Genomic DNA, 71,694 nt, shown 5'->3' with positions numbered 1-71,694 from the left:
AATTGGCTACATTGTGATACCTTGAAACGCAACGTTAGGCGTGATGGAAGAAACATTCCGACTGAAAGCATAGGAAAAAAAATTACACCATCTTCCCGTAGGGGAACCCCGAGTAGTATGCGAAGCAGCCATAGGGTCGACTGAAGTCCCCATTAGTTTTCAGTTCGTCGTTTACGTTGACGTTAAGCTTCGCGTGCCTTCGTTGTATCAGTAGCTGCTTGACGTAGTTTTAAAGAGTGAATGACACGAGACGCGTTCGTAGCACATGCCCCCGTCTCGGTTTGCAGCGCAGTGGGAAGAGCTCCACGTACCTCCCGTTGCGGCCAGAAAGTCGTGGAATCGAAACAGGGCGCCGCCTAACTACTTCTTTTTATAGTGGACTGCGCTGACGTCAGCCCAAATGCTGACCGGGATGAGTTCACTCTTTAAATCTTCCAGCGCCCTCTATGAGGAGGCCAAACACGCCAGTAGGGCGTAATGCTTCACGATGGGTCGGTCGGTGGCGCCGGTGCGTCAGAGTGCCGAACGTTTGCCGTGCCCGTGAGTCTGCCGGCCCTACAGCTCCACCATCTCCCAGGGAGTGTATCGCTCCGCTGGTGATCTCCACTCAGGGGCAGGAATGGCCTTAAAGGTTCCCTGAAGGCAAAACACTACATTTTGTTCAATTCGAGAGAACTTGCCCTTGGTAACCACTTAGCTCCATTCAAGCTACGAGATAAGTTTTTTTTAACTGAAAAGAAACCTCGCAAGAAATACAGAAAACTTTGAAATTAAGCGCTGCAGTGACGTTATATGAGCAGCAGTGACGTAATATGGGGCACCGCTGCAAGCATAGCAATCAGTGTTCGAACTGCTCGTTAGAATCCTGGTGATAAGATCGATGCGCAAACGATGCAAAACGATACGATGCAATCGCCAAGTCATGTTTCTCGGCGGTGACTTAGATTGGGGGCCGCCAATCGCACAAACAAGACTATGTGACGTCATAGAGGAATCTCCGGAAAGTGGGTGGGGAGTTGCTACTGCTTTATATATCGTATCTATGATTTGTTTGATATTTGTGACAAAACTCGTATAATTGTTATGAGTACACACCAGTCTTTGTAAGGAACACAACTTGTATTTTGTCTTCATGGCCTCTCAATTTTTTAGCTTATACCTCTATTTAATGGGACATTGTAACTTTACCCCACACATTTAGACCGAAAATTGTCGATTATTTCCCTTGATATTATTACAAATGAGTTTCTGTTTTTAAATCTTAAAGTGAGCTGTGAGTCCGCTGACAATGCATAAGAATGTAATACAGTGCCATGGGGAAAATTGGATGTCTCTGTACGCAGACAGTTTTAAAAACTGACATTTAAGAAAAAAACAACTCAGATGAGCGGCCGCTGTAGGCCGCATAAAATGAAATCCCACGCGGGTAATAGTTTAGGCGTTTCTTGAAGGATTACAAACATACCTTTGAAACCACAGCTAGTTCTGCCTGGCTACAATTAATTGTACACATAAATGTGGGTCAGATTAAGCCCTTGTAAGCCTGTCATGAGCAAAAGATCTGTTTCATGGAGTTTTGAAAAGATTATGCACAAAGTATTATTAGAGATAGGCTACTAGATAATGGCATTCATCCTGTCACTTGCCTTGAAGCGCACGCCAGGGCGCCATTTCTGGCGAGACTGAGCGACTAAAAGCTAGAGAAGCAGCCATTGAACTCTCGCTTAGCCACGCGGTGCTGCAGCTGCGATGCCTCTTCGGAGCGGATCACGTGGCGTGACGTCACACGGGGCGTCACACCGGTGGCTCAAGGTCACAGCGACGCGATGAATGCCATTGCCAGACATTATGCAGGGGAGCTCTCGCCCTAAAAATATTCCAATTAAATCAGTAATAGTTGTAGATGAAAAAGAGGAGACGAAGAAGGAAGAATGCTAAAACAGTGGCGTGCTCGAACAGTCTGCTGCTCTTAGCTGATGACCGCAACTAAGGGCCTGGCAGTAAGTACTCGTCAGGATTTAAATGCCCAAAACAACGAATTTTTTGGGAAACCACACAACGATAAACACTGACGTGGGAAATTCCCTTTGAACATACCAGAGAAACACGCCCAGCTTTAGTGCAACTTCATCCACCTTTTTTTTTTTTTTTGCCAAGCCTGGCACTCGTTTTCTAAGCGAACGTTTAGAGACAATATATCTGCTTTGAGCATCTCTCAACGTGCTTCATTAAAAACGCTGAGCATCCAGGCACACCATCGCTATACGCTTCACACTGAAATGTCCACCCAAGATTTCGCTATCGCAAACAATGAATCATCTTCATTGCTTCCCACACACATGCCAGTTTATATAAAAAAAAACCTATACTTACTTCTGGGTCGAAACGTTGGCCAGTCGGTATACATTAATAATGATAGAACAACGCGAACTTGACGGGAGTAATGAAAGACAACAACACAGGGGCTTGTGACCCGGCTAGTATGGGAAATCACCAATGCGGAATGAAAGCTTGCAAAATGAACCTATTTTTAGAAGCGCTTCTGCTGTTGCCTCCTATTCATTTGGTCACGTTTTCGTTGTTCTATCATTATGAATCTATATCTACTTTATTTTATTACTCAGTCACAGTCAGTGAGCCAAGTGTTTGCTAACTATTCAATTCTCCTTGAGCTCTTCTTTGACCAAGGAACCAAGGAATGCTTGGTTCATCGCGGGATGTCTTTTCCCGGCGGCTACAGGTGCACCCCGCTACGGTACAAAGCAAGAGCTAGAAAAGGCAATTTGACCCGTGTTTTTAGCAGTGGGGGCAGGGAAGGGGTTGTGGAGGGCCACAAGTTCCTGGAACATCTCGACTTATGCCCTGAAAAATGTTCATTGGTGCTGTCCGTGTTCATGCGTCGTGAGTGCTTCCTCTTCCGTTGATTACGCATGGTGAATCTATCGGCAGGGTCTTACACGTGCTACCCTTGTTCCACGCTTGAGTCCTCACGGAATAGGTATGTCTGTCAGAGGCAGGTCGTCAAGGGGAACCTCTGGTGGTGGCTGCTGCGCCCGTGGGTGAGGTGGAGGTGGTGCCTGCGCGTCCTCTTGACCCGGGACAGCACTTTGAAGGCTTGAGTACACAACGTCCTGGTGTGGTTCCTGCGATTTCTTGAAGAGACATAATTTTTCCGTACTTGAAAGAAAAGAAGCATGTTCTGAAATGACATAATAGGTGTTGACTAGAGATATCACGCAAATGTAAGTTATTCGACTTTTCGTTTTCAGGTAAAGAACAAACGGCCCAGTAAGGCAAGAAAAAACAGTGGTAAGTGTTAACAATACGAGTTATTTTCTCCTTTTTTGCGTGTGCTCATTCTTTCAGTACAGCTTTTGTCAGCTGAGAATCCTTACTATTGTATCTGTTTTAAAATACTCAATTTCAGTTTAACCTGTCAAATCTTCCAACGAGCCAGGAAATTGATTGCAGGGAATAGAAAAGACATTTAGCGAACGTTGTACGGGCGGCCGGATTGCAGATTGCTGACTGTGTACGAATATTTTTTAAACTGCTGAGCTGTTGTATACGAGGCGTAAGTTCACCGCTGCAGCAAAAAATACCAAGAAAATGCGGAGCACTCGTGAACGCGTCAACGTGGCGACCGCCGAGCGTCCGCGGCACGCGCAGTGGCTTTAGCAAAAAAAAGAGGCAAAAACCACAAAGAACTGGAAAATGACGAGCGCTCGTGAGCGCGGGCCTCGTGGCGACCCCTGAGTCCCCGGCTCTTGCAGCAGCTCTAGCAAAAAAGAAGAAAAACTCCAGCGCTGTTGTATCGCGCTACCGCGCATTTAATGCTTGGCATAAGGAACACGATACTGATGCATATGACGATGACTACTACCACAGTGCAAAGCGACGACGGAACATGTAAATATACAATTCCAAACTTCAAGAAATCGGGCAGCTTCGCTATCGTTCAAGCCTCGGGCGACGTAGTGCGAGCCTCGCCAGTTGAGCTGGTGGAAGCCTACAATGCTGATGATGACTTTAGAGCCACCATTCACCGCGAAAGTGACGACGACCTCTTCAATGCATGTGACGATGGTTACTAGCACCGCAACTATGCAAATACACAACGGTACTGAAACTTAACTGTGTGTCTGGCAATGCTCGCCTTCAACAGCTTCGTTATTCAAGACAGGACGCCGGATACCCAAAAAGCTTGCTGAAACCTGTCTGCGAAACGCTCCTGCAAAGGATAAAGGGTAAAGAGAAGAGACGGCCACCTCAACCCACTGAAGAGGACAGAAGACGGTTGGCAGTGCTGCCATACGTACAGGGGTTTTCTCATGCCATGAAAAACGTGGGAAAGAAACATGGCATCAAGGTCGTATTCTCCGCCCCCAACAAGGCCTACGGCATGTGCCGTCAGGTTAACAGGTGCGCACCGTTGCCACTTTGTGACAAAAAAACACCAGACAAGGTACGCAGATTGCAGCAAAAATGTGGTCTACAAAATTCCCCTGAAGTGCCGGTCCGTCTACATCGGACAAACCGGCCGATGCCTGAACGACAGGGCCCGAGAGCATGCTGCTTCGCTCCAAGCAACTCCTTCCGGCCACCTTGCCACCCACGTTCGAGACTGCCCCTGCGAAGCCTACGTGAACAAAATCGCAGTTATCGGACGGAAGAGAAGTAGAATCGGACGAGAGATAGTTGAAGCATTGGCGATAGACGAAGCTGGAGATGGCTGCGTCAGTGTGCCGTCTGCGGCACTGTCACGTAGCGAAAAAGAGTTTCTGCGCAGTGATCTTCGCTAATCATTTAACTGACTGACGTGAACAAGCTTTTTATATTTTTCGTGTTTTTTCGTATGTATATATCTGTGTTTTCTTCAGTAAAATTTCAGTTGACAGTCAGCAGTGTGTCGTGTTATTCCCTCTTCCTTTTGTGTTCGTTTTATTCAAGCTGATTCCCACCGAAGATGTACCAACTAGCACAGACCAGAGCCATTGTGCGCGAGTGCACGCTTTCCCTGAATTTTGTCAGATGCCACCCTGAGCATTTCACGACAAATCTGCCGGAAACAAGTTCTTAGTTGCCCGGCTTTCTAAAGAGAAGCCTTACAACTATGAGAAGTGAAGGAGCTACTCCAGTAGGACAAGTCTAAATAGATAACACCCATTTCAAATACAGTGGTGATGAGATGTCTTACATAGCAGCGTCGACTATTTTGTCTCCTTTTTTTTCGGCCTTTGCAAAGACATGTACAGAAGGCGTTTGTGACGTCACTTATGATGACGTTCAAACGTTTGGAGCTTCAGCCAACGACAAATCGTGCCAGGATCGAGGGCTTATTTTCTGGCTGGGAAGCCTTCCCGGCAATGCAAAGGCTCAGTGGCGATACGGCGTCGTGGTGCCTAGGACAAGGGTAGCGTGTACCGTTCGCGGCACGGAGTTTGTTTCCCTGGCGGATGCGAAGAACAAAAATGACTTCGGAAGTCGAGTGTGCTTACGTCCGTTGGAGGCGAAAGCCTAGCGATTATCAAAAGTTGCTTTTGATACAACCGGCCATAACACGGTTTTGTAAAGGTGAACGCTTTTTTTAAGTGTTTACAAAATTCATTGGGGTATAAATAGTCTTAGAGAGGAGAAAAAGCTGCAGCAAAGTGCACACAAGACACTTATTACACGAAGTTGTCCCTAGAAGCAAGTGAGTGGATATAAGTTTGAACGGTAAGAGGAAGGTACTAGTCAGAGTGAGTTCGTATAAAACAACATATCACAAATTGATTCAAAGTACAAAGAACACACTAGATATGATACGAATACATTACAGATTGAGGACGAAAAGGGAATGCACAACAAACACAATAAAAAGCAATGGTAACTAGTAGTGGTTGTAGACTCTAAGGAGGGCATTAAGGCAGAAGACAGAGTTCCATTTCAAAACTAGTAAGATCCTACAACGGGACAAGACTCTAGAAACAGTTTAAGGGCAAGAAACAAACACTGTTGCTGACTCGGTGGTGACCATAGTCCGAGGACTTTGGCAAGGTCGAACGGCCTATTGTCTAAAGACATGAGGACACTTAAGGACATGAGGATATACATATAAGGCTGCAACGTCAATAAAGAACGTGTCTGAGTGGTGCCGCGGTGATCGATGAGTACCCCAAGTGTTCTCAATTGATTCGCAGTCTTCGACTGTAGTGTACCTGATATGTCCTAAGGAACCGTATATAGGAGTTTATGATGAGCGATATAAAAGATTATTTATTTCAAATTAAGTCGAAAATAAAAAGAAAGCTTACACTAACGCGTAAGACTTGAAGGTAGGGAAGCTGTACGCAACCTGCACGACCATCACGACGGTTCAAGACCACGATTTCCACCGATTTCCTTCTTCTTCGCTGTCGCAACGACCTTTACTGCATCATTGTTGCTATAAGCGGGAGCTTCCTTCATTTTTTTTAAAGTGCGAATGCACTTCTTAAGCGACCCTGAATCACGCGTCCACCGCCGTCCGTCCATCCGCACCACATACCCACTTAGGGCGATTGGCCAAGAAGAGTTTTTAAGTGCGAAAGCGACCCCACCACATACCCACTTAGGGCGATTGGCCAAGAAGAGTTCCTTCGCATCACCCGTGCATTCGCACTTCCCCATGCTCCCCTTCGGGGAAATGCGGGTGAATTTTTGGAGTGATAATCATTGGACATCACCTTGTAGAGGTGTACGCTATGACGAATCTTTCCCGTTCCGAGTCAGTATTGTCACGATTACGGTGAACACTGGAGTCTTTCTTGTTCCGAGCAAGTGTTGCCACGATTATAGCGCACGCTAAAGTTTTCGTTTTTTGCCACTTTTGGCCAATATCTCTAACTGGGTATGCTTGGCTTGACAAACGTGCTCTGGGGACGCTGGGTGGTCGTCGCGAGGCACGCACACTTGAGCGCTCGGCATTTTCTTGATTTTTTTAACTGCGGACAGGAAAAACTACGCTTTGCTAGGCAACTTCGCTTCAAAAATAAATGCAGTAAGCGTACTTGGCATACCTACCTTTTTGCGCGTGCATGTATCACGCTTGCACAGCCGGCAGCAACCGATGGCCACAGCTATCGCTACGACCGCAAGGATGGCCGCGATGTCGATGAGCACGTGACTGATGATGCGGCGGGCATCGTAATACGTCGCTTTGCTGCCTGAACAGAGCCAACGGAAACGCACGGTGGTCATATGACACGTTTCAGTAGTATACGTATACGAGAAGAAATAACCAGCGGCACAAAAGAATGGTAAGAAGCTGAGAAATTAGTGATGCCCTCATAGAGAGAGACTGGTTTTATGATTATCAGATGCACATACGCATATACACACACGACAAGGCACGCGGCCCCACAGACACAGTTGTACACCCACACACACACTGGAAAAGACGTTTCTTCACCCTTTGCGGTCCGTTGTCGTAGTAAAATGTAGTAAAATGTGGCCTTTTTATTTCTCGTCACAAAACAGCGCATCGGGTTCCCGGTAAGTGCTTTGTGTTGAAAACTGAACCTCGCTTTAATCTTGGCGTTTAATTCTTGACGATTGACTAAAAAAAGGCACGGGTAAAAGGTTTCGTTTGTGCATTTCGTTATTTCTTTTCTCTCTTTTTTTTTGGGGGGGGGGGGGGGGGGGGAGGGGGGGCTTTTTGCCAACGGTGCAGCTAGAAGAGAACGCATGTACCGCGCAAATCCGAACGTTGGTTAGCAGTATTACTTGCAATTGAAAGTGCGCTAGGCGTCGTGTTCCGTAGAGGTGAAAAAGCAGTACTTCAACGAGTAGACGCCAATATTTACAAAACTGAATAACCCCCCTTTTGACCCGAGGTTGTCCAGGAATTGTGGCTCGCCTTTTTCATAACTATATGTAAAGCAAGCATTGTGGGAAAAAAAAACGGAATTCACGGAACACACTCTCCACACATGTGGGCAACAACGTGCTATATATTGCGTGATTTTTTCTCCTTTAAATTTAGGTCCACCTCAAGAGGTTAAGACGTGACCATATTAGGCACTTGGTTATGCTGAGTGAGACACATTTCTTGACAAGGTGATTCCTGACAGGATTTTAAAAGGGGATATATGAAAATGACACACGAAATGCCGCAAAACACGCGCAAACTCACGACTGCCTAATTTACCGAGAAATCCCCCCGAAATACTCTTGCGCATCCACAGATGCGTATTTTAAATAATACGTAAAGTTAGCAACACAGTATAAGCAACGACTGTCTAAAAAGTGTATTTATTTTCTAAAAGGTACCGGAAGAATTCAGTCACACAGGCGCTTGCGGGTGTAAAATACGTCCCCGGTAATGTATGGGCGAACGTGCAGGGGTCGTTTGCAGTGTAAAACAGTAATTCTTTTTGTTTGTTTCTTATTGCTCAGCAGGCGACCAAGGAACCCTTACGCTTTCTTACGCTTTCTAGACTATAGACTGAAAGCCTCCAGTGCCAATCAGTGTCAGTGCTTCAGCGCTGGGCATACGTGTCTGCTCCAACTTTTCGTCACTCTTTCCTTTCTCTTTTTTGCCTATGTTGCCTTTCCCACGTGCAGGATAACAAACTAGGCTCAGGTTAACGTTCCTGCCTTTCTTCTACATCCTTCCTTCCTTCCTTCTTTCGATAAGGACACAGTGCAATTTCACACGGATGTGGCAAATGCACGGGTATGCACAGGTATTGTCGCTTCTTACCTGTTTCGCGTATTAAACTTTTATCATTTAAATGACCAAAACGCCATCTTCAAAAAGCACCCTTTGACGTTCCCGAAACGCCAGACGACTGCACTCATCAATAAGAAAAGTGCAACGTGTCGAAGCAATGTTTGTTTGTGACACGTTCCACACGTATAACACGTTTCACCACGACGAAGATGTTTGGTGGAATCAAACCAGCGCATTAACCCGCAACGGCCGCTGATTATTGCGTCTTTAGAAGAAATGCGCAAGCAAGTGTAACTATGTGATTGCTTACCGCCAAACAAGTACACATATCGGTTGTTTTATCGTGTGCACCACGAGTCTTGCGCCGGGCGCAACGTGAACGTGCGGACGACGCGAGCGTGCCATCCACACTAGGAGCGGTTCGTCCCGCCGCCGCCAGGGGCCGACTGTGTTCGATCTCGGGGCGAATCGGCGGGCGTAAGCCCCGCAAATGGCGCGCGTAGCGCCCGAGCACTCGCGAGTGGTGATCAGGGCTCACTGCGCGTGGGGGGGCTTGCACTTTTTCGGACTCACACCCACCAGTCTAAAATGATGGCGAGACTCACTCACCACTCACTCATGAGTGCTGAGGGGGAAGGAGGAGGAGCAATCAACGTGTCTCTAAAGCAGTAAGCCGTGGGGAAGAGTCCTCATTCCAGGACGCCTTGAGTCCGTCCGGCTTCTTGGGCTCACTACACCAGTCAGAACTGGTCGTCAGGGTCTAGCTGGATAGTGCTTTCTTCCAGTGCTCAGGGGAGGGGAAGGGCACGGGGGGTAGGTGGGGGTTCTTATCACAGCCTGCTGAGGAGGTACATGTGAGTGTACTCACGGGTGAGCCTGCTGCCTATGCTTCAATGTTCAAGGTTAAATTTCGGGGTTTGTTTCCCACGTGCGTAAAAGGTCCGGCGGTTCCGGTCCAAATATTTTACCAACTCTAAAAACCGCAACGGCCGGAAAGTTTTCGAATTGTTTAACGGGCTCGTACCCCCCTTCCCCCTTTATGGCGCGCCTTTGTATTTGCAAGAGGGGCCCACACATAACCTGATTGGTTGATTGTAGGGTTTAACACGCCGACGCAACGCAGGCGATGAGGCGCGCCGTTGTGGATGGCTCCGGATTAATTTTAACAACCTGGGGATCTTTAACGTGCGCCAAAATCTTGTACACAAAGCGGTTTTTCGCCTTTCGCACCGCACATGACTGTTGCGCGCTAAACTGAATACTGTCGCAGTAAAGAAGTTGCAGGTGAACTAACCGTGAAATTCATGCGTCTCCGTTTCCGCGACGTCGTGGTCCTCCAGTGGCTCCGCCCGCTCCGTGCTTGTAACAGCCGACGCCGCAGCCTTCACGAGCAGAGCAAGCGTGAGGCCGGCTGTGGACCATTTCAACGCCATTTCCTTGATGCACAGACAATGCCCTCACATGTGGCACAAAGGCTTCGGGTTGGAGGCAAGACCACCTGGGTGGGAAGGGAGTCGTAGCACTGGATCGGTCGCTGCGCTGAACTGAACCGCTCTCATTCGGTCCACCCCCAAACCAACAAACATGTCAGTTTGATTACAAAGACTCCGCCTCCCTAAGAGACGTCCCGTCAGAGAGTAAGGAGGGCCTACCAATTAACGTACCCTATGCCACTGATTGCCCACAAGAACCAATCCTAGAATTAAGCATAAAAAATGGCAGCATCTCCACTCCGTGGATGATGGCGAGGGGGCTAAATACGGGGACCTCAAATGACATCCAAGTTGCGCCCTGACCTTCATTCGATTTGAGCCGGGAGTTACACCTTGCTAATCCTTTAAATGAAACTGCAACTCACGGCTCAAATCGAATTTCGCTTGGTTTTCGCTTGATGGTGGTGTGCGCACGGATGGACGCGGATGGACATTGGGAGGTCCTAAGGTACTCCGTCCCGTTACAGGCGAAAGAGTAAGCTGTTTGACTCTCGGGTACTAACTCACGGTCGTAGCCCAATGGGTAAAACGACTGACACTAACTCTGTCTGGTATACCAGACACAGGCCCGAATCCTGCAGGGGCCTGTGTGACTTTTTGCGGTTGTAAATGCTATGCGTACGGACGCGGACGGACATTGTGCGGTCGTAAGGTACTCCGCACCTAAAATGACAAGGCACACTTATGCTGTAGTCAGGTAACTGTGGGTATGCGACGGCCAGAGCATTGCGGGTCGGATTATGCTTGACGAGGGGGGCATCGGTGGCGTTCCATGGGGGTATGAACCAAAGATGTTTTGAAACAAGTACATAGGCGTATTTTGCGTGCCACCTCTACAGAGCTTCTGGAGAAAGTATACAGCACCTAGCCAGGCCAACACTTGTCACACTACATACGCAGCTTTCTTACCGATCGTCAAATACAGATTCGTCTGGGTGCTCCCACAACTACCCCTGCAACTCACCCGCTCACGCGAGGCACGCCACAAGAGGCTATACTCCCGCCCACTCTTTTTAATGTCGCACTCGAGGATCTCTCACCGCAACTAGACGAAATCCCCGGGCTCAAGCATGTTATCTGCGCGGATGACGTGACGCTGTGGAGCACACAAGGAAACCCAGGCGAACAGCAAGAACTCATTCAACAAGGTATCAACGTTGGTCACAGCATACCTTGACTCTCTTGGTCTGAAATCATAAGAGAATATATAGTAATTTTGGACGACCAAACAAAAATAGGATAAGAAACACGACGCCTCATCCAACACATGATCAATGGTCAACCAATACTGCGAAAGCCGCACTTACGCATTCTGGGATTCTACTGGCAACAGAACGGTAGAGCAGACGTATGGGTGCAGCGGACACTACAGCAGATAAATCATATCGCAAACATGTTGAAAAAAATTTCTCACAAGATCGATGGCGTGAAGGAAGCAGAACTCAGGCGCATCACAGAAGCCCTTTTATATACCAGGATCATGTACGGGCTTCCATACATGCGTGTCACGGAACATCAATTTCGCCAAATCAATGATATCTTGAGACGCATAACCCGCATCACACTCGGAGTCCCCAGCTATGCTGCAAGTACTTTTCTTAAAGGCACCGCCATATTCAACACATTAACTGACCGACTCATCGTGCACCAAGAAGCACAGTCTCATCGTCTTATATCTAAACAAGGTCGTGCCTTGCTGGAGCTAATGGGATACAACACTGCCAACCTACCCGTCATACCACTCACCGCACCACCATGGGAAGCCATCCCATTCATCAAGGTAAAATCCATACCTAAGCATATGAACCCCGAAGAGGAGGCCGCACGACGAGCCGCACGCACCCGCATACAACAACCCACCGATTCACCTTCTTACCATGCCGACACCAGCTTTACCGCTGGCAAAGTAGTCACTGCAAGCATAGATTCTTCTGGCAAAGCAGTCGTTAATCATCACCACGACGTCCCTTCTGTGGCGACAGCGGAAATGCTGGCCATAACGCAAGCCATTACTCAACATGGCCACCAAAAAGAGAGCATTGTCATTCGCTCTGACTCACAAGCAGCCCTGCGGGCTTTCCTTCGCAACAAACTGCCTCCAAGTATACGAGCTGCGCTAGCTGAGTATGGACTGCCCCATCCTAATATCTCAATCACTTTAGAATGGACCCCAGAACATTCTTCTTCCTTAGGCAATGCTCGCGTCCACGATAAAACCTCAATGGCCTGGTGTTCCGACACTTCCCAGGCCTGGCCCGAGACCTACTTCCCGGCAGAGGACAGGAAAGAGCGCCATCAGGAACGAAGAGCATATATGAAGACACTCCGAATAGGCCGCAAAGAACTCCCCAGACCACCTGATTCTCTTCCGAGGAAGTACACGACACTCCTAAGGCAAGCGCAAACACTCCCTACCGAACGATTCCACTCTGCATCAAATACAGAACAATCCAAGCAGACCGCATTGCAAGTGTGCGGCTCCATACCCACACTCACCCACACTTACTGGACCTGGAAACACCTTTAAAAGGCCAACTTACGGTGTTTGATGGCAACGTATGATTGTCATAGGGCCTATTAAATACCAACCGAATACCCCATGTACCCCTTGAAATGTTGTACCCACAGCTCTGTTAAATTCCACTCCACCGCTATACAAATATGCATTTCGGAAAAAGAAAGCATTTCGACAGCGGAGCATCTGGGTTTGGCAATGGGTCCTGGACTCCTTGTATAGTGTCGCGCTACCTGTTTAGGAGGTTTCTCTGCCGCGAAAAAAACCCAGTTCCCGGTGAAGAAAGAATTCACAGAAAATGAAGAAGGTCGTAGAGTCTCCTTCTTTTAATACAAGATGGCTTTTGTTGTATCTGGATAAACTTCTACTTCGCAATGCATTTCTGTTTAGAGGTGAAGCCAATGTAAAGCAAATCATTGTAGTTTTCGTTTTTGTAAGCTAGTTTTTCTACATTGCCTCTTGCGCAGCGGAGCATCGCCCTTTGTGGTGGGAGTGACTAGAGAAAACGAATCTAACTCTTGCTTTACCGAAAGTATCCGGTAACAAATTATACCGGAATTAGGCGCTAAGACGATTCCAACATTACGCACAAGAAAGAAGCTGAAGCTAAACAGAATCCTCCTAAACACAACCCACAGATGCGTTGTTTCAGCTTCACATTACGTAGAACTGGGTGGACGTTTTTTTGTGGAAGCAATACTAAGGCAGATATAAAAATATGAAGGCGGTAGCACCTTTCATAAATAATAATTTAGGTGAGAAGCACCTTAGGACCTCACGATGCCGTCCGTTGGCGTCCGTGCGCTCATCAGCATAAACCAAATATGTGTATGTCAAACCGCCTAAAAGGTTGCAAAACGCGGCAGAAAAAGCAAAAACCATAACTATCAAAGCTAATTCGCGGAAAAAAAGTTAGAGAGAGAGGGGGGGAGAGGGACAGATTGAGAAGTTTCGCATGGCTACTGGAGAGCCGTGCTGCGCATGCACCAGGAGCATTGGATTGGATTCGGTTGGATTGGATTAAATTGTATTTGGATTAGATTGGATTCAAATGAATTTGATTGAATTTGGATTGGATTGAAATGGATTGGATTGTAATAAATTGAATTTAATTGGATTGGATTGGATTGCAATTGTATATACGGTACACACGCGTTGTCACTCATTTACATGCGCGAGTGGGCAATGTCACGGGTGATTTACGGTAAGAACCATCCCCAGTGCTTCGCCCACTCTTCATGATTCACTTCGTAGAGATGCGTGAATTTTTTTTTTTTTCATGCGGCGAAAGTTTGGCAGATCAATCGTTAGAGACGGACGCACGGGTTTCCTCAAGTCCATATTTAGAAATGCTTGGTCATTTAAAAGTAGTCACTTTCTGTTTAATGCGCACGCTGAACACAGCGTGATCCGCGGACGCGTAACATGTTTTGTAGGCTTGGTGTTCGCAGCCTTAGCCTACGATCTGCCGTTTAGCTCGCAACGCAGCAGGCGCATCAGTTTTCGCCTTCGCGTTCTCGGATACAGCGATTCGACGCAAACCTGTCTTGGCTTGTGATGGCTATTTTTGTTCATTACGATGTCGAAATACTTCTTTCACCCAAAATGGTCAAGTCCTCTGCTCAATGTTTTTTAACAGTTTAGAATTCATACGTGTCTAGTTCAGCATATTGCAATTCCGCGAGTTATCTGACATTTTGTTCAGCTTGTAGACCAACACGGTGAAATCTAATTTGAATAATGGCAAATATTATTTATTATAAGCGCCATTAGATATCGTGGTAGTCATGCGTGTACGCCGTATTACTCGTACGGTTATTCCTTAGTTGCGCTCAGTGGCTAAGGGGTTGTGCTGCTGAGCACGAGGTCGCGGGTTCGATTCCCGGCCGCTGCGGCCGCTTTTCTGATGAAGGCGAAAAGCAAACGCGCCTGTGCGTACGAGACGTCGGAGCACGATAAAGATCCCCAGGTGGTCAAAATTAATCCGGAGTCCTCCACTACGGCGCGCCCCATCGCCCGGGTTGCGTCGGCGCCTTAAACCCTACAACAATCAAATATTCCTTAGTTGCTACTTCTTTACTGGCACTAACACGATTGGTTCGGTCGCCCTCAACGAACAATTTCTACGTCACGGAACTTATTCTGCCTACAGGTACTAATCTAATCCGCCGCGATGGGTCAGTAGCTAAGGCGCTGTGCTGATGAGCCAAAAAAGACGAGGTAGATTCAGGACGTAGGCGGCCTCTTTCCTGATGAAGGCGAAAATGGGAAACGCCACTGGGCCGAGATTTCGGCATACATTGAAGATCTCCAGGTGATCAAAATTATTCCGTTTCAATCTACTCCGGTGCGCCTCACAACCCAGGTATAGTTTTTGCGTGTAACCCCCTCCCCCCCCCCTTCCCCCCCAAAAAAAGTGACAGGCATTATAGCCATCAGCTTCCGTATTTACTTCTCCTGGCTTCTACACATCGCTTAGTCACAGAACGGGGCCTATACCCGCGTAAACAAGTCAATTCGCACAAAGATTTCGGCAACTGAGACTCACGTTTTTCTGGTCGCTTTCCTTTCAGCTCGCATGTGATCCGCGATCTGCTCGCCACAAGAATGCTATCGCCGACCAGGCTACGTAGGCAGTGCGGAGAATGCCTTGCTATCAGCAGGAACCGCTTCCCCGAGGTCGCTGCATAGCTCCAATTGTATTGGAGTGTGCCAACGCACTTTCGGTGGCATTGTATGGGTCAGCAGACCCGCATTTTCTCTTAGCGCTGGGCATACACGAGGTATTTCAACGGGGCATGAAAACGCACAGTTAAAATTCAGCAGAGTGCGCTGACCTCTACATGTAAAAACAGAAATATTACGAGACACCTCCTCACCCCCCTCCCCCCCCTTTCCGGGTATCCATGAAACCTTTACAGCGGGGCTGGTTTCCGTAGATTTTACATGTGCGCAGAGAAATTCCCAAGGCCCCATGGGTCTCTGCGTGGCAACGCGTTCCAGCGAACAATGAGCTCGTGAGTGTGAGTTCTTTTGTTTGTTTGCTTGTTTGTGTGCTTGCTTTCCTACTTTCCCTTGCCTCGGCACTTGCTTCCAACGCGGAAGGTTTTGCAAAGATTTTCCGCTGAAGAGACTGGCATCGGGCATGTGTACACGCTCGCACCACGCTCTATACCTCATTCAGAGAATTTGCGTGCCTAGTTTTCTTTCCCTCCGCTCTCACGTGGTGGCGCTGATGTCACTGGGTGGCGGGCACATCGAAACTTCACGCCTAGTTTTCTTTCCTTCCGCTATCCCGTGGTGGCGCTGATGTCACTGGGTGGCGGGCACGTCGAAACCTCACGCCTAGTTTTCTTTCCTTCCGCTCTCCCGTGGTGGCGCTGATGTCACTGGGTGGCGGGCACGTCGAAACTTCACGCCTAGTTTTCTTTCCTTCTGCCCTTCCATGGTGGCCCTAGCCCTAGTGTCACTGGGTGGCGGGCACGTCGAAATGTCACGCGTGGCTAGTTCGTTCCGGTTACTCATGGCGGCGTCGTCCACGCAAATGCATACAAAACCAGCGTGACAACACAGAAAATTAAAGCCCCTTCTTTTCAAGTGTTCAGAACGTCAGGTGTTCAAAACGTCAAGTGGTCTCCCGTGTGACCTGAGTCAAATTCAAAGTACAAAATCCAAACTGCCCGACCGTGTAGGAATGACGCAATCGGATAGATCATTTGCTTCATAACGCGAGTGACTCAGGTTAGACTCATACCACGGGGACCGTTTTTTTTTTTCTTTGAGAAACCCGTTGCGTAAACTGGCTTCTCTGCAGTGCGTTTTGAGCGACGAACGGCGCCATCAGTGAAGAATAGGAAGCTTTGCTTTAATACATGTGTGCTTTCGTGTCGAAGTATTCACGTACGGCTAGCATAGTGCGGCTTCACATTACGTTTGCTCAAAGCACCATTTGCGTTTGCTACACGGCAACAAGCGACCCACACACAGAGCTGTACTGCATGCAGTCCATGCGCAGTTGAGCGTGTACAATGGCTCCACGCACACGGCCGCTAAAAGTGGACGTGCGATTGCTATCAAAGACGATAGTCTTTCTTGGGCTAGTTAAACGCAGGAATTTTGGTCTGTCTGTATGTCTGTTTGTCTGTCTGTCTGGGACTCGATTCAGCCACCCGGTCAAAGTGAAATTGAACCTGCGCAATAGTCTTATATACCCACAGCCAAATATAAACGTCTAAGTCCGGTGTCAATGTTCATACTTGTCAACATTGTTGAACAAGATGAAGCCATTACGCAAATGTAAGGCAGAAAATCAATACGTAAGTGATACTTGCATCGTTCCTTTATTCAAAATTCATGGATGCTTGGTTTTTGCGCTATCAAATGAAATACTGCATCAACTGCAGATAACCGTCGCCTGCTGTTGCCCGCGCCAGTATATCTCCTGGTGGAATTTTAAGAAATCGAACGCCCACAGCAACTAAAGGTTCCACTAGATAGGTTTCACGCTCTGCTTGGAATGCATGTGGAGCAGGGCAGCGTGCTTCTACAAACATTGTAGTAGGGTGCCTCGATTCACGCGCGTCTCTGCCGTACGGCAGCGCAGGCATCGAGGCACCCGGCCTGGCGCAGTAGAACGCGGTAAAATTTAAATTGACTTGAGCCAACGTCTACCCTGTTATCTTGGGAGGAACGGGACGGGTGAGGAACAGCATGAGAGGTGAGCGGGAAACAGAAGGGAGGCGTTTACATTGCACGGGCTCCAGTCGACTATCGTCTTTCGGCGACATTTGCAACGAAAGGAGCAGATACGCGGCCATTTTTTGCACCCTTTTGGCATCCTGTACGTTGCGGGAGCCCGTTGGAACTGAGAGAAGAGACGACAAAACGGCGTTCATACGCTTCGCATACATTTTCTTATCTTTCACACACGCACGTCGTTTTGCTGACGAGCGCGTTTTCATCTTTCTGAGCAGAGGTGCTGACGCGAAAACAAAAGCGTGGGGCGTGCACGACGGTCAGCACTGATGCGACGGCGTCGTGGTCAACCGCCCCTTTTGTTCAGAAGGCCTCTGCACTTTTTACCCTCACTTTTTGATACCTATAGCGGTCATCATTGAAAATCAGCGCGGAAAAAAAACAGCACAAAAAAGGACCGAGAAGTAGACAGGACAGCGCTTACTCACAACTGTGGTTTATTTTGAAGAAAACATTAGTAATATACATAGATCAGTCTCCCACGTGGTGGTAAATTATTACAAGGAATAAACAGAAACAGGAAACGCAATCACTCATTGGTCTGCACATGTGTAAACTTTTTGGTTTACTTGGTCATGCAAGGGTGTCACTCAGATAAGCGTATTTCCGGTCATGCAGCACTACTCAGGGCATACTTATACATCGGTCGGCGGATCGCCTGATTTTAAAGGCCTCGATAATTTCTCTTGTTGTTTTATCTCTGTGTCTCGACAACACAGTGGTTTCTTTAAAGAGCGGCACACATCCGTGTGAGCTGCAGTGTTTTGCCAGGTGACTGTGGGGATTCCCGTTTAATGAGCGCTGGTGCTCCGACAACCTGGTGTTCAGCCACCTCCCGGTTTGTCCCACGCATATATGTCCACACCGAAGTGGCAACATATACACGACACCCGTTGCACATTTCACAAATGGCTCTGAATGATTTAGCGCTGTCCTGTCTACTCCTCTTTCCTTTTTTGTGCTGTGTTTTTTCCGCGCTGATTTTCAATAATGAACGTTCACCAACTCGCCCAGATCACAGTCCTCTTGACCTATAGCGGTGCATAAATAGTCGCCGAGAGACGCGATACGGCGGCAGTAGTATAAAGTTTGCGAGATTGAATTTTATTCGAAAGCATTCGATTATTATGTTGGTCTAAAGCCAGGCGTTCACGGCACACAAAATAGCCGACCAATTGCTACAGGAAATAACCGACAGACACTACGCAAATAGCCGACTTTTTCCAGAATAACGATCAGTTTGACGATCGCTCAGAATCACGGCACACTTCTCGGCTGAGATTTATAAACAGTATAACGAATGGAGTGCTAAAGTAAATAAGCTAAATTTAGCGAAGAGCGGGATTCTAAACCGGGTCCTCCAGAATTCAAGACGAGGGTGGAACACCGGGACAACGACATCTAGATGATTGCAGGCAACTAAAGGTGGGCGTATTGAATATTCTGTGGCCTTCGAAATATAAAAGTGCGCTAGAGTCATGTACTGAGTTGTATATTACGAAGAAATTGTGGGCATGATAATTACACAAGTAGCAATTAAGTGAGTCCCAAAGAACGTTAGAGCTAACAAGTGTGGTTGGCCAATACTTTCAGTCATAGTTATAGTAAGAGAAAGAAGCAGAACATTTTGCAAAAAAACAAAATATGATGTTGATGATGATGGAGGCAGGATACTTGCTTACCAGTGAACACGAACAACTGTAGCAGCACGCCATCCCCGTGTGTAGAATGAGTGCGCTGTCATTCACGTGACACTCGTTCTGCAAGTATAATCGGTGAGGTGCATCTGGCGATGGGCTCTGGACAGTCTACAAAAGCGGCTGCCACACATGGGGGCGCACACTAGATTAGGGCCGAATTGTAGAGCGGGTAACACCGGCGTACCCGCTCCACAATTCGATCCTAATACTTCGGCATTCACTGCTTCACAAAAAGTGCTTAGGAGTCCTACAATTCTTACTCCCGAGTCACCGCGCATTGCTTTGGTTTCAGGCTATGCGCGAAGCTTCACACACACGTCGAACGTTTGTCCATGCCGTTCATAGATGGCGCCCCACGCGACACCATAACGGCTGCGTCCATGAACGGCCGTATTCGCTATTCGGCGGAATAAAGTAATACTTCAATTCACTTTACATTAACGGACGTTGGAGATAAACCAACTGCAATGAAATACTCCACCCGCGCGGCGTGAAGTTCAATAGAAATATGTTTCTGTTAGCCAACATTTTTGAGCTGAAACACTAGTCAGTCCTGTATCGAATATCCCGCATCGTCGTGGCCAAGCGCTGGCACGCAAAATGGCCGACGGCTCGAAGAATATAAAACGGGTCAAAGAATGATCGGACTGACGGCAAAGGTCTTAAGGAAGCTTCTGTAAAAAATTGATGCAACTGAGTTTAAAACACAACTCAGAAATATTTGGGTCTGGATCTAAATTGAACCCACAAATTACGGAACGATCACGTATACCGAACGAAGTGACGGCTCCGTGTCTCTATCTGACTAAAGAGGGGCCTAGTGAATGCGGGGAGTTCTTCGAGATTGAAACATTTGTTTGAGATATCAACTCAGGCATAGTTGAGTAATTTGAACATTCTAATTGTAGGCGTAGTGATTAAGTAGGTACCAATGCATGTTTGCTTTCATTGTCACATTTACTTTGCGTGCAAGTACAGCGTCTTTAAGCATCACCATTTGAAACCTGCAATCGTGCAGCGCTGCCCAAACAGATGGAACTCGAACAGTGCAAGCGCCGGTATGTGCCGGACTCGTGTTAGGATTAACTTTACGCTTTGCGCTCCACCACTGCATGCGCGTAGTTTGACGTTTCTCCCCTTAAAGGGACACTGCAGTAATTTGCAAACATTATGGGATTACTAGCGCAAATTGTAGTGGGGATTCTCGAGGCGATGTTTCGACTACTCTCGCTGCGTTCACACGGATTTATTCAGTAGAAAAATCAATTCGAAAATGCTGTCCTTCTCTCTGTATCCTTCTTTCCGATTTCTTATAACGTTGAGTATGACGTCAAAACAAAATGGCTTGCTTGACTGCGCTACTGCACGACTCGCGGTCATCCCGAGAGAATCAGTCGGCCTAGGATGCCGCTCGCGCCCAAGGTCTGCAGGCCGCTATCTGAGGTGGAGGAACACCGGAAGGCTCCCACTACCCCTTCATCCTTTAACCAGCTTTGGGCAAAATGGAGTTATTATCATAATCATCGGCCCTGCGTTTAGTCGGCCGGCGGGTAGTCGCAATTCGTTAGCTCAGTTGAAACTAAGCCACGGCACGTTTCTGCCAGGAAAAATTTGCCTTTAGTTTGTAAGTTTGTAGATTGTCAAGCTTTAAGTCCGAATATGTCTACACAAGCGCACATGCAACGCTTCACTGACTGATACGCTAGTAGAAAAATCTAAGGCCAATTGAAGGCGGGACAAGAGTCAGCGAAGTCAATATAAGTACTAAGGAAATAAAAAATTTACACCATCTTCCCGCGAGGGGAACCATGGGGTAGATGCAACGCATCGGGGGTTGCCGTTGCGTTTCCGTTATGTTAGCGATGTCAGCGTGTGGATTGCTGTTGTTGTGTATCCTATTTACGCAGCATGTTCACCCCCGATGCGTCGCATCTACCCCATGGCTCCCCTGGCGGGAAGATGGTGTAAATTTTTAACCGAGCGCAAGCTGCGCGCTAACGCACAGCTGGCACGGCGACGGGAGCGAGCGCAGCCGAGCGCAAGCTGCGCGCTGACCGCGCTGACGCACAGATGGCGCTGCGGTGAGAGCGGCGGAGCGCGCAGCTGCCGCGGCGAGGAGAATGAGGGAGGGATGCGGACTACGCCGCGACAACGACGAGGGACAAGGCGAGTTAAAGAGATGCGTTGCATCTAAAATCAACTGAAACATTTACCGTACAGCGTAAAACTAGGGTGCACGAAGCACTTTCTTGCGCTGGGTGAACAACACAGCGGTCAGCAGCACGACCACACATCTGCGAACGCTTTTGCGTCTAAGGAATGCAGTCGCCAGACGACACATTGTGGGAATTTGGGGGCGCTTACTGCACGAGCGCGGTACAAGAAATAGTCATCTAAGCTGGTCGAAATGCTAAAACAAAATATAAATGTAAACCGGCTATACCTTATATAGTTTATATTTGCGCCACTGACAGCGCTGGCTTATTGGCCGAGCTAGGTCACTGCCTAATTTTATTGTTATGACAGCGTGTTTTTCTTTTGGCGCACCCAGAGGATACTTCCGTGAAGTGTTTCTGGCAGTCCAGTTTTTACTAGCCCGGTTTTTACACTCTTAAATGCGTGTCCAGTGTGACGCGGAAAAAAACTGTACCAAGACCTTGCAGATATTGTACTACGTGTGCCATCGTATAGATCAATGCACTTCGCAGGGCCAGGCCAGGATATCCTTAGGCGTGTGAAAAGAAGACATTTTTCTTTAAACATCACGCTCGCGTGCTACCAGTAAAGACGTGGCAAAAAGAGAAGGGTTTGTACCTTCCAGGGGGCGTTCAGTGTTATCCGTGCAAGAAACCCGAGTCGATCTAACATGTGCTTTTAGGGTGCAGGGATGGGGTCTTTTTCTGGGACGTGTTTCACGGCACATTACAGAAATATTTCCCTCTAGACGCACACGTAATCTGGTTCTTGCCCATTGAAAGTGATAACGGTGTACCGTACGACCTCGTCATGGTTCTGGCCCTGCATGGCATTTGGAAGTCGCGTATGGCCATACGTCATCGTGATGTTGATACCAAACGCCCTAAGAAGTATTTTTCTGGTTTCATTAGGTTGATTATTGAAGTATTGGAGGGCTCAGCCTGAGCTTCCAGAATGGTGGCCGGTGATTGAAATATCAACAAGCAGGCAACAATTTTAGCCGGCTTTCTGCCACCCAAGCGTGGGCTAGCAGTTTTATCAATGTAGTGTTTTGTTGTCGGTGATTGTATTGTCAAAGTAAGGCAATAAAGAAAACAAAAACAAAAGGCTTATTGGTCACGTGGTTTGGACCACCAGACATGTTTGTTTTGCAATTCGCAAGTTCGATTTCGCGATAGCGCATGTTTCTCTCTTTTTTCTAGGTTGATTTATTTGTTTTTGGGCAATGTTTTCTATAGTGCATTCACCATTTTTACGCTGTAACGTTCATATCTCCACTAGTGAGTTCGCAGAACGCGTGCTGACTGACACTGATGCGCTGGCGAGTTCTCGTTGGCATGGCGTTGCCATAAGCACCGACTGCTTGAGGGGCACAGTCCCGAATTAGCCGGCCCTTGGCCTGGTGCGAACGCGCCTCCTACGACACAGGCACGAGCTAGACAAGCTCCAAAGATTGGGGAAAAGCGCATCACATTTGAGCGCCTGCGGTGACGCGGAGGGCGTTGATCCACTCCGTACGCCTCGACTAGTGATTGTTACGATCCCAAGCCGTGCTGGTAGGCTTATCTTACGCATTTTACAGCCGACAATATGGCAGAAGCGCGGTATGCTGATTTCTGAGGTATCGAGAATGGCCATCCCACAATGACGTGCGATGCCAAGCATGTTGTTGTTTCACAGAACCGAAAACGAAGCTGGTTTGGATTTTTATTTGGACATCGTCCAATCACGTAGCACCTTGTATTGACGCCACTGCTGTTAGTTGGTGCAGCCACCGCAAACCGCGCATGGTATGTTTTCTTATTTCAGGCTTTATAAAATAAATACCGCCTTATTTCCTTCTGTATACAAAAATTTTGTAATCTAACCATTGCCTAATAAAATCCTTTTCTGATTCTGATTCTGATTCATAAACGATGAAATATGTGTTTATTTCAGCCAATCTATGCAGTGCAACCAAAAACAGGAACTTCAGAAATTCTCTTGACGGGCCATGGAGACAAAATTTTTTTATTCCAAGTATTTGTTGTTTTAGAATGCCACCAGCGCTTTTCCGGCAGGAAACGCTGCTTTATTTGCTTTATTCAGTAAGAAATTAATGAATTTAAATTAAAACTTTTGATTCTTCCGCCAGGTGGTGTGTTTTGTGACGTCTGCGATGACATAACAAGGACAGGTCTTCAAACAAACGGTAGTGCTCAGTTCAATATGCAGCGTACTGCGGATCCTTGTGTGCTGTCAGCTCTCCTAGATGGCGCCAGACTGCTGTCCACATTTGCTTTGTTTTTGACCGTATTTGCACCTTGCTTGGTTTTGTTACGGTAGGGGTAACAAAACATGGGGAAAGCTTGACACACAGGGTGACGTAAGACAATGTTTCTTACGCCACTCGGCATGAGTCGTTCGAGACAATTACAAAGCGCGGGACTGCTATGCAGCTATAACAAGCATAGTGCGCGCATCCCCAAAAGCAGTACGCTCTGGAACTTCTATGTTGAAGTCTACTTTCGTAACTTTCGTTGTTTACCCAACCATTCTTAGCGCTATAAAATAATATGCATTACATTTACCGAAAATAGCTCGTTCTGCTGGCTTATAAGACCTGCCTAACTGGCGTCTGCTTTTGCCGGCCTCAGCCAATCACACGGCTGTGAATATGACGTCATAGGTTCTAGTGCCGGAAATGAGCTAGGAAGTGGCATGGCCATTCCATTTTTTCATAATCATATAGCTTATTTGAGCGAGGTTTACGCTAAAAGTGGAGTCAGTATGATTCTAACGAGGCAATGTTTCGAATGAACCAAGCTCTCATTTTGTCTGCATGGTCCCTTGAAGACCCAGCACGACGGATTCGCAACGTTAGGCCTAGATAGGTGCCTAGCAAGGACGGCTTATCAAGGCTTGCAGTCATGGTAACGGAGGAAAGAAAAATAACCAAGGAGGAAAAGATGGCGATTATGATGAGAAGGCACGTTTGGCGATTGGGCACTCATGCTTTCGTATTCCCCACCTGACAAGGAGTGTTTTGTTGTATGCATATTTCTTTTTTAGATGCGAAGCATCTCATGCTCGGGGCTGTGTCCCTCCCTCCTTCGTTGTCGTTGTCAACCGTCCGCACTCTACTGCGCATGCCCGTCTCTTCAGCCCCGTCATCGTTTGGGCTGACGTCAGCGCAGTCCACTATAAAAAGAAATAGGCAGCGCCCGGTTTCGATCCCACGACTCTCTGGCCGCAATGCGAGTTATGTGGCGCTCTTCCCACTGCGCTACAAAGCAAGACTTTTTTTTTTTCTTTAAAGGGGACCTGAAATACCTTCCGCCGATGCATGGATGTACATTCACCCAAATAAAGCAATGTATTTGCAATCTCCTCCCGCAAGAATTTTGTTAAAGCGATGAGTATTAGCTGAGAAATCGTAAATCAAAAACCGCGCATTATCGTCGCTCCGAGTTTCCTCCTCCTCTCGACTTACTCTCCGCTGTTGACGGCGCGTGAGCCTTGCCTCCCATGATGCTGCGCTCCGCAGCGGTGACGTACTTCCGCTATTGCGCTGCTCAGACTGTCGTCTGCTACGGGCAAGCTTTGTTGACACCATGAATCCCGCACGCACTCCGCTCAAGGCTGGAAAAGCGAATGAAAAATCTGGCCGCATGTATGCGGCGGCCTGGCCTTGCCCTTTCGCGGTGTACGTTGCTGGCGGCACATGACTTTTTATCGGCGGCGAACTCGCAGCCGCACGGGGAGGGTCGTGCGCTCGTTCCCTTGATGCACCGCGCACTGTTTATCCAAAAAGCGCCGTATCAGATGTGGCCCCGCTGGTGCCGGGTCTTATTTTGCGGCGGTGGTAACTCCTGCCGGCGGCATTTGAAAACGACATTTTAAACCGATACAGAACCCGTGAACAAAACGCTTCAATCATGTGACCAGTTGAGCTTGGGGCGACGCGTGGTGGAGAGCGGCAACGTTGGCAAAACATGCTTCGGCGCCGCTCTGAGCTTTCTAGCGCTGGAGTGACCGCCATTTCTTTGACAATCTCCATGGAGGAAAGAAAAGTTTAGGAGGGAGCGTCATGTGACAATCGTGAAGCCTAGTCATAAAAAATAAAAAGGAAAGACTGATGGGAGGTGTTCTATTCACGTGACAGGCAAGTGGTAGTTCTTTGCGCCTCATGTGGCCCTTCGCCGACGCTGCGTGCGTGCGTCTATCCGTTTGGTTGCCGGGCCGTCCGCGTATTCGAGTTTCGGCGACGAGTCGTTGCGCGCAGCTCTGCCTGCAACCCGAAACGTGCAGCGGCCTGATCGTGCGGGCAAAGTGGTCGGACGGGAGAGGCAGAAAACATCTTTGTTTACTGAGCTTTCGGACCCGTCGAAGTTCACGCCGCAGTCGGAGAGTTGTGTGCCGCCGCCGCGTGCAGAAGTGGAAATGATCTTTTCAACTCAGGCAAAGTTGAAAAGATCAACCATTTCAACCGTTTCTTTAACCATTTATTGGCAAGGCGCAGTCAGTCCACAATTCAGCAAGGTCCCTCCCAGGCGTAATCTAGCATTCGTTCTTTTTTTTTTTTCATATACGTATCGCACCGATCGAGCGGTCCTCAGCGGACAAACAGCCGGAGTACTGCTTGCGACGCGAGGTGGTCACACCCAACATAACGGTTCTGAACCCTTTGTTTTCCAGTGCACTGAAGTAGATAAAAACGTACCATCACGCCGGAGCACCGGAAAGGCGAACGTATGCAAAAGCGCGCGCGAAACCAAAGCTAGTCTCACCACCTCCCCGCCAACACGACACTCGTACTCAGCAGAATGCCAAACGTAATCATCACAGCACACCTGGCAAACACCGCGCAGCTGTAGGCCGCTCCATGCTTGTGAATGTTTACGGCGGCGCGTTCGAGCGATCCAACGTCAGAAGTGAAATTCGGCTTGCAGCTCGTGAGGGTGCTTCGTAAGAAGGCGATCGAAGTCTCGCCTTGCTTTGAACAGCGACAGCGGCAGTACTTCCACGATACGAAGCTTGGAGCGCAACGCTGGCGAACAATCTTGTACGGCGCCTTCGGCGACGGCGCTCGCCTCCATCGCCACCGGCAGCCAGCCGGAGCCACTAAATGCTTCCGCGGGCCTGAGAGTGGCGCTTTTTCCATAATGCATTGCGCGGGAGGAGCCCGAGGAGAGGAGAATGCGGCGTCAGAGGAGGTTGGCTTGCCAAAGCTGTGCCGCCTGACGTCATGCTCCCTCCTAAAATTTTCTTCCTCCATGACAATCTCAAACATCGGTTGCCTTGGCAACAAGGCACAAACCGCTCCAGAAGTCAGTTACGGTTCCGTGATCCCGGTTCAGCTTGGGGCCCCACCTCGAGACATGTGGGCACTGCAGGCGTACCACCCACTCCTATTGGGAAGTGCGAGATGCTTTTGGCATTACAGGAGGCGATGGTGTGTGTGTTGTGGACGCCTTTGTTTCGCGATGAAATGCGACGTTGTGCTTCTGCGGGTGGATAGTGCTTCCCATGGTCTGGATTATCTTTCTCGAGCGACGTACGACTCAACCTCGCATGGGGTATGTGCAGTGTGCGTGGCTAAAAGCCATCGGCTTGTGCGCCAGAGTTAAGTGACTTGCTGTTCGTCCCCGCAAACCGCGCGCGAGGTGAGTACCGAATATACGACGGGCAGGAGGCAACCCATCCCCTGTCAATCGTGGTTCAGACTTTCAACGCATGTTGTGACGTTGTGTTCGTTAGAAACGCATCTCTGGATTGTTTTGAAGTTGAATAAAATGTATGCGTCAAACCCGGGCATTCGGCTCCGGGCGTTCTCTGCGATTGCACGAAAGAAGTGCCACGGGGCTTGAACGCTTTCTTTATGGAACGTACTCAGGTAAGAGAATATCCATGTCGTGTTATGGCCGTGTTGCATTCAATACAAACCGTTAAGCGTTTGTTTTACACTTGTTTCGTTTGTCGTAAAATGCCCAAGCACTCCGGCACTCCGCTGGCAGATCAGCCGGCGAGCCGACGCTGAGCAGACGACTCATCTCTTTGCCGGAAGTGCGTGAAAAAGCCGCCCAATAGCAGGATGTCTAGCTCATGACGAACATCTGGGAATCGATGATGTAGACATGTGAAGATGGCGGCGTCCAAAAACACGAAGGAAAGGGTGAGAAAAAAACGACAAGCTTTGCAACAAAAGTGTGAGCTTTCCGCTGCGCGTAAAAGAGTAATACAGTCGAACACGGATATATCGAACACGGCTATATCGAATTATTGCCTATATCGAACTCATAAATTATCCCCTTGAAAATTCTGTGTAAAAGTATAGGAATTCGTACGTTTATATCGAACCGTATTTTTCCCGACATCGCGTATATCGAACGCTGCGCGAGCTGGAAGGTGCTCTTCGGCGGTCGCTGCACCCCCGATTGAGATTGAGGAGGATGTAGAGGAATGCGCGGGCATTGCGAAGACTGGCTCGCGGAACTAATCCCCCCTACCGGAACGAATTTGCCCTTGCCCAGTCGGGCCCCGCTACCGGCCGCCGTAGCGTTAGCGGACGGAGCCCGGTATGCTAAATCTCTCTAGGCACACAAGCCCGAACGCTCGGAAAATGTGACAATGCGAGGTAGGGATGCCCCGACTGCGCACGTTCTTTTTTTTTTTTTTTTTTTTTTTTTTTTTTTTTTTTTTTTTTGCGGCTGCCTACGTTTCCCGGCTTGCCGAAAAAGGTTTTTTTTTCTCTCTCTCTGGGTCTCTCTTCCCCCGATATCGTCTCGGGAAAGGGAAGAGGGAACGAAGGCGCTGGCGGCCTCCTTTTTTTGCATTTTGCAGCTATTGCTGCTGTTTGGCGAGTTGTCCCGCACCTTTTGGAGATCACTGTTTCTCTCGGAGATGACCATCGCGAGCGCTTTGTTGGAGTCCGTTCAGAGAGCCTTGGAATTGTTAACTTCAAAGTGCTTGTGGTACGTGCGCGCTGTTCTTCTTTTGCGTGCGTGTTGTGGACGGTGTGCGAAGGCACAGCGTACTGCTGGAATTTTCTAGTGGTGCAGCCTCGAGAAGATCGAGACCAGCGTGTTTAATTTCATTTCCAGGACGAACAAGCAGGCCAAGATAAGCGATTTTTTTTCACGGAAATAAAGCGTCCTGTTGCGTCGTGAGTGCGGAATTAGTTGTCATTCTTGAATGCGACGATCGGTAAGTGATCGTCCGCCATAGGTGAGGTCTCAGAGCCCATATTTTTTATATCGAATTTTTCATATATCGAACTATTTCGCGATCCCCTTGGAGTTCGATATATCCGTGTTCGACTGTACTTGGCACAGAGGACGTTGACGACCCAATCTAACGGTTGCGCTAGTTCATTTAGTGTGCTCAAAATGCCTTTCAGGGCCCCTTTAATGCCGGTCTTCGACACAACACAGAAACATAAAACAAACTTATTCACATGAGCAACTCGAGCGGCAAGCCACCAACCTATATGAAGGCTGATGTCTCTCTAAAATTCCCTAAGCATAGTCAAGGGTTCTATCCTTGACAGCCACTCAGGAGTGCATGCCTTGCGCTTCTGGACTTCTACGTACTGGGATATAGACTCACGAAAACATTGCCGCGTAGGGCGGGCGTCCACATCACCGTGGAGCCAGGCCATGCGCGAGCGCCATATGCTATGCAAGGCCACCAACATAACGAGGTCCAAGAGCGCCCCCTCCCCGTTTTCCACCGCTAGAAAGCGTATGCCATGGGGGCTCAGCGGGAAATCTTTATGAAGGGTCCTCTGGAGGACATCCCACAAAAATACCGCAGCCCAACAATGCAGAAAAACGTGCTCTATCGTTTCTGGTTGTTTACAAATTGAACACTGAGTTTCCAATGGCACAGATAGCCCTCTATCCTGCATCCAGGTTCCAACAGACAAGGTGCCTGTGTGTAATTTGAAGAGGTTTTCACACCAGGGTGAACCTCCATTCTTTTGACGCGCTTTAGCACATTTTGGCCTGGCCCAGCACGGTAATTATATCTATACATAGGGACGGGGAAAACAACATCGCAAATGTCCTTATAGAGTTTTTTGCGTGTAACAGAGGACAGGTATTCGCCAGAAAAACGTGCGAATAGAAAACGGGCCGTCATAACTATTTCCTTAAAATACCCATACACGCCACCTGGCATGCACCATGTTGATACTACATATTCCGGCATAGCACGCGCCAGCTGTACTTGCATGACACTCTGCAAGAACGGGTCACGAACATCTCGCCAAAACAAAAACCCGTTTACCAGCTGTCGCACATAAAGGTGCGCCAGCCCCAAGCCACCATCTCGGACTCTCCGAAACAGGTTTTTTCTGCTGCACCTCTCCCATGTTGAGCCCCAAACGAACACCGCAAATACCCGGTGAAGCCTTTGGACGTTGATTCGCGAACAATGCAGCACCTCCATGATATAACAAATCTTCGTTACAAAGAATAAGTTACATGCCGTGGCCCTTGCAAAAATTGACAACCTTGCCCCCTTCCATTTCTCGGCCGTCTCCCCCACCGCCTGTGTCTGGATACGCCACTATGGTTCACTATCCCTGTAATATTCCAGTTCAACGCCAAAGTACTTCACTGGAGTGGTGACCCAACCAATATTAGCGAAGGTTGGCGGTGTTGATGACCATTCCCCATGCCAAAATCCTAGGCACTTTGCCCAGTTCACAAAACTACCCGTCACCATGCCAAACTTTTTGACAGTGTCAACTACCAACTGAACGCTTTCTTCGTTCATACAAAAAACGGCCACGTCGTCTGCGTAAGCCAAAAGTTTAATTTCGGACTCATGTAGTCGGAAACCTTCGATGACACTATTTCTGATTATACTCATACACAGGGCTTCGATGTATATGCAAAACAATAAGGGGCTGAGGGGGCAGCCCTGGCGCACCGAACACTGCACTTCAATTGGAGCTCCCAACTTTTTGTTCACGATCAGCCGCGTAGTGCAATTGCGGTACGCCAGGGCGACTCCCTCTTTAATTACAAACCCAACGTCCACATGGTCCAAAATACAAAACAATATCTCATGTGACACACAATCAAACACTTTTTCCAAGTCAATCTGCAGGACTGCCACTCCCGTGTGCAGGGCGTCGCAGCATTCGAGGACACACCTTGCTTTATGGATATTTGTAAAAATATTGCGACCCTTAATTCCGCACGCCTGATGTGGCCCTACTATTTGTTGGACAACACTTTGAAGCCTTTGTGCCAGAACTTTCATAAAGATTTTGTAGTCGACGTTTGTTAATGATATTGGTCGGCACGACTTGACAAATTTAAGTTTCTCCGCTTCATCTGTCTTAGGAATGAGGACTGTGTGGGACGTGGAATATGATGGGGGCAGTGTTTTAATATCATACGCTGCATTAAACATCTTCGTTAGCACAGGTACCATTTGGTATTTAAACATCTTATAAAAAGCAGCGCCTAACCCATCCGGCCCCGCGACTTTCCCGGGCTTTCAATAGCACATTTCACTTCGTCTTCCGAAATAGGTCGTTCAAGCCAGTCCTTCATTTCGTCTTCCAAACGAGGCAGCCCGTCTATGAAATCCCGCTTGCAGCTTTCTGCGTCCACCGCCTTAAGAGCGAACAGTGCTTGGTAATACTCATAAAAAGCGTTATCGATTTCGCTTTTTAAATGCAGAGCATTTCAGTAACTCACGATGTCACCCGCGTTGACGTCCGTAGTCCGCACCGCACCCCTCCCTACTATATAAAAAAAAATACTATCCGGCGCCCGGTTTCAATCCCTCGACCCTGCGGGCGGAACGCAATGTACATGGTGCTCTACCCACTGCGCCACAAAGCCGACACAGGTTGGGACGCTATGAACGCGCCTTATATCGTTGACTCATTCAAATTACTGCTGACGAGCGCTGTCTCGTGAGCAGTTGCCACAAGTGCAACAACATTAACGTAACGCAAACTACTTAACGTCGTACGCCCCCGGAAATGCTCTGCATTTGATCGTGCCCCTCGCGAGGGGGATGTTTCACGGCGTCTTCTCTCGGTCGCGGTACCCGTGGCCCCATCTGGTGGAGGCGCGGCACAACTCGTAGCACTTTCATTGAAAAAGCGCCTCGAAAGCGCGGCAAATATGAAATAGGGATGACGCGCTTTTGTTTTACATTCCAGGAACGCAGTGCACCGTCCTTTACACCAGTGAAGGCTCCCAAACAGACGGCGAATTTTTCACTCGTTACTTTAACCATGTAAGTTATCTCCTTGATCTGATTGCGTCGTGCATGTGCTTTTTCTATTCCGAGCGCACGCTTTGTGGGCGCCTCACCTACTGCCCATTGCTCTGCTCTCGCGCGGACAAGGGCACCGCGATAGCGTTCTTCGTCAATAAGTTCAAGCTTATGCTTTATCTGTGCAATGTCGTCCTTAAAAACCCCGGGCATTCTGCCCTCCTCTAACGTTAATTTTTGTAGGTTGTTTCTAAGCATTCTTTCCTTGTTGGTTTCTTCATATTTAGTACAGCTACACCGTTGTATGGCTTTTATTTTTATCTCTTGCTTGCTTAACTCCCACAGCGCCCCGATGTCACTATGTGTTCTTTCTAGTTCGGCAGTTTTCTTTCTAACAAACGTCGTAAATATTTCGTCCTCCAAAAGTTTAGAGTTTAATTTCCATAGGTCCCATGTAAAGGGGGACTCTTCTTTCTTGCCCCCAATCCTGCACTTTACCAAACAATGATCGGAAAAGGAAACCGCGTGCACATCATAGCTTTGGCATTTCTGTATTAAATCCAGCGTAACGCAAATCCTATCCAGCCTCGCGTGGCTGAAACCTTGAAAGTGGGTGAATCGGGCGTCTTTTTCCCCGTCTAGACATTGTACGACATCAACGAGTCCATAATCCGCAACAATTTCGTATAACAAATTAGTACTAGCATTTATATACGCGTTGTTACTTGTTTTATCCCGGCCAGAAAGTACGCAGTTGAAATCACCTGTTATAATGAGCATTCTGTCTGTATCGACGTGTTGCCTGAGAGTCCCAAAAAATTCGAAAGTTCACATTATCAAGGCTGCAATCACACACAACAAGCCTGCCCGAACGACCCGACGTCACACCCTCCACAACCAGACCCGGCAGTTTCTTCAGCAACAATACACATCCCGCGGAAATCCCCACAGCATGACTTACGCAAGCATAGTACCTCGATGTGAAACGACGCACCATGGCCTCGGTCTCCTCATCCGCCTCGACTTTCGTCTCCTGAACGGCTACAACGTCAACGTCCTGCTCGGTTAACAGACGGTAAACCTCACTTTGCTTTCGACGTGTCGACAGCCCCGGGACATTTAAAGTTGCTACGCTCAGGGACCCACTCATTACCGTTCACTTATGAAGGCTACAGACCGGGCGCATGGTGCTTACCTGACACGTGAGGACTACGCTACGTGTTCTTAAACGGTGCCAAAGCATCTGGCGGAAGTTGCTGCACCGGGTGCGTCTATGGAGGCCCCCGACCGCGATGGACGTTCGTTCGAGGCTTGGATAACAGCCGTCGCCCCCTGGTTCGTTTTCAGTGGCGGCTCCTCGCTGCTGGTTGTGGTTTCGTGGCCGCTCCCTTCACCCAACTTGTCAAGGCTGCGCTTGACTGTGCCTCCTGTACCACCTAGTGTATCCGCGGGCTGGTGCTCGGCGTCCCCCGTTGGCGGCTGAGACGCCGCTGCGGCCGGTCGCTCGGCGTCCCCCGTTGGTGGCTGAGACGCCGGTGCGGCTTGGTGCTCCTGCGTCCTAGGCTCCGAGTTCTGAGAGAAATCCGTTGTGCTTGTAGTCTCCTCCGCAGTCGACTGGTGTCCCGTGCCTTCCGCGGCCGCTTCCGCCTCGACCACGTCCATGAGGTGCTCGTCAAGTTCCTCGCGTTGCACAGGCCCCGTGACCGCCGCGTAAGTGCGAACGCACTGAGCTTCCGAGTGGCCGAAACGCCGGCACCGGGAGCAGCGTGGCACTTTGCAGTCTCTGCGGACGTGACCCGTTCCCTGGCAGCGAAGGCATTGCATCGGCCGGCCCGGTGCGACGAGGAGGACCAGCTCCCCAGCCACTCGAATTTGATGGGGCAAATCTTCCAAAGTCACGCCAGATTTTAGCTTCAGCGTCACCACCCTCGTCGTAGACCCTTTGTCAAGGACACCTTGTACTCGCCATCTTTCTTTGGTGATCTCGATGACCTTGGCGAAGGTAGCGAGTGCTACCCGGACGTCCTCGTCATCAACGCCGTGCAGCAGCCAGTGTAGCTTAACCCTCACTTGGTGGTCTTGCGGGTTGATGGCGAGACACCGGCGTCCCTTCACCTCCTGCTCGCCGGCTGCTAGCATTTTCTTTATGGCCTCGGCACTCTTGAAGGTCACCGCCCACACGTGGTTGATTTGGTACGCCCCCAGCGCAATCACGTCGGGGAGCATACCAACACGGGCGAGCATGTCTCGGAAGTCCTCTACACGAAACGGTCGGGCTTTCACGTCGCCGTGAAGAAACCACGTATCGGAAACAATACGTCCTGTAGACAACTGAGGCAAAATAACTTGATACTTACTATCTCCCTTAGCATCTACCCTGTTTCCGCGGCCGGCCTGGGCCGCTGTCGCCGCTTCGACGGAGCTCATGATTCCGCGTCCGCACGCTACGGTGGCAAGAGGTGGAATGCTACAAAGCAAGACATGCTACCGGCTACAAATCAAGACGGTTGCATGTGCTACGAACGCGCCTGATATCCTTCACTCATTCAAACTACGTCAACAAGCTACTGATACAACGAAAGCACGCGAAGCTGAACGTCAACGGGAACGACGAACTGGAAACTAATGGAAACTTGAGTTGACCCCATGGCTGCTTCGCATACTACTCAGGGTTCCCCTGCGGGAAGATGGCGTACTTTTTTTTTCGAGAAGATTCAATTCAATAAACTCCTTTTGCCGAAATGACCACACAGTTTCCTGATTTCTGGCGCTGATTGATCAGAGTTTTTCAGTACATAGCAGTTGCAAAACTTCGATTCAGAATCCGGGCGCCGCTAGCCCCCCTTCTCCGTTGAAGCTGAGGTGCAAGCGTACTGGCGCGCCCCTAGGGGACAAAAACTGAACTTCGCCAAAATATTATTATTCAAATTTTATTGTAAAATACAGCTTGCTTTTCAAATTAGATAAGTATTAATTAGTTGAAATTCACATGCGTTCTTGCAGCTTTTCGTTTTATGATCCCTACGCCAGCAGCCGCAAGCACTTCTACTTCAACTTACTGCCGACAGACGACAGGCTGGTCAACTTGCCCTGTGCTTGCCTCGGCGCAGGGGGGCAACCGAAGACCGGCTTTTGATACATGGGGCCTATGACGAGTTTCGCAACTGGTATATACCCAGTAGCTCTGCTGCTTGATCTAATACCCTTAAAATTGCGTCCTTTCTCCCTTTCGGTCAAGCTTGTAGACAGCCACTTTTTAAGTGGCTACAAACCGGGTTTGTTTCGTATCTTCAGTGTGAGCAATCCCGAACAGCGTACAGTACTGCGGTGAATTTGACAGAAAGATTCTGGGGATCACAATGCCCGGAAAGTGTGTTCAGGAAAAAAATGTTTTGGCAGCTTGCAGTAACCTGTTATCCCTGGTAAGGTTGAACAGCTCCTGTAGTGACGTTGTCCAGGTATAAAACCGTTGTTTTTGGGCATATACAATCTACCCAAGACAAAAGTTCGAAAAAGTATTCAACCTTCCAACCCGCCGTGGTGGCTCAGTGGCTAAGGCGTTGCGCTGCTGAGTACGAGGTCGCGGGCTCGATTCCCGGCCGCGGCGGCCACTTTTCTGATGGAGGCGAAAAGCAAAAACGCCCGTGTGTACGAGGTTTCGGCGCACGTTAAAGATCCCCAGGTGGTCAAAATTAATCCGGAGCCCTCCACTACGGCGCGCCTCATCGCCTGCGTTGCGTCGGCGCGTTAAACCCTACAATCAATCAATCAATCAATCAATCAATCAATCAATCAATCAATCAATCAATCAATCAATCAATCAATCAATCAATCAATCAATCAATCAATCAATCAATCAATCAATCAATCAATCAATCAATCAATCAATCACAATCAATCAATCAAAAAGTATTCAACCAGTATATCCGCTGTAATGGAACGCAGTTACTTCATTGGCCTACTTGGTACAGCCTTTAACTGTGCGCACGACAGCATTGAATAACATGGTTTCTAACAGATGATTTACATATATGATAAACGCAGCAAATTCGGTTATTCAACGGTTCAGAAAAAGTAGATTTGCTCTGAATATAGTGGTCACAAAAATTTCTATGAGAAGAGTTTTAGACAAGTTTCCAAGTGGCCGTCAGGTTTGTGCGGTCTTGCGTAGAAACAAGGGCCAAAGGAACCTTGAAGCATTCCTAACAGGATGAACAAAGTTACCATCTTTATGTTTAACAGCGGGAAGTTTCTTGTAGGATGTGTCTCGTAGTACGACTACAACTTTAGCTCAGCAACTCGTATTGCGTATCTGTCGGTACGAAGCCGATTTTCACGCAGTGAAAGTTTTTGTTTATTTATTTATTTATTTATTTATTTATTTATTTATTTATTTATTTCATAAACGTAAACAGAAAAACCAATAATGTCAGATCGTGGCAACACCTGCTGTGTGGGAGTTTTCGTATAGTTGGGTGGTGGTAACGGTGCAAAATTCATTTATTTGGGGTCTGACATTATGCCGTGCGTTGGCACATTTTGGTGTCGGAGGGTATGGGGAAAGATGGGCTGGGAAGGAAAAGGGAAAGGGGACAGGAAGGAAAGGAAGTTTAAGAGAACGTGCTGTTGGTCTAGTTGGTACATACTGAATGCGAGGCTTAGCGCAAAAAAGAAGATGACGGTGGCAAACGTCACGTTTGCCACCGTTCTCGTCTTTTTTGCGCTAAGCCTCCCATTCAAGGAAAGGAACTCGTGCGAATCATAAGAAGTCACAAATGCCAGATAATTTCACGAACATTTTCTCGGCGGATAGCTATTATGGGTGCTTGCCTTTCGCAGTACCTAGTCCGCGAAACTGGACGGAGGAGAAATGCTGGTCTCGTCGAAAGCCTTTTTTTTTTTTCGCTACTCAGCAAGCCTAGGGAAGTCCTATTCTTTTAAAGTTGATGTGTATTGTGCCATTATGAATACCGCAACGTGCACAATCCCGGTCGTCGAGCGCACCGAGTCATGTCGTTTGGAAATGTGGCGTTCTTTCGGCTCATTTCCTGCCCGGTGCACTACTGTGCGACTTCAGAGACCACTGGTGAGGAATCTAGTGCCTCAATTGCAGTGCGGGCCCTTGTCACCAGGTTTAGCCGGTGAGAGGGTTCTAGCTAGTCGGCCGGGCTGTCCACTACTCGTAACTGGGGTAGAAATAAAGGTTGCCGTGCGAGGTTTGGCGGCATTGCCTTACCATGTGGAGCACGGTATGGGAGCAGAATGTACAGGTTTCCGTGTATTAGATAGGGTACATGGCGTGTTTATAAAGGGCCGTTGGGGGTAAGAATTTGTCTGTAGCTTGTGGGGAATGGTTGCTTCAGCTCTTGTAAGAGAGGTATGTTGTAAGGAAAAAAACAGGCAGCCATGTATAATATGTTATTATTTATTTCTTCGCGCAGGGGATGTGGTAAGAAAAGAGACAGAGATAAAACGTTTATTGAGAACATTTGCGGTGTGTGGGAGAACAAGCACGCGGCCACGTATAGTATGGAATTATTTATTCCTTGGTGCAGGTCTGACGTCGTCCATGTTGTGTGTGCAAACCGATGCGAAGAAAGAGAAGTATGGTACAACTTAGTGGATGTGCCATGGGTAGAAAATTGTCCAAGCATTATAACATGATTGCCTCCGTCCTCGTGCGTTCTCGCAGCATCACTGTAAAGCTTGCTGCGCTGCTAGTACCTTTGGTTCACAGGCGGCCCCTGGTTGGTCGGGTAGGGTGGTGGGTAGGGCTGAGCGTAGGGCGGAGCGTAGGGTGGCGCGTAGGGTGGTGAGTAGGGTGGCGCGGAGGCCTGGGGCGGATGCGTAGAGTGCCCCGCCGGTGGCCACTGCTGCAGTCCTACCGGGTACTGCTGCTGCTCGGGTGCGCCCGTGTAGACCACCGTCTGCGTCTCCTGCGTTTCCTTTGGGGACGTGCAGCCGTGAGAAAAATTTTACGGACCATGAAAAGGGCAGGTTCAGATTATTTCTCCTCCGGTAGTAGCCCCACTGTAAACGCAAACTAGCCGGAAATGGAGTTTTAATCAAGTAATGTGCCCTGAAAAGTACCTATAGCAAAAAATGTACTCCCTAGGCATGATCTAAAGAAGTGGACGAACCTCCATGGTAGTACCGTTGCCCATCCGGGTAGCAAAAGGGAGGATTTAGAACGACTTAACACCATTTGTGAGATGGCGTTCGGTTCCTTGTATACTACCACGTCCACAATAAACGCCCTATCTGAGGTAATCATCTCAAGCGGGCGGTCGCCATGTTAGTCTTCTGTTGTCTCCGTGCACCAGCACTTTAACCGTGGCCTAATGCTAATTAGAACGAGTAAGCAGGACGCGACGGTTGCACGCAGCTACAAAACCAATACCGTACGTATACCCGTATAGATGCTTCAACCAGCGCGATCACAGGCAGAGAGCGCGGCCGTGTTGTCTCAATCTGTTTATTTTGGCGATAGGTATTGTCAAACTCTGCTGCTAACGAAGAGGCAGTTCTCGCCGTTGCAAACAATTGCAATGTTCATCTGCTTCGCTTGCTTGCGGATTTAAATTCTCGTGCCAGCGCGCCAACGCACCCGACTGCAGCGACTCAACTTGCCCTGGCGGCACGACTGGCTGCCCGGATGTAAACAACCTCTGTGCTATGGTCCCTAGAAATACTAGGGACCCTATCTGTGCTATCAACGCAGCGCGGCCGGTGACTCGGCGCGGCCGGAGCTTCAAGCCTCGCCTTGGGCCGTCGTTTTTTCTTATTTGTGAAGGACTAGTAGTGCCATTTGGTGGAAAGATTTTCATGTGCCCCTGTCACACGAGGAACGGCCGCAAACAGCATTTGGATACGGCGACAGGTGTGGACAGCTCGCTGGTAAGTGGTCTTTCATCAGTCGATGCGTTTGTCAAACGTTTGGATAGGGTTAACAGCGAAGTACCCGGGTACCCGTGCCGCTCACAGCTCGTACACGCACGGGCAAAGAAAAAAGCGCACACTCGTATTATTTTACTTGTTTGTGGGTTTTGGGGTATGCGTTCGCATTCTTTTGTAGGCGGGTTTGTAACAGGGCATTCGAGGTAAAATCGTTTGTCGCGCGCGGCGTCGTTTCAAAGCAACGTGACGGTTACTTCGTGCTGGCGAAAATCAGCGCAGTCAGACGGAAGCGGGAAGGAAGGTAGAGAGATCGGGAAAGAGGGCGCTAATATATAAAAGAAAGCGTAATGCAAGACGAGAAATATAACACAACCCGCCTGCATTTCTCCGAACTTCAGGACAGAGCCGCACACGGGTACGTTGTCACAAACTCGAGCGTACGACGTCTAAAAGTATCGCATATTTTTTTTTTCATTTTTCAACGTGGCCTGAGCCACTTATCTTCTCATTGCCGCGCATGCAGACCTGATTGCGTCCCTGTGTTTGAGCGCACAGCCATCCTTTTGCGACATAAGAACCAGCAAACGCGAAAAATTGTAGAAGCCAGCCACATCAGAAAAGCTGGTTCCGAATGTATCAGTCGTCCCTCTATCGCCCTGCTTAATCGAGAAGTCGCATATTTAGACGCACATTGAGCGCTATTTCGGTGCTTCTTCTGGGAATGCGTGTTGGGGGTGGGAGGGGGGTCTTAATCCATGTATGATGCGGTTATCTTTGCTCATTTTTCGCCTTTCGTGCGCCTCAAAGTTCGTTTTGTGGTTTTGTTGTTACGGTTTTTTTAGTATTTTCGGCTGAGTGCGCCGAGAACTGTGACGCATTGGGGGCGCTGCAATTGGGCGCTTGGGCATATAAAGCTTTGAATTGTGCAATAATAAACTAGTTGCGAGTGTGCGCTTGTGCCGTCTTCATGTGTTCTTGTCCTCGTTAATTTGCGCGCACTTTATTTTTCGCAATGCATAATTACCAACTCGCCCAACTCGCAACCCTTTTACAGATCCTATACTCCGTAAAAATGAGTTGCCTGTCCTTTAGGTACGGCAAAATCTCGCGCAGCGCATCATTCTGCCAGGGGGCCATATCCTAATGTCAATGCACACACTATAAAAGCAGCTTGCACTTAATGCGTCACATTGTCTGCTGATAAGCATTTTAGATTCGCCCCTCTCATCATCATTCACTTCGTGGAGATGGCGGGATTTTCTTTCATAGCTTGTTGTCACTGCAGTAATTAATAGCAGAATCAGTCCTACAAACCACAGAAACGGTTCGTTTCACGTTGAAAATACTCACAGTAACACACTTTGCGCCACACGGAGGAACAATCGGTTGCAGTGATGAGGCATAAGGGTAACTTGTTGTTAAAGGGTCATTGAAGACAACCAGCAAGTTGATTTCAAACGGAAGTCGGACCTCCGCATAGCCATTTCAGCATTGATTTAGTGCCAAGATGCCTTAAGTGCTGAGAAATCGCTGTTCAACTGCTCATCAAACGTGACGCAAACACGACTGCAGTCGCTGTTTGCATCAGGATAAACCGGAAGCAAGTGAAGCAGCGGTTATTAATAGCAGTATACAAGCAACTGAATACGACATTACCACGTACCAAGCAGTTTGGTCAGTTCCGGTCAAATCGCTCATGCTTCCCCAAACTCCCCTGTCATTTGCCGTTCGAGACCACTAAGCAAAATGTTTCTCCATTGGACCTGTGATCAGTATTTACGCTTCACTGAAGAAAAACATTGGCCTTTTGAGGCCTCGCAAGTTTTGGCGTCGAACGATTTTCTCATGCGTAGCTCACATGCTCCCTTGGAAAGCAGTACTGCCACCCCAAGTATGGACGAGTAGCACCATCCAGCGGCAGCCAAGAAAGAAGTTGTGCGCGTCAGGCCACTTAAGCCCTTCCGGTGAAAACGTGTTTTTGCTAGTTTCAACCTTATTTTTAAAAAAATGCCAGGTGTAAGAGGGGTATAATAGTGTTCTCCGTGAGCTAATCTATCAACCTAGAGAGACTTGCATTTTAACTTCACTGTCATTTAAAGTTGTGCTCGAGTATATTGTGCGGAAGTAATATCTTTTTTATTGCTGCAAAAGCCACGACGGTTAATGTACTGGCACTTGGTTTTATGAAGCCTTTGCATTCCTAATTTAAGTACTGAAATTCGCAGGGAACCTGGCATAACAATTTTATTACTGTACCGAATTATTAAGTTCATTTAACCATAGTGTCTGTTTTGAATTTTACATGTGGGGCATTTTTTTTTCTTTTTTGCTTTTTCAGGTAGATGTTCCTTTGACTCCCTGCCTGCATTCCGCGAACGGGGAAATTAGCCGCCGCATCGATGGCCAGAGTGTCTTGACTGCATCATCTTTACTGGGAGGACTGTGTAGTCTGTTTGCATCGTTCTGGGTTTTCAACATTCAATATCCCAAGAAGGCACACAGAGCTCTAACGTTTGTGGAACATGCCTTTTTGGACCTTGCCAGCACCAAACCACGTGTGAAGGATTTAGAACTAATTAACTTTTATCGCATCAATATCCCTCACCAATATTTTATTTGTTTTCAATCCTGTAATCATTGGATAGTAGTTTAAAGAATTTCGTATTATGTTTCTGACGTTTTTTTTTTTACTGAACAGGGGATATTTGATGGGCCCTTCTGTATGCTGATAATACAGCTATCTTTTAGTGAAGCAATAATATTAACCAACTAATATAACTTGAAACAATTATCTAAATAATGTTGGCAACTGGTGCCAAATGAATCAACTCAAAATTATCGGAAAAACACGAATTACATGGCTTTTTCTTCTCACTCTGAAGAAGCTGTCGCGATACCACCCATTCTGTTCTATATCCTTGCAATTAACCCCTCAGACTGGGTCACTTTTCTTGGCGCATTTGTGTCTTTATCAAAACGCACTGGTATTTTCCGCAGCATATTTCTCGTTCTTTATATTACTCATTTATCCATAGCCATCTCATTGCTGTCTGTCTCCTACATCATTTATCTCTTGTGCCTTTACCATCTACAAAATGCTCGTTACCTTTCAATATCAAATCGTTACACAGCTCTCGCTCATTTCACCACCAATTGAAAAAATTGTTTGTTGTTGTAAACCACTGCAACCATTTTTTTCACTTTGTGTACTGAGTACTGATGCGTACTGATAAGTACTCACGCGTTCTCAATCCTCTAGTATTATATAATGATGTCACTTACCATGCCGTTGTGTTTGTGCCTATATGTTTTTCGCGTATTTCCAGTTCTTGTAGTAATATTGTTTCTACAGTTTGTTCAACTAGCACACAGATCGCTCATTTCACCACCAACGGACGGCAGCAAAAATCCACACGAAGCGGCAACGAGGAAGACGATCCCGCCGCTGCTAGAAGCAGCGACGAGGAGCTACGACAGGGAGATCCAGATCCAGGCCGTCCAGCAGGTCTCGGCCGCACTCGAAAGGCAGCGACCCAGCGAACCCGAGGGAAGACTGCCGCTCCAGACCAGGGGCAGGCGTGGTCGACCCGAGGAAGTAGCGGGGCCGCGGCCAAAGTAGAAGCGACACCAACCGAGACGACGTCAAGGCTGCGTCGCGGCGAAGTACCCTAACAAGACCAGGGCGACAAGCCGTCTGCAGGCACTATCAATAAAGTTGTCGTACCGTACCGTACCGTTGTTGTAAACCACTGCAAGCATTTTTTTCACTTTGTGTACTGAGTGCTGATGCGTTCTGATAAGTTCTGATAAGTACTGACGCGTTCTCGATCCGCTATTATTATATAATGATTTCACTTACCATGTGGTTGTGTTTGCGCCTATCTTTGTTTTTCGCGTATTTCCAGTTCTTGTAGTAATATTAATTCTACGGTTTGTTCAACTAGCATTCTATTGCTGTCTTCCATTCCTAACTGGCGTGTTTTTAGCAATTTACCATTTTTGCTTTCTTATAGGAGGTCGCCCTAAGTTTTTATTTCGGAGCCTCCTTGTGTACACCATGTACCATGTAAACTTGTATGCGAAAGTTCGTTTGAAATAAACCTGAAACCGAGCAAAACCGTGTGAAATCAGTACTCCCGCAGGGAACTAGAAACTCTCCCTTGTGGCCTTGAAAAAACTCCTTTCGGAAGGCCTACAAAACCGCCCCAACTTTGCAAAACTCCATTCAAAAGAAATATATGCTTCCCTTGAACCTCCTAAAAACTCCCCTCGCGAGGCCTACAAAACGTAAAACTCCATGCAAAAGAAGTAAATGCTTCCCTTGAACCTCCTCAAAACGCCCCTAAAATAACATAAGTACTTCCCAAGGGAGCCATAATAGGCTCCTATTCAACCGCCTAAAAAGTCCATAAACATCACTTAAAAACGCCTTGAGGAAGTAAAGAATACTCCATTTTGATCTCCTTAAATTCTCCCTAATATTTCTTAACACTCCCTAACTACCTCCTTTCTATCACCTAAAAACACCCTGTTTTGAGGAGGTAAACAAAACCTCCCTGTTCCATGTAGTAAAAAAACTCCTACAAGGAGGATCACTAGAGGACAGGCGAAAAAGAACCTCTAGGGAGTATATGGGTGGAAAAAAAGTTTAGAGTGAACTGCGGCATGCAGATGAGACGTACAATTACTAAAGTATTGCAAAAATACCCCTGGAGGCCGTGCGATAGAGAAATAACCAGAAATTGCTGCGTCCGTGGTTCTTAAACCTTTTCTCTTGACGGTACATTAGAATTGGGGCCTAGCGTGCGCTTCCTGAAACGTGCTCATACAGGCGCCATGATGACGAAAGACAACGTGGTTCAATTTGAGTGAACTAGGCTTTTGTGGCGCGCTCAGCTGTATTAGAGTTACGGGAGACCTTGCTTCAATAATAAAAAAAAATAACGCCAGAGAGTTCGAAAAAAAAAAAACTACACCATCCCTTCACAAAGCAAGTTGAGGGAAGGGCGACAGCTGTTTGACATTAAAACTGCGTCAAAACGTTCGCTACAAGGGCTTCAAACCATCGCTAAAAGTTTGTCCAATCGATCGTCAAACCTTCAAAGCCCCAAATCGCAAACGAAGAACGAACTCATGCGACAAATTCTCGCGCACTAAGTGAACGCGTCTGCGAACAATCTAAATGTATGCCAACACGTGGTTTATGAGATGAAGACACCTTCTTCACGATCGATGCGTGTATTGTCTCACCTAGAACCGTCACTTTTTCTCGATTTTCAGGTAACCGCTTTGACACAATTGTAGCCCCGTTTTGAAGCACGCGCCGTGTGTCCATAGACATTTTTAGAGCTTTTCGGTCCACTAGGCCTCCCACGGTCTGACGCAACTCTTCTTTGCCGTCTCTGGCTGGGGGTGCATTCACAAATGCTTACTCGTACTTAATAGGAATGGCAGCAAGTGCGGAGTGCGAAACGTGCGGCACATCGGAGACGATACGCCACGTTTTATGCGAGCGCCCACCCTACTCGGCTGAAAGAAAGTAGCTGTCGTCAGCGCTGAGGAACCTTGACTCTCGGCGGCCATTTTCGGAGAAGAAGATTCTGTGCCACTGGCCTTCTCAGTCATCCGCTCAGAAGGCGACTAAGGAACTATTACGTTTCCTACGGGCGACGAACTTGAACACTAGGCTATAGAGTGAGAGCCTCCAGTGTCAATCACTGTCAGTGCCTCAGTGCTGGGCATACGTGTCTGGTCCAACTTTTCCTCTTTTTTTCCTCTCTCTTTTTTGCCCATTTCCCCTTTCCCACGTGCAGGATAGCAAACTAGGCTCCAGCAAGGTTAACTTTCCTGCCTTTCTTCTACATTCTTCCTTCCTTCCTTTCGGTCGACCAACTGATCAATGGTGAAATGCATCCGTTCTTTTAAAAGGTGCCATCGGCCCAACTAACGGAGCTTTCGCTTTAAAAACTCAAATTTCGAGCTAGAGTGACGTCATGTGGGGAGCCGGGACGCAATCGAGGTTGGCACTAAAAACATTTATCAGTATTGCAACAGCTCGACAGTAGCAAAGGGAAATTTGGGCCAGTTGGTTTGTAATCGTGATATAAGTCCCGCCTCTTTCTGCTCGTCGTCTCGTTCCCTGCGCTGTTATATCATGCTCGTCAGTATTGAAATGATACAATTAAACGGTAGTAAACGAATCTCACTCCAACCGCCCTCTCTTATTTCTTGGCGGTGGGTTCGACACGCATGAACAAGATTGCCAGAAAGACACCGGGGAGTCGCCATTGCTTAATGTCTTTTCTTCTATGTCCTAATTGTTTCTTTTGTGAACCAAACCAGTATTTTGTCCTCATCGCTTCATTTAGGAAACAGTTGTATCACTTATTTAATGAAGTTTGGGATGAATGTGTGCTTTCTCTGCCGGTTTCGACGAAAGCAGTGCCAATCGTCGCGTTTAATAACGGTTAGACACCTCAGGGCTCCTCCCTTTTCGCAAAACAAAAATATGAGTCCCATCGCTACCTCAAGAATATGCTTTAAGAGTCCTTTTAATTGGTTGCAGGATCCCTTTAGAAGTCTCACTTTTAAACACACTTTTAAATACAAGCTAGAAAATTCTGTGCAAGCAGCGGAGCAGTGTGTGGGTTACTGGTTAACCGCAAACTCTCGCTCAGAGCGCGTCGTCGCACTGGTGAAGTGGTCGGTGTGATTGTATAGCTACGCCGACGTCTTGCGTTTTCAGCCTCGCGGTATTCGGGGTACCGACGGGGATCGCCCTTGCACTTGTTGCCGCAGCCCGATCGTCGTCGCTTGTCTCCTTCCGACGCCTTCCCGCCAATTTCGGGCTATTTTCTCTTTATAAGTGGGCTTCATTGTGTAACACAGAATGTGAGAAAGCCAGCTTGCAAAGACAACGCTTACACCGACCTCCTTTTAGTCAGCCTCGCTTCTGAATACAAGTCTATTGTTGGGAGGACCTTTTTTTCGAGGGCAATATGCGCCATCCTGTATCAAATGTAAAGCCCGGAGACGAACAGGTGGCGGAAGTGAAGCAGTCTGAAGGGCTAACAGGTGGACAAAGTGAGGAGGAGGGGAGGAGCTTTTTGTGACGTAGGCACGCAAAAAAAAAAGAAGACCGGGGGTTTTGGGCATAACGGATCCTCTCTCTTGGACGTTTGACGTAGGAACCGCGCTACTATTGGCTTGTAGAGAGACCTTTGCTGTCACTAGCCGATGTCACAGTGCACCATTAAGAATGCGTCACCCACCTCTTTCTGTGCGCACGCTTTGCAGCAATAGACGCAGCAGCTGATGATGAATGTGAGGGCTCCGATCACGCCGGCGACAATGGCAACAATGACACCCTTGGCGAGTCCTTTGATAATGATGGCGCCTGCGCCTGGATACAGCCAAAACAATACATTTGCGACAGTTTTTATCTAGGTTTCCATCCATGCTGCTTGTAGACGCTAAATTCGGGTGAAATATAAACCGGCTGCAAATGGGTGGAGGAATGGCGTGACGTAAGTCAGCGCATGCGCGTGGCCATGAGAGCATCAGCCTACTTGACGCGCGCTTACAGCCCGCATCCCGATACCTTCATGTGCTCCTTGCGGTCATAAACATCCTTGGAAGCGCCAGGTACTATTTTTCCCAGTGCTTTTAGTTTAGTGTTCATACGCCTAAGACACGAATATCTTCTCAAGCGCGTTCAACTGACATATGCAAGAGTAATATTACAAGTAAGCCGAAGTCCAGGCCTGCTGTTCTCTTGCTGAGATATCTGAAGCGCAAATATGCACGAAATGTATGGCTTCGAGGAAATTTTGATTTAGAAAAGCAAATGGCATTTGCTGGAATCGCGGGTTTTTTGTGTTTAAACTTTGTTGAGCTGGAGAATTTAGCCGGAACTGTCGCTTGCTCGTGGCGGTAGTAAAATGCATTTATGGTGGAGTCAAACGCCATGTCGTGTACTGCCGAAGTTTGGTGCTTAGGAAAGTGTAAACGTGAAGCAAACGCGAAGAAAGTTGCACTTAGTGCCTAACAAACGTGGAATGCCCTCGACAGTTGAGATTTTTGTTACTGTTGACACAAGATCACCGGGATCTTGTTCGTAGCTTCGAGGTACAGCGTTTATTGCACTCTATATACCACTCTTCACTGGATGCATTACCTTCATTTCAAATATCGAAATCATAAGTTCTGTACACCAGATGCTAACTTCAGTTATTGCTTCCGCATATCAAAGTTGGGAAACCTTGGAACAACCTGGTCATTGACGCGGCAAATTGATTTTTTTACGTTTGCTTAGACTTTATGCCCTTCCTGGTACACGTCAAGCCAGAAGGATTTATTAGGCAATATTATCGCGTAGTTTTGCTGGGTAGACTACATTGCCTAATGAATTTCTTGTAGCGTGAGCTACACTGGCCGAGGTTGGGCAGTTTCTCGTGGCTCCTGAGTAGCCGTGCTGCGCTATCGCGAGGAGCAGTGACATCACACGGTGCACAGAACGTTGCTCGCTGCCCGGCGTGTCTCACACACCCCACGCGCCCAGCGTCTTCGCCGGCCTCTGTTCCGTACGTGGCGGCCCAATCCACTTGATAATCATGGGAGGGGTGGCCGGGTCTGGAACCGATTGCTCGTGCGTCGCAGCAACACCGGCGTGTGCCTTGGAACCATCTTAGCTCTGGGCCGATTTGTGACGCTGCGCCGGAGCCGCTTGATAAATATACACGGGTCACATAATGCGTGCAGCGTGTGTGTGTGTGTCACTGAAGCAGCAGTAAGCATGATAATCAAGCTAATCCTAGACAACCAAGAAAGCTAATATTAACCAGCTGAACCTCAGCTCACGCTACATATATTTCAACCTAGCCGAGCTAAGCCATTGCTATTTTATGTTGTTGTTGTTTGTGGTATGTGTTCGTGTTCACGGCGTAGGGGCCGACAGCACGGGCTACAATAGCTGTTTTAGTTAATCAGGGAATCACATGGAAGGACGAAGTTCTTTGAGAGACCCTGCGGTGGGTGACTGTGATGCGCGTGGTCATTATTCTTCACTTTCTTTCACCCCCGACATCACCATCACCCGGCTTGTGTCCACTGCAGGACGAAGGCCTCTCACAAAGACCTCCAGCCACGGTTAAAGAGTAGTAGCTAAGTCCACCCTTTCCCTTAAATTTTGTTAGCTCAACCCTCCACCGAGTCCTCGGCCGACCCGTAAATAAGGGACAACGGGGGACCATCCGTTTAACGGAGTGGCTGCCAATAGACCGTAAACACTCTTTATACTTCAACTTTTGCCCATCTGGGGTTGCAATGAGAGTGCGGTGCTTTAGCAGTGGCTTTACCCATTTTCGTAGCCTCCGCACTGTTTCAAGCTGAAGGCCAAACACACTATAAGACCGTTGGAATTCTTTCAGATAAATGGTTCATTATCTCCTTCAACAGGATCACATCGAGGACTTACGACGGCGACTCAGGAATATACATTTGCCCCGTGCGCTTAAAGCTGTGTTGGACAAGCTGCGGAGGCAGGACGTTCTGAGAGTGGCGCATCGGGCAGGACTTACCTGCCTTCACTTTATCGAAGTAATTTGATGCTCGGACGTCAGTGGCGTTGAAGTCTAATCTTTCAGGCTTTTCTGTGACTTTGGCCGACGCTACGGCTATAAGAAAAACGGCGGTTGCCAGGAAAGCTGCTAACCGGTAGGACGTCATGGCCTGCTTCTCGGCGGGTCAGGCAGCTGCGCAAAGAAAAACTTGCTGTTATACAGGGAAGGAGTTGAGTACCGTGATGGCGGCTCTCTCACACTGTCAGGAACGAACTAAGCTTTGTTTACAGATGCCCAAAGTGGTAAAAAAAAAACTCCAGATTTGAATTTCAGTCTTAGCGCGGACCAGGATGCGCCAAACAGAAACACTGGCCGCGTCGGCCCTTGTTCGGGTGCACACTGCGTCGAAAAAAATTGTCACTACTCGTGCGGTCGTGACTTCAATTTACTGTGCTGCAAATGGAGGCTGGTTTTTAACGTGTAAGTAAGCGCGAAATAAACAAGGACGAACGAAATTATCGGGACACGGCGCGATGAATGACCAACTCGCCCAAGAAGCCGCTCTGGTTTTTAGAACAGTGCTAAATCTATCTGCGCAGCGCGTGCACACGCACGCACGCAGACAGACAGACAGACAGACAGACAGACAGACAGACAGACAGACGTGCACCACGGACGACGGACGGATGGACAGACATGTACTTTTGAAGCTTGGTTGAAACTGGCAGTGGTATTTGACGACTACCCGTCACGGCGGCTCAATGGCTAAGGCACTGAGCCGCTGAGCCCAAGTACGGCGGTTCCTGTCGGGTGCGTTCGCTGCTTTTAAAGGAAGGCTTTAGTGTCCTCACTGATGCGGTTGAGCGCCAATGCGCCCCGCAGGAAAGCCAACTTTCTCTGACGATGATGATGAATGATCGTGGGGGAACGGAAAGAAAAAAAAAAGCGCTTCCCGTGGCTGGAATCGAACCTGGTACGCCGGTGTTATGAAGCCGGCGTCTATCCGATTCCTCCGTTTCGACTTCTTTTTTGATGCCGGTATTCGACGCAATGCAGAAGCACAACACAAAATTATTTACCTGAACAACTCAAGCAACAAGGCACCAACTCATGAGGGCCAATGTTGTCCCTCTAAAATTTGCCAAGTCCAGTCAAGGGTTCTATTTTTGACAACTCAGGAGCGCATGCCTTGCGCTTTTGCACTTCTATACGTACTGTGATATGGAATCACGAAAACATTGCCCCGCAGGGCGGGCGTCCACATCACCGTGAAGCCATACCATGCGCGAGCGCCATGTGCTACGCAAGGCCAGCAACATAGCAAGGTCCAAGGGTGCCCCCTCCTCGTTTTGTACAACTAGAAAGCGTATGCTATGGGGGCTCAGGGGACGTCTTTATGAAAGGTCCTCTGGAGAACGTCCCACAGTACTACCGCAGCCAAACAATGCAGAAAAACATGTTTACTGGTTGTTTGCAAATTGAACACGGCGTTCCCCATGGCCCAAAAATCCCTCTATCCTGCACCCAGGTTCCAACAGACAAAGTGCCTGTGTGGATTTTGAAGAAAAACGTCTTCACTCCCGGGTGAACCCCCAATCTTTTGACGCGCTTTAGCACATTTTGGCCTGGCCCAGCACTCTAATGAGATCTATAAATAGGGACGAGGAAAACAACATAGCAAATGTCCTTCCTTATACAGTTTTTTGCGGGTCACAGAGGGCAGGTACCCGCTTGAAAATCGTGCGAATAGGAAACGGGCCGTCCTGACTATTTCCTTAAAATAGCCATGAACGCTTGCATGCACCATGTCGATGCAACATATTTCGGTATAGCACGCGCCAGCCGTTCTTGCATGGCACTCCGCAAAAAGGGATCGTGAACGTATCGCCAAAACAAAAAAGAAAAAAATGTCGTTTCAAATCGCGCGCCATCAGCCGCAAAGGGTTCGCACAACATCCGACAGATGGCGACGAGTATGCTGGCCAGTAGGAAGACGCAGTGAAACATCCCCCTCGCGAGGGGCACGATCAAATGCAGAGCATTTCCGGGGGTGCACGACGTTAAGTAGTTTGCGTTACGTTAATGTTGTTGCACTTGTGGCAACTGCTGACAAGAGAGCGCTCGTCAGCAGTAATTTGAATGAGTCAATGATATATGGCGCGTTAGTAGCGTCCCAATCTGTGTCGGCTTTGTGGCGCAGTGGGTAGAGCACCATGTACCTTGCGTTCCGCCCGCAGGGTCGAGGGATCGAAACCTGGCGCCGGATAGTATTTTTTTTATATATAGTAAAGAGAACGATGGAGTGGACTACGGACGTCAACGCGGGTGACATCGTGAGTTACTGAAATGTGCTCTGCATTTAAAACAGGTTTACCAGCTGCCGCACATACAGATGTGCCAGCCCCAAGCCACCATCTCGGACTCTCCGAAACAGATTTGTTCCACTGCACCTCTCCCAAGTTGATCCCCAAACCAACACCGCAAATACCCGGTGATTTTTCTGGACATTGATCCGCGAGCAATGCAGTACCTGCATAATATACCACACCTTCGCCACAAATAATAAGTTACATGCCGTAGCCCTTGCAAATATTAACAATCTTGCCCCTTCCATTTCTCGGCCTTCTCCCTGAACGCTTGTGTCTGGCTACGCCAGTATGGTCCACTGTCCCTGTAATATTCCAGTTCAACGCCCAAGCTCCCCTCATGAAAATTGATGTTGAGTTTTAATAGACCCCCTATTGTGTTTCTATAGTGTCAATAAAAACTCAAAACTCATCGCCTAAACACTGTGCTCGTTAGAAAGTCAACAGACGTTTTATTGCTCAAACTCAACCAACATTTTATGGGCTTCAAGAGACTGAGTTTTAGTACACTACATATTGCGGTTCTATAGAGTGAACCAAAACTACCATCTCAAACATTGCGGACAATATGAAATCGATGAACTTTTTATTGCAAAAATGCAACAAGCATTTTTTTTGCCTTCAGTGTATTGAGTTTTAGCAGGTTCTGTATTGCCTTCCTATAGGGTCGATCGAACCCCTAATTTGTGAACTGTTGTCATTATACGGGCAATAAACTTCTTATTACGAAGCCGCAGCGAGCATCTTATTGCCTTCATTATGCTGAGTTTCAATAGATTCTGTATTGCCATTCTATAGCCCACCCACGGAGGTCTGGTAGTTTATCGGTGCATATATGTGAGATGCTAATGCTCAGCCTGCACCGCCACATGAACTGAGACCGCGCTATGATCGTCCCGTCTCTTCATCTTGGGGACACTATGGAGCGGTGGTGCCTGGGGTGACGGACATGACCACCGGATATTGAGAGCCTCTGAAGATCCCTGCTGTTAAAACTTGCCAGAAAACCTGAGTCACGGGCAAGAGGATATTACGACTATACTCAATAGGAACTTTGCAAAAAGCTAATTGAGACAAAATAATAAAAGCTCAACAGAAACCTTATTCAAACTTAGGTCACATCCAGGGGCTGTTATGACTGGGCACAAAAAGAATTTTATAGAAATAATATTGAGACGAATTTAATAAAAAAAAACCAGAAACTTTACGCAAACCTAACTTACACGCAACAGGATGTTACGACCATACTCAATAACAATTTTAGGAAAGCTACTTGAGGTAAATTTAATAAAAACTCATCAAAAATTCTATTCAAACTTTATTCACAAGCAACAGGTTCTTACGACTAAACTCAATAAAAACTTTATAGAAAATGGCGATAAGTTTAATAAAAACTGATCAGAAACTTTATTCAAACTTGACCCACACGCAACAGGCTGTTCCGAATATGCTCTGTAAGAATTGTATAGAAAGTTTATTGAAAATGTTTTATAAAAAGCTCTCAAGAAACTCACAAGAAACTACATTCAGAGACGGTAAGATCTATTGACTTGGCGCAATAATTAAAACGCGGTGGCCAATTGCTAATGGAAACTAAATACAAATATTCTATATAATGTTAACAAAATGGTTATAGGATTCCTTTGAGCAATCTCTATAACATGTTTATTATCTCGCGGTAAACAGCGGGCTAGTACTTCACTGTACTGTAAATTAGGGCTAGTATTTCACTTGGGCGGTGACGCAGCTAACATTAGCAAAGGACGGCGGTCATGATTACCATTCCCCCGGCGAAATCCCAGGCACTTTGCCCAAGTCACCGTGCCAAACGTTTTACACTGCACGTGTAAACTACCAACTAAACACTTTTTGTTCATACGAAAAGCAGCAACGTCTTCTGCATAAGCCAAAAGTTTGACTTCTGAATCATGCACTTTGCTTAGGTCGGGTGGAACACACGGAATTCTTAAGGTGTACTGCGTCGTTTGCGTCTCAACGTGGCTTACACCCGAAGCTTCAAGTTCAGAATAGGGTGGGAGGATTCACCACTGTGCCCCACGTGCGCTGTGCGCGAGACTACCGAGCACTTGTTGTGTATACGCCCGCGATTTTCCGCTGCGCGAGTTACAGCGGCGAGCTGCCTGTCTCGTGTTCGACGCGGAGCAAGCCTTCAGTTGTGTCACTTTCTCTGACCCCGGGACAACAACAATGACTCATATTTAGGGACAAAAATTCTTCTGCGTTTTTTGCGAGATTCAGGACTAGACAAATCTTTGTAATTCTTCCATTGTGCGCATGGCTACGTCTGTACGCGTTTGCGTCGTTGTGTACGCTTTGACTCATTTTTCTTGTTAGGCGCTCTGCGCTTCCTGGGCTCCATTCGCTCAATGTTTCTTTTTTTTTGTTTAACTTTATTTCGAGTTTTTTCCTTGCACTACATTGCGTGCCATTTTTATTTAACTTTTGTTTTCTCTCTATTGCTGCTTTCCCGATATCTCACATTCACTTCACTGCATTGTAATCATCCCCATCTGGCGTAGCAACCACTGCCGCTAGCAGAGCTGACCTCTCCAGCTCACATTAAAGAGTCTCTCTCTCTCTCTCTCTCTCTCTCTCTCTCTCTCTCTCTCTCTCTCTCTCTCTCTGAATCATGCAGTCGGAAACCTTCAGTGGCCCTATTTCGGGTTATACTCATAAACAGGGCTTTGATGTACAGTAATCCCTCGTGAACTCAAAGCCGTCAAATCCGGGAAAAAAATTCGATATAAGCGGTATTTCGAGATAAGCAAAACGCCAAAAAATGTTTGCCCAGGTCACTGTGAAAGAAAAGCCAGTGCTGCCAGGAAAAGCTCCACTGCACGAGAGAGCTACCGTAGTAGAGGCACAAGAATTCGCAGGGAAAAAAAAATTACTACCGAGGATCAAGAAACTGCGTGATGCTCGCCTGTTTCGCGTTCGCGTTCGGTCCGAGAAAGGCGTTCTCCAGTGGCTCAACACATCGCATGAGCCGTTGGTCGCCACCGCTGCATTCGACCCTGTTGCGGAGCAAGCGCAGCACGTTACGTGTTTCTGTCGTCGTAGGCACTTCTCGAGGCTCTTCCTCGTCTGCATTGTCATCTGCGTCGTTCACGGCCATCTCAACGATATCGGCGTCCGACAGCATTCCGGTTACGGGCCCGTCCGCCTCTTAGAGCGCATACTCCTCAAAAACGATCTCGCCGTCTTGAGTATCGCTCACGCAGCCAGTTGCCTTGCCCACTTCATTGCACAGCTTATCACAGCCGCTGAATTCTGCGCCAATGTCTTCTTCGATCGATTCCAGGGCGCGAGAAGTGGACTTTGCCTCTGCCCTCCCGGTCAAGATTTCGAGATATCCGTTGTCCCCTCCGAAAAACGTTTCGAGATAAGAGGGTGCAAATGCATAGCACCTATGGGAGGTTAATGCACAGCGAAAAAAAGTTTCGACTTAACCGAGCTTTCGAGATATGCGAGTTCGAGTTAACGAGGGTTTACTGTATATGCAAAACAATAGGGGCTGAGGGGGCAGCCCTGGCGCACCGAATGCTGCGCTTAAATTGGGGCTCCCAACTTTTAGATGCAAAGCATCTCTTGCTCTCGGCTCCGTCGTCCGTCGTCCGTCCATCCACCGGCCCAGGAAGACACCGGCAACAATGCCGCTCCAGGAGCCCTTTGAGGGGAAGCGTGCTCGTCTCGTGCCGGCCCAGGAAGACACCGGCCACACTGTCGCTCCAGCATCTCTGGTCGGGGCTATGTCCCTCCCTTATTGTGGCGCTGTCCACACCCCCACTGCGCATGCTCGGCTCATCTCGGGCCGGCCCAGGAAGACACCGGTAACACTGTCGCTCCAAGAGCCATTAAAGGGTAAGACACCACCGGGCGTTCAGCAAGCCGAGCATGCGCAGTGGGGGTGTGGACGCCGCAACAACGACGAGGGAGAGACATAGCCCCGTCGCAACTAATAAAATTACACCATCTTCCCGTAGGGGAACACTGAGTAGTATGGGAAACAGCCATGGGCTCAACGCAATTTCCCATTTCGTAGTTCCGGTAAGTGAAAATTGTGGTAGTTACCATGGAAACCAAACTAAATATAACGGTAGCTACGTACCTCAACCTAACGGAAACGACGAACTGAACTCTAATGGGCGCTTGAATCGACCCCATGGCTGCTTTGCATACTACTCAGGGTTCCCCTGCGGGAAGATGGTGCAATTTTTTCCTCAGAATCAGCCGCGTTGTGCAATTGCGTTACGCCAGGACGACGCATTCTTTAATAACGAATCCCACGCTCGTATGACCCAAAATACAAAGCAATATCTCGTGAGACACACAATTAAACGGTTTTTCCAAGTCGATCTGCTGGACTCTGCCGGCCACCACCGTATGCAGGGCGTCGCAGCACTCGAGGACGCACCTTGCTTTATCGATATTTCTAAAAATATTGCGAACCTTAATTCCGCATGTGGCCCTAATGTATGTAGGACGAGAGTTTGAAGCATTTGTGCCAGAACTTTCATAAATATTTTGTAGTCGACGTATGTTAATGATATTGGCCGTTACGACGTTTCTCCGCTTAATCTGCCTTAGGAATGAGGGCTGTGTGGAGCATGGAATATGATGGGAGCAGTGATTTAGTACCATACACTGCATTAAACATCTTTGTTAGCACGGGTACTCATGTGTAGAGATTTCGGAACGCGCCAAAGACCGCCAGGTGATCAAAATTAATTCCGGAGCCCTTCAGTACGGTGTGCTCTATAGCCGGGGTGTATGTATTCAACCGGGGTTGGACGGGGGTGTACTCAACCCCAAAGTTTGAACTTGAACATCACGACTGATAGTCAACAAAGGCTTTTCTCAGGGGCGCGCTATCTGAGCTGCGGCTAAAGTCTCGCGGTTGTGACCGGGGAACCGCATCCTCGTACAGGTGGGCGTTCATGCACTGTTGTGGCTTTCTCTCAGCGAAAGGACCAACTGGTTCTGATAAATAGCGATTATAAGAGTTCCCTCAGCTTTCTCCCTCTTCTCAAACTTACTGCACTCACTAGTTTAAACCGGTAGAAATGGGAATCACTAAGCTCACATGCCGAATTGTTTCAGTGTCTGCGCTTGTGTCGCGCGGTGGTGTCGCCCCGAGCTAGCACACCACGATGGTTGGGTTCCGCTGTCTCACCCTTAGAATGACGCTCCTCGCCGTTTTCTTTGAGCCGACGCACGTCCGGGCTACAGCGGCGGCGTCCGCCGCTCTAGCCTGGCCGTGGCCGACGCTGCGGCGTTCGCGACGCCGCCCCTACGAATTCTACGTAACGGCGGGCAAAACCTCAGGTTTCACTCTTTGTAGAGCCACTTGTGGGAATTCAAGTGACGTCGCATGGTCGATTGTTGCGGGTGTCTTTTAAAGATTTGCTATACAACCACCTTCACAGCGTGGATTGGAGCCATTTTTTTCATTCGCTGTTTCTGGTATACCTCCATCTAAGTGCATACGGCATATCTCATTTACCCTTCTCGTTATTCGCCTATTGATAAGCTGATACACCGATGTAGGTTCCTTATAGACCCAGTACGAAGGCAAGGTGTAGGACAAGATACGTAACTGGAGCTCAACGGAGGCGCCGCAAGACCTCCGGTTATCGCAACGCGTCCTTCGCGGCGAAGAGCCGCTATCTCCTTATCGCATACCGCCAGCTGCAAGCCCACTCAAGCCCTTTTAAGTAACTGCTAAAGACAGATATATCGTGAAGCTTTACTTCCGTTCTAAGAATCCTCCACAGTTTTTTTCTCCCCATCGACGCTTTTACGTTTACCTCGGTCGCAACCTTCCCTGACCGCTCCCAAGTATGCGCGAAGACATTCACTTCCTCGAAGTTTGCTAGAATTTCTGGTAGTGAAGAGCGTGTGATGCGACATTTTCTCGCTTCAAGTGGAGAGTGGGATTACTCCACTCAAGGCGGATAGGGCGGCTGGCAGTGCTAAATTATACCTACCTACAACTCCCTGGTAAGAGGGTTTGCGATTGGTCAACCTGGAAGGAACGAGGCTGTTTGACTTCGTCTTGCTGCATCTAGTCGGCCAGACAAGGCTACGACAATCTACTCCCTTGAACAAGCAAGCTCGTTTCCACGCTGAAAACAGGAAGTTTAGCGGACGTGTTCGCTGTTTTCTACTCACCCTTGAGTTCCCAGTGTATGATCTAGAGTATGAAAAGAAAGTGGCTCCATTTCACGCTGTGAAGGTGGTTGGAAAGCAAAGCTGGAAACGCCACCCACAACAATTTCCCATGCGACGTCACTTGAATTCACACAGGTGGCTCTACAAAGAGTGAAACCGGAGATTCTGCCTGTCCTCACCTAGAATTCACGGGAACGGCGTGCCGAACGCAGAAGCGTCGGCCACGGCCTCGCTAGAGCGGCAGACGCCGCCGCTGTAACCCGCACGTGCGTCGCCAGAAAGAAAACGGAGAGGAGCGTCATTCGAAGAGTGAGACGGCGGAACCTAACCATCCCGATGTGCTAGCTCGAGGCTATACCACCGCGCGACACATGCTCGGACACCGAAACAATTCGGCATGTGAGCTTAGTGATTCCCATTTCTAGCGATTTAAACTAGTTAGTTTAGTAAGCATGAGAATTGCAAGAAAGCTGAAAAAACTCTTATAATCGGCATTTATCAAAACCAGTTGCCCCTTCCGCTTCCAGTAATACCTGTTAAAACACAACCGAATTGGTATTCACCAATTTAGAAAAGGGAGTCCCATACATGGCAAGCAGTGTGCATAACTCAGTGTTTGTCTAGCGGCCACATGTCTCTATGTAGTCTCTACATTTTGGTTTCGTGACCTGCAAGGCAATCCGTAACGTATGTTTGCCGTACGACCTCTTATTTCCGTCAGGTAGGGGTTACCCGGGAGGTGCTGTCGAACAATTTAATCAAGCCATGCGAAGGAAGTGCGCAATGAACGCCAAGCTGGGCCAAAACAGGCTCAAAACAACCGTCGCTAAAGCAACCGACAAAGCCGGGTCGCGCCGATGCACCCGCCGGTGTGGGCACGCAAGGAATGCTGGGTAAATTCGCCGCGCCATTCCCGCTTTTCACCGTGAGTGATAACTACCCTCACACTCCGAAGCCACGTTGGAAGTTTCTTGTCCCGCAAACCACCGAAGAACCGTTGGCTGGTAAAACTAGAAAGCTTACAAAAGTCTTATAAAAGGGCTATATTGGTGGGGCGACTTTTCTTTCCCTTTTGCTTTCTTAACAAACCGATGGGAGCACACTTTACCCAAGACCTGGAAATATATCCTTGCATGGTGGCCTTATATAGCACTACCGTGGCTCCTGCGCTATGGCGCTTTTTATGTTGCTTTCCTCCGTGAAAAAGAGCACTCGGCGGCGGCGGCGGCGGTGGCGACGCTACCACGCGCGATAACTTGCTCCTGTAATTCGCAGGCACCGGCTCTGCCCTCCAGCCACGCTGGAAAAAGGAACTTCAAATCGCCAGCCCTACCATGACGACGACGTTTTTTCGTGGCATGCGCTGCGTGACCGCCGATGGTGATTAGGGGACTCAGCAAAGACACCTTTCGCTACCGAAGCCTTCGTCGCTGGGTCGTTTCCTCGCCTGGCATTTCGGCAGCGGCGGCGGCGGCGACACCACCACGTGCGATAACTTGCTCCTGTAATTCGCAGGTTGGTCAAACGCTTTTTTACCTCCTGATGAAAAATTGTCTTTACGCTGTCGCTGCTGCCAAGCGCGTGTGATTTGGATCGAGTGTAAGCGTGTGTGTTGCCTTTGCTTCTGCCTAGTTTTAAGATGCCTCGTTGTAACATGTGTCGTGCCGTGCTTCAGGATGATGGAAATGTCATTGCCGGTAGTGAGTGTGAAGCGTACTATCATGGTGCTGTGTGCTCGGGCATGACTGAAGCAGCTTTTGCCGGGAAGCGAGACAAAGCTAAGAAAACACGGAAATGCGACGCATGCACGTCTGGAAGCGCCAAAAATGGGGGCCTGGCGGGGGAGCTAAACGGGGATTAGGATTTGAAGACCATGTTCTTTGAAATTAACCAGAAGCTTTCCTGTCTGCTGCCACTAAATGGAGAGGTATACTGCATAGACACGTCTATTCAAGGGCTCTCGGACCAGTTCGACGCTTTCAAGGTGCGGTTTGACGCACAAGATAAAGAAATTAAGGCTGTCAAAGGGCGTGTCGCCAAACTTGAAAAAGAAGGTAATACTAAGGTTTTAAGGGAGCTAAGCAAGCTGTGACCGACCTCGAATGGCGTAATAGACGGCCTAACTTAGTGATCCATGGTGTTGCTGAAAGCAAGCATGAGAATCTGCTCAGGAAAGTTAATGAAGTAGCAAAGAAAATTGATATGGATGAACTGACTTATGCCGACGTTGTTTCCCTACACCGGCTGAGCGGACGACCGGGAAAGGCAAGAGGACTGATCATAATATTCGCATGGCAGGAACCGAGAGATACCTGGTTGGAGAAAAGGAAGGTTTTGAGGGAACGTCGAAAAGGAATCAGCATTACTGAGAATATGACCAACCCTGCGAGAATCCATGTGAACCATGCTAAAGCCTGGGCCGAGGACGCAGGCCATTCCTTTGCGTGGCACTCCAACGGAAGGGTCCTATTTCGAAAAAGGCCTGGTTATCCCTCCATTGTCATAACGTCCGAGGACGACCTGCATGCTCTCAGTACTTGAACAGCTGTTTCTGTGTTCTTTCGTACCCAAAACAAATGGTTCACTTGGGCCAGGTGTCCTTAAAAGTGTTAGTTCATAATTTTGGTACCGAAAAAAACAGCTACCTTCCCTGTTTTGTTTCCATTTAAATGAACCGTCTATAAGCAGCAAGGTGGATGAATTAGAATGTTTATTTTCTAACTTGGAAACTTTTTTTGATATTGTAATGTTTACAGAAACATGGCAGTGCGAAGAAAATATAAATTTTGAGTCTGTCAACATGAAAACATTTTCTGCGTATAGGTCTACCCGTCGGGGTGGAGGAGTCTCTATCTCGATAACACATACTTTACACGCAGTGCTAGATTACACTTCTAGAAACAAGTGTACTCCTGAATTACTAACTAGGCCATGTTGTGCCTCTTTCGTGACCGTAGGGAAATTGACCGATTTTTAGGAGTCCAAGAAAACATTTTTTTTCTGCTAAAGAAATTATTTGGCACTAGTTACAGGAACACCAAATGCATATTATTTAACGGCCTATTCAATAAGGCTAGTTTTTAAAATTTGCCATACATCATAGTTGAGAAAAAAGTATCAAAATCTAAATGTTTGTCAAGCTGTCCCCCGCAGGGGGCATCTGCGCAAGCAGATGTTTGGTGTATGTGCGACACCACGGACCCCGAGCACCCACGTCTAGCCGTGCGTGGCAGAGCCGTGTCCGGGGAAAAGGGGAACCTGGTGGTTGAGCCAATGCCGAGTGTTTGGACCTTTAAGGCCCCTCGGCAAAGGCAACACACCACTTTGGCCCACGCTTCACGTAGACGGCACCTCCGGCCTGACCCGACCGGAGGGAATCGGCAGTCGCCTCTTCCTGTCCTCCTCTACATCTTTTACTTTCCTATCCTCTTTCTAACAACTTTCCTGTCACCTTCTCTCTTCTTGGTTCTTCTCCTTTTCTTGGCGGCTAGGGTTAACCTGGTGTGGCTAACAACCCTGTGTTACGCCATATGTGGTTATAGCCGTGGTGTAAATTTGGCGCAGGCAGGCCTTGCTTGCAAGTACCTGTCGCGTCCCCTTGTTGGGCCCCGGGGTGGGCGGATGCACCACGGCCGAATAGAATTTATTAATTCATGGCTTCTTCAAAACCCCGCTCCAAACACGATCGGTCCCTGAAAAGGGGCCGCACCGAAGTTTCCTTCCCACTACTCCCTGCAATCGCTGCCCCTAAACCGGACAACTACCCCCGCTTCCTAATAATCGAATCAACAGAAAAAGAAAACCCCATCACTTCCAAGTCTGTATTTCTGATCTCGAAATTCCTTGAAAACATTGTGGGCAAATCTTATAAGGCTAAAAAACAAAGAACTGGTGAACTCCTAGTAGAACTCAATAATCAGCAACAGGCAACAAGTCTTCTCAACCAAACCCGCATGGCCGATCTAGATGTCAGGATCACACCCCACCGCAGCCTCAACAGCTCGCAGGGTGTGATCTCTGAGACGGATCTCCTGAACGAGACAGACATCGACCTCCTCGAGGGCCTCAAAGATCAAGGTGTGACGGCAGTGAGGCGGATCACCATCCGGAGAGACAACAAAGAAATAGCTACGAAGCACATCATCCTAACATTCGACCGATCCACACTTCCAGAACACATAAATGCAGGATTCATCCGTTGCCCAGTCCGTCCATACATTCCGAACCCGCGCCGCTGCTTCAAGTGCCAGCGGTTCGGTCACAGCACTAACGCTTGTCGCGGAAGACTAACCTGCGCCAAATGCGCCCAGAACGATCACCCCACTGATAATTGCAACACACAGGTCTTCACCTGTGCCAACTGCCAGGGACCCCACCCAGCATACTCCCGCACCTGCGAAAAATTCCAAGTAGAAAAGAAAATCATAAACATAAAAGTAACCGAGAACATTTCCTTCCCGGAGGCGTGAAAGAGGTTCGCCTCTTTCCCCCTGGGGAGGTACGCAGACGCAGCTCGCCGGGGGGCGGAGCGGCGTTCTGCTTCGGCAGGGACACAGTACTGCGGCGCAGACTGTGCCCGGCCCGAGCCCCCCGCTGAGTTGCTGTTGGCAGCTCAATCCGTCACCGTGCCGCAGGGGGAACCTTCAGCGGTTGCGGTGGCAACCAACACGGTTGGGAGTGGTGCCGCTCCTTCCGGTTCCACTCCTCTGGCCCCCAGTTCACCTGATGGCACGGAGGAAATGGACGCGGAGGGACCGGCAGGTGCTTCCACCTCCGCCCCACCGCCTGTGCCACCCTTGGCACCCCTGGCGGTCGTGGCCCCAGAAAAGGGCCCCCGAAAGGGTCCACAGTCCAAGGAGCCCGACAAGTCGGCAACTCCGAGGACATCTGAAGAGAAAATGGACGTCAATCCGTTCGTCGCTGCTGCGCAGCGGAGGGGACGGGATCGGACGTCACAATCCCAAGAAAGAAAGAAGCCAGCCAGAGTAACCGCCCCGAACGACACATAACCACACATTCCAGTCGCTCCTAACATAAAATAATGGGAAAAGAAAATTTAATACAATGGAACTGTAGAGGCCTGTTTAAGAACCTGGATGATGTATGCGAGTTACTGCACTCCAATCAGCCAAGTGTCATGTGTCTCCAGGAAACACACTTGAATAAAAAACACAAATTTCTTAAATAGTTTCCTGGTGTTCCGAAAGGACAGAGACGGCTGCACATACTCTTCTGGTGGTGTGGCCATCGTTGCCCGCAAATCCTTGGCATGTCACACCATCCAGCTGAACACTGTCCTAGAGGCTGTTGCAATCCGAGTAATAAGTTTTAATAGGCTAATCACGGTGTGCTCCCTCTACATCCCACCAGACTATCACTTGTTGAGCTCCGAGTTCGAGGCTCTTGTGGATCAGTTACCTGAACCCTTCATTTTAATGGGTGACCTCAATGCACACAATCCTCTGTGGGGCTCTTCTAGAACAGATGCCCGAGGTCGCCTCATCGAAAAGTTCTTAACATCATCGGGAGCATGCCTGTTTAACAAGCAACAGCCTACATACTATAATATAGCGCACAACACCTACTCACACCTTGACCTTGCTATTGGCTCTGCAGTACTCTTTCCATTTCTTGAATGGGGAGTGGACACAAACCCCTATGGTAGTGACCACTTCCCAACATCCTTAACATATATAGGTAAAGGGCCAAACAGTTCTCTTTCCCATAGTAGGTTCAACGAAGCTAGAGCGAACTGGAACACATTCACAGAAACATCTCAACTGCACTACACAGACATTAGACACCTACACGTAGAGGAGGCAACCGAGCTCGTCACGGCGCACATCCTCGACGCCGCCGAAAAGTCCATTCCCCAGTCCTCCGGAGCCGTGCGGCACTCAAGGAGGCCCTGGTGGAATGACGACTGTCGGCGGGCGCGAGAGGCCCAGAACAAAGCTTGGGGTATCCTTCGCCGGTACCCCACATCAGAAAACATGATTTCGTTTAAACGGGCAAAGGCTTTCGGGAAGCGTACGCGCCGTGAGGCAAAACCAGAGAGTTGGCGCGCTTTTCTTACATCAATAAACTCCTACACAGACACACGTAAAGTATGGACAAGGATACGTAAACTGAAAGGACAAAATACACATAGCCTGCCCCTGGTCAGCACAACAGGGGACACACTAGAAGACCAGGCTAATGCACTTGCACAACACTTCGAACACGTCTCCAGTTCATCACACTACACAGACACTTTCATGAAACACAAAACATCTGCCCAAAAAAACTCTCTACGTGACAAGAACAGATCAACTACGTCTTACAACTCTGAGTTCTCACTTTTTGAGCTGAGGGCCGCTCTCAACACTTGTAAGCCTTCAGCTCCAGGCGCAGACAACATCACATACACTATGATACAACACTTACACCGAGACACTTTAGAAACACTTTTACACCTATACAATAGAATATGGATTTCGGGGCGGTTACCTAGGTCTTGGAGGGAGGCCATAGTAGTGGCCTTCCTCAAGGAGGGGAAGGATCCCACCTCCCCTGCAAGTTATCGTCCCATAGCCCTGACAAGCTGCCTCTGCAAGCTTCTCGAGAAGATGATAAACAAGAGACTTGTATATTTCCTGGAATACAACGGTCTTCTCGAGAGCTGCCAGGCAGGCTTCCGGGCAGGGCGATCTACAAATGATCAACTCGTTGGCTTAGAATCATATATAAAGGATGCATTCGTTCATAAGCAGTACTGCATTACACTGTTCTTTGATCTTGAAAAAGCCTACGACACCGCTTGGCGCTACGGCATCCTCAGCGATCTGAAGTCGTTAGGTTTGTCGGGCAACATGCTAAACACACTTGGCAGTTACATGTCCAAGCGAACCTTTCGTGTGAGAGTTGGGTCTGCACTCTCTAGGGTTCATGTCCGAGAAAATGGTGTGCCTCAAGGTGGAGTTTTGAGCTGCACATTGTTTATAGTGAAGATGAACTCGCTTGGAAAGGCATTGCCACCAACAATATCCTGTTTTATGTTTGTAGATGATGTTCAAATATCTTTTAAATCATGTAACATGTCTATCTGTGAACGGCAAATTCAGCTTGGTGCCAATAAACTAGCTAGCTGGGCAGACCGAAATGGGTTTAAACTTAATCCAGCTAAAAGCACCTGTGTTGTGTTCTCTAAATTGCGCGCGATCCGGCCCGATCCTGAGATCAAGCTGAACGGCCTATCAATTCCTGTTAAAAAGGAACACAAGTTTTTAGGAGTAGTGTTTGACGAAAAACTAACATTTATATCTCACATTAAACAACTTAAACATAAATGCCTAAAAACAATGAACATTTTAAAGGTCCTCTCACACCAAGCATACGGTGCAGACAAACAACTCCTGCTGCGTATATTTACCAGCTTAATAGGTTCAAGATTGGACTACGGGAGTGTGGCGTATGGGTCAGCAACAAAAACCACATTGAAAATGCTGGACCCATTGCTGCACTTGGGGCTTCGGCTCGCGTCAGGTGCGTTTCGCACTGGCCCGGTCCAGAGCCTGTACGCTGAGTGTGATAAATGGTGCCTAGAACATCAGCGAATCTACATAGACCTATTATATGCTTTTAAAATTTCATCAATTAGTAACCATCCTTTTAAACCAGTATTTAACGATACTTCCTCATTGCAACTGTTTTTAAATCGTCCATCTGTTTCTGTACCTTTCTCCCTTAGAGCAAGGAAGGCAGCTTCTGACTTTGACTTCTCGTTTTTAGACTTATACAATTCATCGTTTACGGACCTTTTACCACCGTGGCATCTCCGCCCAGTTTCTTGTGATACATCTTTTACACAAATCCAGAAGAACCGGGTTCCACAAAGTGCGATTCTGCAGCACTTTTTGTCCCTACAGCAAAAGTATCAGTGTTTAGAATTTTATAGCGATGCCTCAAAGACTGCTTTAGCTGTGTCCTCTGCTGCACACGGACCAAACTTAAGCATCTCTAAGACTATGAATTTACTTCTTCAAGGCAGAGGCGTATGAATCTTCAAGGCAGAGGCGTATGGCGTGCTCCTCATTCTGAATCACATCCTTCAACATAAAATACCCAAATCCATCGTTTACACAGATTCTTTGAGTGTTGTGCGCGCGCTATCATCCGGAAAGTCGTCTAAAAATTATGTGATCAATCTTCTTTTTAAGACCATTATGTCCGCGTACGCCTCAAATCTCGAAGTGATTGTGTGCTGGGTTCCGGGCCACTGTGGGATACGCGGAAATGAGCTGGCGGATGAAAGTGCCGCCGCTGCTGCACTGACGAACACAGTGGACATAACAACACTACCTTACACAGACCTCAAGCCACACATCAGAGAACAACTTCGTAAAACATGGCAAACACAGTGGAGCGAACTGACAGACAACAAACTACACCTAATAAAACCACACTTGGGACGATACACAACAGACACACACAACAGATTCAATGAAGCTACGCTAGCCAGATTACGGATAGGCCACACACATGCTACACACTCCCACCTGCTCACTGGATCCCCAAGACCTCTGTGTAGCAGGTGTGGAGAACACCTATCCGTAATCCACATCCTAATTCAATGTAACGCACTCACCACAACTCGACGCAAACACTTTCCACAACTATACAGACAACACATCCCACTCCACCCCTCACATTTTTTAGCCGACAATGCTACAATTCCTTTTAAGTATGTTTCGAAGTTTTTAAAAGAGATTAATTTTTTACAGCTCATTTCATACTGCACGTAATTACAACCTGGCCCTCTACACCAGCCATCTCATTTGTTTTTAAACAGCTTCTGCTTCACTTTAGTTTACAATTGTAATTTTAATTCTCATCGCTTTTAGTAAATCACAATTGTTTCTGGCGCTCTTTGCCCTCGTCGGCCTTGCGCCATAAAAAGACAATCATCATCATCATCATTGTCAAGCTGTCGAAAAAACTGCTAGAAAAGAAGTTGTGTATAACAAACCACCAGTAGTAGAAAAAATTATAATATACATTTTGTAGGAAAACATTTCAAAAACACGCCCAAGAAAAAATTCTAACTTGCTCGGAACAGTTTGTCGGATATTAAAAAAATGTTAGCACGCGCAGTGCTTTTGTTATGCGGTGAAGCCCAACCTCCATTTCAAAATGTGATATTTCGGGTTTTTTCCTGGAAGAAATCTGGCGGTTTGGCATCGTCAGAGGCATAAATTTGCCCCGCGTAATACAAAAACGTCTTGTCGATCACTGACTGCATTTACGGCCAGTACAGTATTTGGGACAAGCGCGCAATGCGGGAAAACATGCATGAAAAACGGAAATTTGTGGTTGATGCTTGTTCACGTTGACTGTCAGTTATCCCTCAAAACATAAAGTTGCGCTTTATTATCATATTCTGACTTGCAATTGTAGCCTTGCTTGCAGGAATGAGGTGCGATGCCCTAGAGTCGTGCCCTGCAAGCTTTGGCCGAGTAGCTGTTGCCCGATAAACAAGATCTGTACTAGCCTCCTCCATTGCAGCAGCACCTAACATTTTTGAAATGAAACAGTACAAAACTTACTGGAGACTCCGTTCGAATGGATAGTTCAACTAAGATGCAACACTAGGCCCCCATAGATGCCTTCGTATGGAAAACGAACCTGGCAGGTGGACAGCTGGCAGTGTGTAAAGCCGTTTTGAAGTGCTCCCCTCGTCGGAACAGATTTCTGGCGACTGGGTGTTATCTGTTGCCTTGCATCGGAAACCCATAATGCAGAAATCGGGTTTAGGGTTGGGTGAAATCAGGAGTGGCATGTTTTTTTCGAGGATCAGTCGCGGACGCTCAAGGTGCCATGGCAGGTAGGCTTGAAGTTGGTGTAGTAGTGCCAAATATGAATTTCGCGATGTAGAAACGAAACGGAAACTGTCGTAAACTGTTTGCGAATGGTCCTGTGGTAAGTAGAACTACAACACGACTTAAAGCAATGTGAACAAAGGCAATATAACTGCCTAAAGTTATAAAGCAGCTTTGCAAACAGGAACTGCTTCACATTTCCAGCCGATTTCAGGGATTATTACTGTCAGAGTGCAAACCTGATGATTGAAAATCGTTTGCTGATTGACCATTCGTGCTCTGATAACAAAAACGAAATGCTGATGCAGAGTAATTATGAGTAGCATGCATTCTTCGTTGGTAGCAGAGACGCGTGGTGACCACGCCCCTTTTTCACACCCAGGTGATGCAAACGCGTGTCAAAAATTACGTTTGTGTGGCAAAAATAAAAACAAAACTCATTTTGAAAGGCCATTTTCTAACATAACTCCAATAGCCTTACTTGTTGAGGCAACGCCTGGAACGCTTTGAAAAGAGGTTTATCGCTCAAATTGAACGATTTTGAATAGGTGCGGTCGCAAGAGTTAATCACAATATGATTCTCCCTAAACGGTAATAGTATGTTTGTTTGTGTGTAGTGAAAGTGTCACGTCGGTAAAGTGAACGAGTGCAAATTCTGGTGGTCTATACACTGAATCCCCATTTTGAATTCATGACCTGTGTTATAACGTCACTACAATATTACAAGGCGAATTGTGTTATTTTCTCTTCACATCTGGTATTTCACTCCCGCAGGGCTACCACGGGATAGATAAAATTCCCCCTTTCGAGCCTCCGGATGGGGCCAAATGGTAACTTTGGACCTATGGCGGCCCTTCTGTCATTGAACTTTAAGGGTTTTCATGTGCATTCCAGCATGCAAGCAGTAAAAAACAGCGCAGTAAAGAAAACACTGAATGAGAAATGCTTTCGATGAACATTAATTGGGGGGGTTGGGCTGGCAGGACATTCAACGAATATATGGGAGCTGTGGGATATTTGTATTCGTTAATTATTTTTACACCTGAAGCTGTGACTTGGGATCTTTGTAAGTAATTGTAGTGCATTTAGTCACGTGCACCCAATTAGCAGCAAAACCATTTGTGGGAAAATTTCAGTTGCAGCTCGTGAATTTCAAATTTTTCTTTAGGCAAATGGTATCTCTATTTTATAGCTATTCAGTGGGTGAGACAGTAATCTTTCGTTTTTCGCTTTTCAAGAAGTAGTACTTTTATGCTGTTAGATAGCTCACAAAACATTTCGCAACTTCAACGTTTGAAGAGTCTGTATCACGTTTAGTCATATGCATCAAATGCCGAAAAACGTGCATGACATTTTTGATGGTGCAGCGAAAGGAACCTTTGGGAACCAAAAGGAACCAAAGGAAACCCCTTGATAATTGCACTTGTGGCGCTCGTGCTAGCCAAACTAGACAGCCCACTGGCATTTTACAGCTGCCGTTAATCCACTCGCTCACTCTTCTGTTCAAAATACAGTGAACACAGTTTTGTATGTAGAAAAAAAGGAATCTGGGGAGAACGCACAGCCTTGAGAGCGACCTTCAGAGTTATCTTGGCGTACCAGCCAGCAGTTATGGTGATAGACTGCCTTTAGCGCCCTGTTTTATGTGAGAAATTATTGCACTGTTTAGAAAATACATGCGAATAATGTTGTGCCACATGCCTTTGGGAGGGAACATTCACTGGTGCTGAAGGCAATCAGCGCGGCTCAATCACCCCAGAGTCATGCAGGACTGCCCAGCACTGCATTTGCCTGGCAAAGTTGGCTGTCCATACATTTTACCTATGTCTGAATGAAAGCAGGTTTTACAATGCTAGTATGGGTGCCATTGACTCCTGAAAAGATGCTTTCAGTAGTGTGCCTCATACCCAGTGTTCCCTGCCAGTACGAACACATGAGCCCAAGGTTTCAGGTTTGATTCCCGGACGTGGTGGCCACATTTTTGATGGAGGCAAAAAGCAAAAATGCCTGTGTGTTGGACATTTCGGCGGACGTTAACGATCCTCAGGTGGTAAAAATTATTCCAGAACCCCTACTATGGGGCGCCTCATCGTCTGAGTAGCGTTAAACCCCATAATCAGTTCATCAATAATTTCAGCAGTTTTTTTTTCAAAACTGGGCCTAAATTATGTTTGGGGGTCTAGTCAAGTTGGTGCTGCTTGTTTCAAGAAAAAAAACAGTTTTTTCTTGAAATTAAAACACCAATAACACCAATAAAACACCAATAGCTTTGTTGAAAAAAAATAAGGTGTCCCTGACATCTTTTTTTGTTTAAATTTCACTGTATAGAATGCTGAAAATCATTCAGTCTGCATGATAGCGCTTTTTTGAATCTGGGCTCCTGGTGGTGGGAATGCAAACGTGGTGCCAAAGAAACTTATTGTGGGTCTTATCTTCCAGGCAACTTGTGAACGTGACGCCAGAAGATTGACCTACCAGTCATTGAGCAAACTAACAAACATGCAGCCTGAAGTCCGCAGCACCTTCGAGGTGTTCCGGTTGAAGTGGCTGGATTGTGCTACACTATTTTGAAATGCTGAACATTTGAAGGCCTCAAGTTTTGAACGTTTTATAGTTTGCATTGATATCAGTGACATCCAGTTGCTTTAAAGATCACGTTTTGTTTTAGCAGTTTTGTGCCATGTATTGCAACATAAGATATTGCAACATAATTTCCGTAGTTATAAAGAACATGCAATTGTACTGTAATTACACTGTATGGTACATTTCCTGTAGTGTAGTTGTACAGAACATGTTTCGTACTGACCTAGTACAGAATTTCTTCGGTAACCCACCTGTACAGGACATTTCCTGTAGTTAAGCCCGAGCTACACGGGCCTTTTACTGCTGTCCATTTGTACGGAGCATTTCCTGTCTCCAGTTATTATCGAATTTGTTCCATAACTTAGAACCACGGAATACTTCCCATCACCTAATGCTAAGCAACATGTGCCGTAATGTTGTAGTACGGCACATGTTGTTGCAACAAGGTTAGCATGGACATGTTTAGTAAATAATTGTCTTTTTTAACAGTGCACTTCTTCGTTTAGTGTGCTCAAAACGCATTTCAGGACCCATTTAAGGCTCGGTTCTGGCCCACAAGCCCGCAACCCGACGTTCCTCGCGCGCCCTTCGTTCACTAACCTAAACGTGGTTTGCGCTCTGTCTAAGTGGTCACGCTCGTTTACTTTGGCATCGCCATAGGCTGCCTGTCGCTGGTTTTTCCGTGCACCAGTATGGGCATTTTGTCGCCGTTATTGCTATTCCTTCCTCCTTTGCGTTTGTGCATCGACTGCACATTGCAATTCACAATACGTACAAGCGGTGAAGGTAGCAATGGAGACTGCAGAGCAAACAAATTGCCATTCTTTCCAAAAGAAAGTTGAGAGAAGCGCGAAAACTAAGCGTGCGCCCAACCTTCACTGAAACTGAATCCAATCGATCGTCAAACCTTTAAAGACCTAAATCGCAAACCAAGAACAAACCCATGCGATGATATTTCGCGCACAAAGCTAACACATCTACGAACGACTTGATTGTACACCGATAAGTGGTTCATAATATAAAGGTACATACTATTGTACTCCTTATCCACGATCTATGCGTGTGTTGTCGATCTAGGACAGTTTCTTTTTCACGATTTTCCAGTAACAGTTTTGACACAATGAACTTCACGCACGCGCCGTGTCTCCAGAGATTTTGTAAGAGCTTTTCGGTCGACCAAACAGTCTATGAGGAAATTAATTAGTTCTTTTGACAAAAGCGTTGTCAGTCCAAGTAACGAAGTAACTTTAATGAAGTAACGTTACGCGACCCGTAGAAGGGACGTGAGATGGCCTCGTTGGTAGGAGCCGGTGGCGAGCCGCGCTTCGACTTCACAGCTCCCTAGCGACGTCAGCATCAGTGCGAAGGCTGCGCCGCCGCAGCCAAGCACTACGTCGTCCTCTGTTTTTCCGCTCTGCTGAAGGATCGATGGCGAAAATTTTACCCGACATACTGCATCTACTGCTCTCGCAAAAATATAGCTTTCCGGTTCTGGAAAGAATTGAAGTCTGTTGTTTTGCGAGGATGTTATAGTAACTGCACAGACAGAGCCTGCTGTAGCTTTTAAAGATTTATAAAAATGCTGGCTGCTTCACCACCTGTTCAGCGAAGTTTCTGTGGTGGCGGTATCGGAACACATTGTACGCAGAGTCGCGGGGGTTTGCGTACGTCTCAAAATACCCTGCAATTGGCGGCAAACGTTTACGAGTGTTATGAAAATGCATTAAGAAAATTACAACTATCTAGGGAGACTGTTACAGCAATCTGTTATGATTCTGTTCTAATTTGGAATAGGTGTGTGGTATGCCTTTCAAAATGAAGGCTTCTCCAACTATGCATTACAAAAGGGTTTATCAATCATAGGGAGGGGGATATCCGTTAGAAATCCACCACTGCCGGGTCCACGTTAATTGAAAGCGAAGAGTCTCATATACGTTTGACGCACGCAATGGTAGAAAAACGGATACGCTGAAAAGGTTACACTCCGACCATTGAACACATTTCACGTGTAAAGTTTAGTATACCGAAGAAAAGGTGTTCCATAAAGCATAACACGTTGTTCTCGAACTAGACGTACGCGTCAAGGATTGTACTAGCTTACAGCAAGTGAACCGTTGCCCATTCCAACGGTGCATTGCTGCTTTACGGTAAAAAAAGCTTCTGATATCAAAATCCTCACCGTCTCACCGAAGCTACCTACTGATGGCTCGGCGAGGCACAACATTTAAAAAGTCCCCACTCACCTGGCAGCGTTCCCTTTAGGAATGAAGGTCTTCGATCAATGGGCCCCCTCATATGGAAATCGAGAGGAGCCTATCGGGTTGCCAGGAGACAGATAAGCTTCTCAAACAGACTGGCTTTATCTGCTCTGATATAGTATATTGTATGACGCAAGTGATTTTGCGTCATCGACCGCAAAGATAGCCGGCCTTTCCGCGTAGCAGCCCACCACTTCATCCATCGGCTCGCGTCTCATACGTAATGGGGATAAGACATCCCTCTGGAAATCTTGACATCGCGAGTTGCACTCGCAACTCAGAGGCGGTATTTAAAATCAGAGGAAAATCCTGACGATTAAGACGTATCAGGGTTTGTGTACAAGATAAAGAACTCTAGTTGAGAACTCTGCAACGGTGACGCATAGTGTAGTTGTAGCCTTTG

At 47.7% G+C, this 71,694-nt stretch overlaps 2 protein-coding genes across 3 annotated transcripts; both read right to left on the bottom strand.

Annotated features, from left to right (window-relative positions):
• Positions 1 to 764: 764 nt before the first annotated feature.
• LOC144137722 (uncharacterized) lies at positions 765 to 15,358 on the bottom strand. The gene is made up of 4 exons (XM_077669661.1): positions 15,252 to 15,358; positions 9,990 to 10,193; positions 7,045 to 7,187; positions 765 to 3,152 (listed from the first exon to the last, which is right to left on the bottom strand). The coding sequence occupies exons 2-4, from the start codon at positions 10,126 to 10,128 to the stop codon at positions 2,988 to 2,990; spliced, it is 447 nt and encodes a 148-aa protein (XP_077525787.1). The 5' UTR covers positions 10,129 to 10,193; positions 15,252 to 15,358; the 3' UTR covers positions 765 to 2,987.
• A 21,629-nt stretch (positions 15,359 to 36,987) lies between these two features.
• LOC144137721 (uncharacterized) lies at positions 36,988 to 71,323 on the bottom strand. Of its 2 annotated transcripts, none has more exons than XM_077669660.1 (4): positions 71,277 to 71,323; positions 48,054 to 48,227; positions 45,747 to 45,877; positions 36,988 to 37,523 (listed from the first exon to the last, which is right to left on the bottom strand). In XM_077669660.1, the coding sequence occupies exons 2-4, from the start codon at positions 48,199 to 48,201 to the stop codon at positions 37,296 to 37,298; spliced, it is 507 nt and encodes a 168-aa protein (XP_077525786.1). In that variant the 5' UTR covers positions 48,202 to 48,227; positions 71,277 to 71,323; the 3' UTR covers positions 36,988 to 37,295. The 2 variants fall into 2 exon arrangements, with proteins under 2 accessions (XP_077525786.1, XP_077525785.1); XM_077669659.1 differs by lacking the exon at positions 71,277 to 71,323 and adding an exon at positions 53,317 to 54,236.
• Positions 71,324 to 71,694: the final 371 nt, after the last annotated feature.

The sequence above is a fragment of the Haemaphysalis longicornis genome, unplaced genomic scaffold (assembly GCF_048455015.1).
Source record: "Haemaphysalis longicornis isolate Haplotype H1 unplaced genomic scaffold, Haemaphysalis longicornis Haplotype H1 scaffold_489, whole genome shotgun sequence".
Lineage (NCBI taxonomy): Eukaryota > Metazoa > Arthropoda > Arachnida > Ixodida > Ixodidae > Haemaphysalis > Haemaphysalis longicornis.
This window is presented reverse-complemented; position numbering and strand designations above follow the sequence as displayed.

Bases quoted from the DNA above. Each gene is read 5' to 3' on its own strand.
- LOC144137722 (XM_077669661.1), bottom strand. From the start codon at position 10,128: ATGGCGTTGAAATGGTCCACAGCCGGCCTCACGCTTGCTCTGCTCGTG. The intron at 7,188-9,989 runs GTTAGTTCACCT...GGCTCTGTTCAG, and splicing joins GGAGACGCATGAATTTCACG to GCAGCAAAGCGACGTATTAC. The intron at 3,153-7,044 runs GTAGGTATGCCA...TGTCTCTTCAAG, and splicing joins ATACATGCACGCGCAAAAAG to AAATCGCAGGAACCACACCA.
- LOC144137721 (XM_077669660.1), bottom strand. From the start codon at position 48,201: ATGACGTCCTACCGGTTAGCAGCTTTCCTGGCAACCGCCGTTTTTCTT. The intron at 45,878-48,053 runs GTAAGTCCTGCC...GGCTGTATCCAG, and splicing joins CTTCGATAAAGTGAAGGCAG to GCGCAGGCGCCATCATTATC. The intron at 37,524-45,746 runs GTGGGTGACGCA...ACGTCCCCAAAG, and splicing joins AAGCGTGCGCACAGAAAGAG to GAAACGCAGGAGACGCAGAC.